This window comes from Microchirus variegatus (assembly GCF_963457635.1).
Source record: "Microchirus variegatus genome assembly, chromosome: 1".
Lineage (NCBI taxonomy): Eukaryota > Metazoa > Chordata > Actinopteri > Pleuronectiformes > Soleidae > Microchirus > Microchirus variegatus.
The window spans coordinates 42,573,629-42,644,051 of NC_139802.1; the positions used below are offsets into that span (position 1 = coordinate 42,573,629).

At 40.9% G+C, this 70,423-nt stretch overlaps 7 protein-coding genes across 9 annotated transcripts; 4 read left to right on the plus strand and 3 right to left on the minus strand.

The window, feature by feature from the left end:
• Positions 1-6,926: 6,926 nt before the first annotated feature.
• On the minus strand, positions 6,927-12,773 carry gpat3 (glycerol-3-phosphate acyltransferase 3). The gene is made up of 13 exons (XM_083886476.1): positions 12,720-12,773; positions 11,919-12,120; positions 11,771-11,837; positions 10,465-10,759; positions 10,306-10,380; positions 10,145-10,234; positions 9,787-9,880; positions 9,568-9,683; positions 9,440-9,495; positions 9,277-9,362; positions 8,039-8,167; positions 7,862-7,941; positions 6,927-7,260 (listed from the first exon to the last, which is right to left on the minus strand). Exons 2-13 carry the CDS (start codon positions 12,060-12,062, stop codon positions 7,152-7,154), a joined length of 1,341 nt encoding a protein of 446 aa, XP_083742602.1. The 5' UTR covers positions 12,063-12,120; positions 12,720-12,773; the 3' UTR covers positions 6,927-7,151.
• A 357-nt stretch (positions 12,774-13,130) lies between these two features.
• On the plus strand, positions 13,131-15,963 carry abraxas1 (abraxas 1, BRCA1 A complex subunit; the record flags this gene model as incomplete). Its single annotated transcript, XM_083909815.1, has 9 exons — positions 13,131-13,218; positions 13,974-14,064; positions 14,188-14,224; positions 14,309-14,375; positions 14,455-14,651; positions 14,749-14,868; positions 15,250-15,334; positions 15,479-15,590; positions 15,662-15,963. Exons 1-9 carry the CDS (start codon positions 13,138-13,140, stop codon positions 15,961-15,963), a joined length of 1,092 nt encoding a protein of 363 aa, XP_083765941.1. The 5' UTR covers positions 13,131-13,137.
• Positions 15,964-16,268: 305 nt separating this feature from the next.
• mrps18c (mitochondrial ribosomal protein S18C) lies at positions 16,269-17,699 on the minus strand. Of its 2 annotated transcripts, XM_083898628.1 has the most exons (6): positions 17,613-17,694; positions 17,371-17,417; positions 17,203-17,286; positions 16,981-17,038; positions 16,459-16,518; positions 16,269-16,372 (listed from the first exon to the last, which is right to left on the minus strand). In XM_083898628.1, exons 1-6 carry the CDS (start codon positions 17,671-17,673, stop codon positions 16,296-16,298), a joined length of 387 nt encoding a protein of 128 aa, XP_083754754.1. In that variant the 5' UTR covers positions 17,674-17,694; the 3' UTR covers positions 16,269-16,295. The 2 variants fall into 2 exon arrangements, with proteins under 2 accessions (XP_083754754.1, XP_083754755.1); XM_083898629.1 differs by lacking the exon at positions 17,371-17,417 and having other exon boundaries at positions 17,613-17,699.
• Positions 17,700-18,626: 927 nt separating this feature from the next.
• helq (helicase, POLQ like) lies at positions 18,627-26,272 on the plus strand (the record flags this gene model as incomplete). The annotated part of the gene is made up of 18 exons (XM_083909826.1): positions 18,627-18,821; positions 19,947-20,559; positions 20,663-20,841; positions 20,952-21,152; positions 21,231-21,303; positions 21,381-21,478; positions 21,573-21,671; positions 22,380-22,525; positions 22,609-22,848; positions 22,929-23,070; positions 23,557-23,661; positions 23,751-23,970; positions 24,377-24,534; positions 25,266-25,364; positions 25,465-25,638; positions 25,734-25,847; positions 25,927-26,061; positions 26,156-26,272. The coding sequence occupies 18 exons, from the start codon at positions 18,627-18,629 to the stop codon at positions 26,270-26,272; spliced, it is 3,108 nt and encodes a 1,035-aa protein (XP_083765952.1).
• Positions 26,273-27,527: 1,255 nt separating this feature from the next.
• hpse (heparanase) lies at positions 27,528-33,089 on the plus strand (the record flags this gene model as incomplete). The annotated part of the gene is made up of 12 exons (XM_083909840.1): positions 27,528-27,754; positions 28,714-28,841; positions 28,918-29,046; positions 29,155-29,328; positions 29,425-29,596; positions 30,246-30,293; positions 30,394-30,487; positions 30,594-30,700; positions 30,937-31,051; positions 31,702-31,826; positions 31,905-32,054; positions 32,699-33,089. 12 exons carry the CDS (start codon positions 27,528-27,530, stop codon positions 32,874-32,876), a joined length of 1,647 nt encoding a protein of 548 aa, XP_083765966.1. The 3' UTR covers positions 32,877-33,089.
• A 780-nt stretch (positions 33,090-33,869) lies between these two features.
• Positions 33,870-35,140, minus strand: LOC310932856 (myosin light chain 5-like; the record flags this gene model as incomplete). The annotated part of the gene is made up of 6 exons (XM_083896231.1): positions 35,036-35,140; positions 34,863-34,938; positions 34,375-34,479; positions 34,174-34,252; positions 34,052-34,100; positions 33,870-33,971 (listed from the first exon to the last, which is right to left on the minus strand). Exons 1-6 carry the CDS (start codon positions 35,069-35,071, stop codon positions 33,870-33,872), a joined length of 447 nt encoding a protein of 148 aa, XP_083752357.1. The 5' UTR covers positions 35,072-35,140.
• Positions 35,141-37,190: 2,050 nt separating this feature from the next.
• Positions 37,191-57,796, plus strand: ppp3ccb (protein phosphatase 3, catalytic subunit, gamma isozyme, b). Of its 2 annotated transcripts, none has more exons than XM_083886893.1 (14): positions 37,191-37,697; positions 43,143-43,340; positions 43,654-43,778; positions 45,413-45,524; positions 45,627-45,772; positions 47,942-48,081; positions 49,888-49,965; positions 50,105-50,199; positions 50,340-50,465; positions 52,146-52,223; positions 53,289-53,373; positions 54,901-54,998; positions 56,412-56,438; positions 57,392-57,796. In XM_083886893.1, exons 1-14 carry the CDS (start codon positions 37,646-37,648, stop codon positions 57,574-57,576), a joined length of 1,545 nt encoding a protein of 514 aa, XP_083743019.1. In that variant the 5' UTR covers positions 37,191-37,645; the 3' UTR covers positions 57,577-57,796. The 2 variants fall into 2 exon arrangements, with proteins under 2 accessions (XP_083743019.1, XP_083743020.1); XM_083886894.1 differs by having other exon boundaries at positions 57,401-57,796.
• The last annotated feature ends 12,627 nt before the right edge of the window (positions 57,797-70,423 follow it).

A 70,423-nucleotide genomic window follows, 5' to 3' on the forward strand; every position in this document is an offset into this window, starting at 1 on the left:
ACTTAGCCTGTAAAATACTAGCATAACAAGTTAAAATTTTACAATTACAAGGTAAGCTAGCTAACTAAGAGGCTGAAAAATAAGGTGTATCTAAAGTTAGTAACTTACTTAGCATGACAATTAAGTTGCTAACATTGGACGCACATCTACCTTAGCCTGTAAAATACTAGCTTAACAAGTTCAAATTTTACGATTAGAAACTAATCGAGCTAAGTAAGAGGCTGAAAAATAAGGTGTATCTAAAGTTAGTAACTTACTTAGCGTGACAATTAAGTTGCTAACATTAGATGCACATCTACCATAGCTAACTTAGTCCGTAAAATACTGATATGTAGCTTTAGCTTCTCCTACTCTAATCTTTATTACTTGGTTATCTGAAACAAAATTATTCTTTGAGTTTAACTTAAATTTAACTTAAGTAATTTTTTGTTACAAATATAAAATATCTCCCAGAAAATACAGTTGATTATTATCCCATAAATATATATATATTTAAGTATTAATAAGCATTTTAAGACATGTAGTAAATGGTTTGTTCCGGCTAGTGTTGGCTCTTTTGTCAGCCTTATAAAGACATTAGTAACAAATGAGTTTACTGACACCGCTAATGGACACTTAAAGGCGTCTATTATAGTTTAAAAAAGAAAAAGGTAAATATGTCTGCGACGATTAGGATCAGGTGTAAGTACAGAGCCTCTCTCTACCTGGTGGCCCTCGGTGAGCGAGCGGCCATGTTTGAACGCGGGGCGTCTATTGTCGAAAACGCGACACGCTCAATTTATCATTAGTTGTGAGGGAAGAACGGATGAGTACACATTCAATTTAGTTCTGCTGCGTTCTCCATTCATCACGCCGCCGCCTCGTCATCCATCATCCGAGAGCCGCGGCAAAGTTTAACGCAATTAACCGCGCGCGGCGATAATTTCATATTAATGAAGCGAGACATTGATTGGATCATTCATTTGATGAGGTTGTCAGTGGGAAGCTTTCACTTCTGTTTCTTTTGTTTCGTGTCTCTGCGGAGGTTTATGTTCGTCTCCGTCTCCGCCGCAGCCGCCGCCGCCGCCGCCTTCTGCCTTTATACAACAAGCTGTGAGAAATTGGAAAAGTTGCAGCGATAGATAGGAGGTGACCTGGAAACAAAAGCAATCAAGGCTGCAGGAGGATGTGGAGAGCAGCGGGGCCACCGCCATCAGGCTGGAATCCAGCCGCTCTGTCAATAAAGGCAGAAATAGCCTGTGAGGCGCGGGGGCCTCGCACCTTCATGTACCTGCACACAGGACATTTTTCATGGCGCTCACCTCCACTCAGTCAAACACAATAAATATGATTCCTCTCATATCAACCAGAGCAGGAGAGGGGGAAAAAAAAACACAAATGAAACAAAACAAAAAGAAAAGGCGATGGTACGAGGAGGTCAGTGACTGACTCCTCTCTGCTCTGCTGTGCTCGTCCAATCACAGCCAGCACATAATTGTTTTCTAAACTAAATAAACTGGAATTTAACCACAGATCAATCAGTTCTGCTCTTGAAGAACTTCAGACTCAATCACAGCGGAGGAGAAAAAAAAAAAAAAATCAATTCTGACCAATTATAGCTGCTTTCATTAGCGTATGCTAATGAGACGCGTCCAGGAAAAGACCTGGTGTCGGGTTTCCCCCTAATGGACGGACAGATCCATTCATATATATACTGTACTTACTGTATATACTGTACTGTATATACTGTATGTATGTACATGACCAAACAAACACAAGTCTTTCATTTTCATTCATTACTAAATACCTAATGAACTACACAATAAACTACACATTACTCTACATAAACTACAATCGAATCCATGAACTACCGATTTTATGAAACAAACCACACATTAAACAACATAATGAACTAGACAACAGATAAACTACATGATAAAATACAGTCATATACATAAGCTATGTATTTCACGTAACAAACTACACTTTAAACTACCCAACTCATAGTTTTGTTTACTCCCATATTTACGTTGTAGTTTTGTGACGTTTGCTCTCATTTTTACGTGGTAGTTTTGTGACGTTTACACAAATTTTTACTTTGTAGTTTTGTGACGTTTGCTCTTATTTTTACATTGTCGTTTTTGTGATGTTTACACTAATTTTTACGTTGTTGTTTTGTGGCGTTAACTCCCATTTTTACATCGTAGTTTTGTGACTTAAAATCTAATTTTTACGTCATAGTTCTCTGATGTTTACTCTCATTTTTACCTTGTAGTTTTGTGACGTTAACTCTAATTTTTACGTTGTAGTTTTGTGACGTTTACTCAAATTTTTACATTGTAGTTTTGTGACGTTTACTCTAATTTTTACGTTGTAGTTTTGTGACGTTAACTCTCATTTTTACATTGTAGTTTTGTGAGGTTTACGCTAATTTTTATGTTGTAGTTTTGTGACGTTTACTCTCATTTTTACGTTGTAGTTTTGTGAAGTTTGCTCTCATTTTTACGCTGTAGTTTTGTGACGTTTACTCTAATTTTTACGTTGCAGTTTTGTGAAGTTTGCTCTCATTTTTACGCTGTAGTTTTGTGAAGTTTAGACTAATTTTTACGTTGTACTTTTGTGACATTTGCTCTCATTTTTGCGTTGTAGTTTTGTGACGTTTACTCTCATTTTTACTTTGAAGTTTACTCTCATTTTTACGTTGTAGTTTTGTGACGTTTACACATATTTGTACGTTGTACTTTTGTGAAATTTACTGTTGTGGTTTTGCGACTTTTCCACTCTCACGTTTACGTTGTCTTGTTGTTGCGTTGACGTTGTGTTTGTTTCTCCTGTGTTTCAGTGACAGTCGGGCGAAACGAGCGGCCGCGGAAGAATAAAGTGATTCGGATGATTCCACTCACATCAGACAAAGAAGAAGCAGCACAAGCAGAAGAGCAGAGGTGCATGCTGGGTACTGAGCTGCTGCGTATTGATCCCGGTAGAGCCTCGCATACATCACAGCGGGACACACAACAATGTATTTAGAGACATTACGCCGTGGCTAATGGCGGAGCCTCAGTCATTTAGGGCCGTGAGTGGTCGCGGCGCTCGCTTCCCAGCACAGCGTCATTTACTATGATGTCGTCTGTGACTCCATTCGCCGCCGTTCGCTCTGTAAATGTATTCATATTTACTGAGTCCACCTGCGTTTGTACACATCACGGGGGGGAATGGAGGCAGCGCGCGTGGTCGTATGGAGGTCACCGCCAGGCCTTTTATGATGTCCCCCCGAAATCTATCCGAATCGCATTAAAGTGGAGCTAAAGACGTGCAGACACATACATCACGGTAAACGGTGGCGCTGCGGCGCTCGCCAAGAATCCCACCTCAACAATCGGGTTATAGAATCCGATTAATAATTCACAATCCTGTTAGTGCAGAACAAACATTTCTGTTCGGCCGCACGAGTGGTATTAAAGGCGTGAGCTGCAGCTGTAAGCCACAATCACACACACACACACACACACACACACACACACTCACACACACACAGGTGTTTGTGCTTCAGTCATAGTGAGGACCATTATAGAGATCCCTTTAGACCTTAACCATCACAACTAGGTGTCTAACTTTAAAATTTGCAGAAATGTCCTCACTTCGATGGTTTATCCCATTTTTTTTGGTCCTCACAAAGCGACCGATACAAGAACACACACACACACACACACACTCACGGTCTCATCCACTCATTCATGTGTCAATTATTTCCTCCGTTAATCGATTTGTGAGCGTTCTCATGTGAGACCTGATGAAAACACGTCGGTCTTTAGCCGCTAACTTACCTGTGGATCGGTCATTTAAAGGGCCAGTGCGTAACTTTACTGCAGCCTTTTACTGGCACTAAATCATGTTTTGTTTCAGAGTTTTCTGTTAGCAACGGGTCTTCGTCGTACGGAGGACGCCATCTTGTGCCGCCGTGTTTCCATAGCGACCTGAACTGACGCCCCGAGTTTTCAAAGTGGAAGGTTACTTCGCACATGAGGAAGGATGAAAGAATCATTTTTGGTATGTGACGGCCACCGTAGATTCTAGACACTTTTGAGCGGAGGAGTTCTCAACGTTGTAGTTTTGTGACGCTTACACTAATTTTTATGTTGTAGTTTTGACTTAAACACTTATATTTACGTTGTAGTTTTGTAACGTTTACTCTCATTTTTACGTTGTAGTTTTGTGAGGTTTACTCTCATTTTTACTCTCATATTTACGTTGTAGTTTTGTGACGTTTACTCTCATATTTACGTTGTAGTTTTGTGACGTTTACTCTAATTTTTACGTTGTAGTTTTATGACTTTTACACTAATATTTATGTTGTAGTTCTGTGACATTTACTCTCATTTTTATGTTATAGTTTTGTGATGTTTACTTTACGTTATTGTGTCACCGTGTTTCCATAGCAACCCGAACTGACGCCCCGAGTTTTGAAAGTGGAAGATTACTTCGCACATGAAGATGGATGAAAGAATAATTTTTGGTATGTGAAGGCCACCGTAAATCCTAGATACTTTTGAGCACAGGAGTTCTCAGTCTCACCACTAGATGTCACTATTGATTTCCACCTTTAGGAAGCGGAAGTCACGTAAACAGAATAATTTATTATCCAAATAGTTGACGAGTAATCGGTTAATTTTCGCCTCTTTAGGACATTTTTTCTGTCTGACCTTGTCAGGACCAGGAGTCCTCATGGAGACCAGAACCTGGTCCTAATGAGGCAGAACCTCATATCTGAGGAACCAGAGTCTTTAAAACTAATGTAAACGTCCATAAATAAAAACTGAGAATATAAACTCTGACCTCCAGGTTGTGATCTGATTCACCTGCTGCTCAAACAGGTGTCATGTGACGACGCCTCATTGAGATTATTTTATTTGACTAAACTTCAAATATTTAATAATCTGAAGCTAATAAAGATAATTGAATATCAGATTAGATAATCCCTGCTCTGACAAACCACGTGTGACTGTTTAACCTGCACAGTCGTTTACTTCTTCATTGCTAATTGATTCATTACTGCAGTTTCTTCTTAACTAGAATATTATGTACTGTATTATTAGTGTCGTGACGCATAAACAAACACTGACGCAACACAATTGTACCATTTAATCTAATAATCCCTTCTTTCTTGAGCCATAATATATACACATATGTCATTTACTTTTAAAGATAAATTCTCTGATAAATATATTTTATCATATTGTTTTAATCATTTTTTTAATAATAATTTTAATGAGTTAAATGAATTTCTATTTTTCTTTACTCTTGTTTTTATTTATAATTGTATTTGATTCAAAACGTTGACTTACTCTGAACAAACCTATGGAGACGCAGTGTTTTAAAGCAAAAAAAAAAAGTTAATTTCCAACACATATCATAGATTAGATTAGAAGAATTAAAGCTACTAGATTAGAAAGTAGGATTAGAAGCTTTAAAGTATTCACTTTTGACACTAAAACATCAGTTTGGCTTTAAAATGAAGCTGCAAATTCAAAGATCACATTTCACACATTCACATCTTGAAATATCGACAGAGAATATAAATACTTTAATGAAAACAGACATTAATACAGTTAATGACATAATATAAGTATAAACACTTCATAAATGACCAAACAGCAGAATCACAGATTAATGATTTGACCTTTTTCATGATGTTTAAGGATGAATTAATGCATAAAAACATGTTCTAATATCCTCCAATCAATGGTTTGATTATTATAGTTTATATTCAGACAGTTTAGTGTCTATAATATAATATAATATCTAATAAATACAGGCTCAGTCATGTGATCAAACATAAATCCATGTGCTGCTGTGATGACGTTGGTCCTGTGATGAACTCGCACATTGATGGATTTATTCTTTATGAAAACGCTTCGTTGTTTTCTTGCTGCGTCACAGTTTGACTGATTTGGTCGTTGATGAGTTTTTAATGAACTTTATTTTATTTTTCCTCCAGACGCAGCAAAGGTCTCAGCTTTAATAATAGTTATTTGTATTATTATTATTGTTATTATTAGAAGTAAAAGTACTTCTTCTAAATGATATCAAATCTGCAATAATGCAACATGAGGTTTTTCCTTTATTATTTAGTTTTATTTATTGTATTATGTTAGAATAAATAATATATTTAATGTATTTGCTGGAGAATAACGTAGAGAAGAAGATGAAAGTGTCCTGTTTTCTGTTGTTTTTAACCAACCTTGACATTTTATTGTGTATTATCTCAACATTGTGTTTATTTCTGTTATATTGTGTGACAGCTATGATTTGTCTGTTGTAACATTGTTATGCTGCCCTCTAGTGGCCAGGTTTTCTCCTGTAGACGAGATTATAATCTCAATGATGCTTTTTTTTTTACCTGGTCAAAAGTAATATTTTAATTACTATTATTACTAAACAAAATATAATTTTACATAATAAATTAGCTTAAAAGTGAGAGTTGATAAATGAATGAATCGTGTTATTTGCGTTTGGTTTGTAAAGTTTGCAGGTCATGTGACTTCTTTAGACCTTAAATCAATATAATTCAGATGCTTAATTCACATTCAGATCAGAGACTGTCAAAATAAAACAGGATTTAACAAAATAAAACACACAGAAGAGATCAGGTTTAATTAAAAAAACAACGTATTTATTAAAAATTAAACTAATATGTTCATATAATATATAATAAACACATGTGTGTGATGCATGTATATTATATGCAGTAAAAAAAGACACTTTATAATTAAATGTGTAATTGAATAATATTTAAGCAGATTTAATTTCTCATTTTTGATTTGAATTCTTCCACTGTGAAACGTTCAAATGTAAATATTATAATGTAATTCATCACGTTTAGAAAAAACTTGTTTTATGTCATATTTGAACTTCTTTTTGTGTTTTTTATTTTTATAACTTTCCCTCCCTTCTCTCTACTTCTTCCTCATCTTCTTCGCATCTTTCCTGAGTTGTCGTCTCGATGATGACTGACGCTTGTGTTCTGATGTTTTCATGAGGTTCGTCTGAAACTCTTTGATCATCCATCCGTTTTTCATGTATTTTAACAGCTGTCAGACGCTGCCACCTGCTGGTGAGAACACACCACTGCGTGCAGGCTCTATGAAGAGCTGAACCACAGACCGGACTCAGTCTCAGTCCTCAGTGTCTCTGTGATTGAGTCCAGTGATGAAGCTGCTGTATTTCTTCTGCTGCTCCTCCTTCAGTGAGTCCTTCACTTTCCCTCTCTTCAGTCCTCCGTCCCTGAGACGACGACAACAAATCACCACGGCAACATCAGGTAAGAAACAGTACATTTCACAACTTAAAGCTCTCAATAAACTGATGAAAAACAGGAAAAACCTGATTTTATCCACTTAATAAAAGACTCACCGAATAAAATCTACATCTACTTAAGTCTGTATATCTTTTATATATATATTAACAGCTTTATCTCAGTGTTACACAGACTTTTCTGCCTTAAAACTGAACTTTTTGTCACTTTGTAAACCGCTCACTCTCCCACACCAAACCCCATAGAGAAAATGACCGATTTAACGTCACAGCACACAGGAGTTGTTGATCCACTGCTGCCTCCATCACTGAGTTCACACGTGTTATTTTGTGATTTAGGAGTTTGAAAACCTTCGTTCGGATTTACCTCAGTGACACAAAGTGACCACACGAGGCAGCAGTAGCCCAGCAGCTATGTGAGCTAAAAACAGTGGTTTTCTGTATGGGGTTTGGTGAGAGGAGATGCGATTACAAGTCCCTAAAATCAGTTTCTCTGGTATCTCCAGTGTCATATTTAATAATATTTTAGTTTTCCACCCCTGTAATCAGATTAAGTAATCAGATTACTCACCAGTCCAGGTCCAGTAATCCTCCCCGCTGAGCGATGACAGACTTCACTCTGTTGGCGAACTGTGCCGCGTCCTCGCCGTCCTGCTCCGTCGCCATAGAAACGCACCAAACGTCACTCACGTTGTCACCATATTTACACGGATTCGTCGTGACGCGGCGTTAGTGGGCGTGGCCTCACCTGTATGGTCATCGGGGGGAGGTACCACACGTCGACGACGATGGCCCAGCTCGTCATCATTCTCAGCAGGTAACTCACCATGTTGTATTTGCCGCTGTTCCAGAAGGCGTCGCCGAAGCGAGGGTCGTACTGAGACACAGAGGGGGAGGAGTCAGAGGGGAGGGGGGCGGAGCTGTAAGTCAAACGCCATATGGTCGCATTTCTCACCTTCCTCACTACCTTTCCTCCTAACCCTTCCTCCTTTCTACCTTCCTTACTTCATTCCTTCTTTCCTCTCTGCCTTACTGTCGTTTCCTTTCCTTGCTCTGTCCATTCCTTCTTATCCTTCCTCCTCTCTTCCTATCTCCTATCTTTATCCCCATTTCCTCTCTTCCTTCCTCCTTTCCTCTGTCTTCCCTCCTTGCTCATTTCTATTCCTTGCTCCCTTCACCCTCTCTTCCCTTCCTTCCTTCCTACCTTCCTCATTGTCTTTCCCTCTTCCACTCCTCTCTCCCTCCATTCCTCTCTTCCTTCCTCCTTTCCTCTCTGCCTTCCTTCCCTCCTCACTGTCTTACCCTCTTCTTTCCTTGCTCCCTTCATTCCTTTCTTCCTTCCCTCCTGCCTTTCTACCATCCCCATTTCCGCTTTCTGCCTCCTTTCCTCTCTGACTTCCTTCCTTCCCTCCTCATTCGCTTTCCCTTGTCTTTCCTCGCTCCCTTCATCCCTTTCCTTCTTCCTCTCCGCTCTACCTTCCTTCCCTCCTCACTGTCTTTCCCTCCTTTCCTTGCTCCCTTCATCCCTTTCCTCCTTCTTTCCTTCTTACTTTCCGCTCTACCTTTCTTCCCTCCTCTCTGTCTTTCCCTCCTCTTTCCTTGCTCCCTTCATCCCTTTCCTCCTTCTTTCCTTCCCGCTCTACCTTCCTTCCCTCCTCACCGTCTTTCCCTCCTCTTTCCTCGCTCCCTTCATCCCTTTCCTCCTTCTTTCCTCCTTCCTTTACACTCTACCTTCCTTCCCTCCTCACTCTTTCCCTCTTCTTTCCTTGATCCCTTCATCCCTTTCCTCCTTCTTTCCTTTTCTCTCTACCTTCCTTCCCTCCTCACAGTCTTTCCCTCTTCTTTCCTTGCTCCTTCCATTCTTCCTTTCCTCTCTACCATCCTTCCTTGCCTCCTCACTGTCTTTCCCTCTTCTATTCCTCGCTCCCTTCCTACCTTTCCTTCTCTCCTTCCCTCCCTGGTGTGCTACGTGTCGTGACCTTTAACCTTGATAGTGACGGGGTGGATGGTTCCTCCGATCTCGAAGCTTCCTTTCTTGAACATCATGACGGACGTGTTGTTGACGCAGGTTCCTGTTTTGAAACACAAGACGCGTGATGGCGTGATGATGTCACCGCAGATCACATGACCTGGAGGAAACATCACTGACCTTCAGGAAATATCAGGATGGGAAGTTTGGTCTTGGCTGCGACGTGATCTCTGAGCCTGAGGAGACAGAATCACGTTTAGCTTAACAACGTTAGCGTCGGAGCTCGGGCGGCGAGGTCTGCGTCTCACCTGCTGGTGACGGCGTTACGGTCCTTCATCTCCGAGCGCTCGAACCAAACGTGAGGACACGACCTCACCATGGACTTCTGCATGAGCCCCATCAGGCCGCCGTGGATCTGACCCACCTGAGGAACGACAGCGGGGGCGACACGGGAAACGTTCGCGTTTACGTCACGGTACCCGTGTGCGCCGCCGAAACCTTAGCCCGCGCCGGCTAACCGTACTCACCATCGCGTAACAGCCGTCGTTGGCCAAAATCACGATGTCGATGGGCGTGGTGTGATTGGCCACGCAGATCCCGCCTTTCTGAGGTTTGTTTTCTCTGCACGTGAGAACACGTGAAGTAGTGCGTTATCGGTCAGAGAATATGAAGACACAACAGACTGCGATTAGACAGCTGCGTCAGGCACCGTCCTGAGATGTTTAGACTCGGAATGGGAGCTGATAACTTTCAGAGAAGGCTGAATAATAAGTGTTTCTCTTACAAGAACCACCAGAGGAAACTACTAAAACACTATTTACCAATAATGTACTTAAAAGTGAGTTATTAGGAAGTAGTTTGAGTTTTAGGCGGTGACGTCCTCACCTGTGGTGGTAGTGGACGGTGGCCGACAAACCTCTGGCACAGATTCTGTAGCAGGTCAGGTGGATGAGTTCACTGAGCCACGTCTTCACACTGAAAGGACAAATACACCTGTGTATAAATACACGTATATACAGTATATATATGTGTGTTTTTCTTTGTACCTGCTCTCAGGTAAAAATCCAATCAGAGTCGTTCCGATGATGAGCCACGAGAGGCCGATGATGGCGAGCGTGATCCTGCAGGGACAGGAAACGCTCTTTATGTTTACGTTATTACATCATCAGGACCTGCTTCCTGTCATGCGTCTCTCTCTCACCGACCTGAAAGGGAAGAGGAGGCCGTATCGCACGAAGACGCCGAGGCCCCAGATGACGGTGAGCCGCAGGCTGATGTAGTGGAAGTTCTGGTTGGTGCGCGTGAGGAGGTTCCAGGAGGCGAGCTCCTCCGAGGAGAAGCGCTGCGTCACCTCGTCGTCCGCGATGCTCTCCAAGCCCTTCTTGTAGAAGTAGAGGGCGTTGCTCAGGGAAAACTCCGCCCCCGCGGCGCTGGAACCGCAGGGGCGCTGCGTCAGCGTCATTTCCTCCTCCATGGAGCCGCCCGCTCGCTCGATGATGCCTGAACGACACAAAGTACACTGAAGACAAGGTGGTTGCCATGGTAACACAACAAGGACAACAATTTATATGATGTGAGATCCTCAAGAGACAAGACCTCTCACTCTATTCTGATTTCTTGGACGTAAACACTTTTCTCTTCCACACCAAAGCCCATTGAAAAAAAGCAGCGATTTTATCCCATGAGGACACAGGAGCTGCTGCTCTGCTGCTGCCTCGTGTGGTGAGTTTGTGTCGCTGAGGTGAATCTGACTAAAGGATTTCAAACACTGAAGTCACAGAATAACAAACGTGAACCTGTTAATGGAAGAAACAGTGGAGCAACAACTCCTCTGTGCCAGGGTGTAAAATCGTCGATTTTCTCTATGAGGTTTGGTGTGAAGACGCGAGCGGTTTAGAAAAGTGACACAAACTTCAGTTTCCTGTCGAAAAATGTCCGTCTAAAAGTGAAATATTGACATGTTTGATTGAATGAGTGGTTAAAAATCTGTTGTCCATGTTTTACAGGAACTTTTGCCAGACTGCCCTTGGCTGCTTTTCAATTCAGGGGGTGAAACAGGGAGGTTGAAGTAAGGGACGTAAACTCAAAAACCCTAAGAAGCTGAATGATAATACGGTGAATCAGCAGCACTCAGAGGATGTAAAGAGTTAAATCCTGACAAAATAATAAACAGCCGTATATTAGAATAAACACATATGACTATTATGTTAATATCATGAGGTGAGAGAGTGGCTCCAGTGTTTCTCAACACAACTCCAACAACCAGCCGCTTGTGTAATCTGCTGTTGCATCATCAGCCTGAGACAAACATGTGCTGTTCCACGCCACACACACACGCACACACACACACAGGGTCAGCATCACATGATCCGTGTGCAGCTGAGTCCTCATGATGTACTCACCACACACACTTCTAATAGGAATCATTATTAGCAATAGCGTTAGCATCCGATACGCTGCTCATCGTTGTCCAATAATCAAAGGTCAAAGGTCATGTGGAAGCTGACTCACTGTTGGGCAGAGGAACAGGAACACCGTGCCGCTCCTCTCGTCCTCTCTGGATCCGGATCGTCGCCCACTAGGGGAACACAGTTACACGGTTGACCTCTGACCTCTGACCTCTGCTGCACAGCACGTGTCGTGAACGACCGGGTGTTACCTCGAGGATTTTGACCAGGACCTGGATGTAGACGCCGGTGACGCCCAGAGAGAGGCCAAACATGGCGGGCATCATGATGAGGAACACCACCACGGACATCCACACCTGGAAAACACTCACCGCCACACTCCACACGTCCTCCATCTCACCGAGAGGTCACCAAGAGGTCACCGAGAGGTCACGTCATCATCTGCAGGACTAACTAATTGTATCAGGAGTGAGACGATTGTTTTACAACATAAAACATGTCGTTTTCATGTTTGTTTATCAGTTCAACAGAAGAAACCCTAACTGTATATTACAAATATCATATTGTATTACATTGTATTTGTGCTTTAAGTAAAAGTACACAGATAAATGTACATATACATAGTACTAAACTGAACTAAAATGGAACCAGACTAAAACATTTTATATAAACTATAATTAAGATACACTTGAACTGAATCCAAACTTAATCTAATCACTGAATTAAAAACAATGTAAATTTAAACTGTGAATAATATACACTTGATATTAACATAAAGTAAAAGTAAATCAACTTTAACGCAAGTTTAACTAAACTATACTTACGCTAAACCTGAACTAAGCTAAATTTAATAATTTACAGAATTTAAATGAAACCAATCCAAACCTAAGTTAAACTAAACCACTTAAAACTGCACTTATTATCTTGAGCTAAACTTAAACTTGACCTAAAACTGAAGTAACCCAAACTAAACCCGACTTAAACTAAGGCTGAGAAACTAACTGACATCTACGTTAAGTTCATTTAAACCAAACTCGGGTGACGTTAAATACCTGGAGCGGATTCTCGTCGTGTGTGAACGGTCCTCTTCCTGACCAACAGTCTGATGACCAGTGTCACCAGGCTGTTTACGTCTAAATTAAACTACGCTACGTTAAAAAAGTTAACGTTAAACTTAACTAAACTCGACACAAACGCGTGTTGTCGAGTTGACGTAAATACCTGTGGTGAATAACGGTTCCTTCCTTCCGTGTGGACGTCCTGTTCAGTCCATGGTTCAGTCTGATGACCCGTCTCGCTGAAGACACGCCCCCCCTCCTTCACGGTCTGTCGCTCAGCTCTGTAAGACACGCCCCTTATCTGTCGCTGCTTCCTGCTCACGCGCCGCGCAGGAGAAACGCAGGATTCTCATGCGGTTATGTGGCGCAGCGGTGACGTTTAGAGCAACGATGTTTGTTGTGAGGAAGCAGCATGGCGGAGCCGTCTGTTCAAATGTCGGGGATTGTTTTAGCTTCTCTCATGTTCCAGCATGTTAACAGCAACTCGGACGTGGTATGTGACATTTTTATGTCTGGCTTTTAAATGAAAGTGTGTTTTTCAGTGGAGCCTCCTGTGGGGTTAGCTTTAACTGTTAGCCAAACTAGCAAAGAGGACAGACGCGTCCCAGCGTCATTTAGTTTAATTAACTTCGATTACTGTGTGAAGTTTTGTTGTACACGCACTTATACTGTGATCTCAATAAATGTGTGTGGACTCGGTGTAGATAAAAGTCAACACAACGGCGTTTGTGCAACTTTTTAGCTTAGGCAAAACGTAAACAATCGCGCTCGTGCACCAGACTGCATTCAAAAATCCTCATATTTAACGTTACACTGGATGCAGACAAGTCTGAGTAGTTGTTGAGTGACGATTAAATCCATATTTAATGAAGCATGTGTCTGCTAATTAATTCGGCATATGTACATTTGAACATTTTACGAGATATAGTAATAAAATATCGTGTTTAAGAAGAAGCGCCAAGTTCCCCAAACATCAAAGTTGAGACAAAACAGGAAAATACAGTGGTGCGTTTAAGTACAATCTGTATTTATGACTACATGAATTAAACTAGATTTTTATTTAACTACATACAAGTAGTTAAATACTTTGTTATTTTGGTTATTAATGATGTATTAGGACATGAACACAACATGAATGATCATGTACTAGCATAGATCAGACTTTATTGATGATGAAGTAATTAGAGTATATAATATACACTATAAACTGCCCAAATATTACATTTAAATGTCTGTGTCTGGCTGCAGGAGGGTCTGGTCCTGGGACAGAGCAGGGTCGACGAGCAGATCACCATCAGTGACTCTCAGGCTGATCACATTCACATCGAGGAGATTTACAGTGAGTTTGTCTCCGTCACAAAGCTCCTTTGATGTAAAACGGCTGATTTTCTCCATGGACGAGAGGCTAAACTGACTTTTATCTTCCATCCTTTATTAATAATAAGACTTTTTTCCTCCACAGATGTTCAGAAATATGTTGCATTCCACGAACCGAACCAGTGAGTCGTCTCTTTTTATGCAGAGTTTTTAAAAAACATGTTTTATTGTGATTTAATCATGTGTTTGTGTATTTGTTTGTGAAGCCTTTACAACAGCGTAGGAGACGTGGACATGGAGGCAGTCAAGAAAATCCTGGCAGACGACAAGCAGGTAAGAATAAAAAAGCAAAACCTTCCTCAGTGTGGTTCGATGAGGATGATGATGATGTCATCATGTTCCACCCCGGCAGCAGAGCGTGATTGGCTGGTACAGACAGAGGAGGAACACGGAGCAGCAGATGACCTTCAGAGAAAAGATCGTCCACGAGAAGCTGAGGACGTCGCTGTCCAACCCTCACCTGGTGTTTGTGCTGCTCACGTCCACCCAGGTGACGTCGATAGGCTCCACCCACAGGATGGAGTACGCCGCCTTCATCTCCCGCAGCAGGTGACGGCCACGCTAACGTACTTATTTATATGTATATTTCAATGCAGATTTATTTTTCCTTATTTTAACTTTGTCGTTTGTTTCTTGTTCTTTGAAGTCACTTCCTGCGCGTCCCCGTGCTCGTCACTAACCTGGGTTTACTGGATCAGCTGGCGTACTGGAACGCGTCCGCTCCGTTTTCGGCCACAGGTTATAACCTCGCCATGAAGAAACACGGGTACGATGGAACTCAGCCACTGTAATTTTTTTAAGGATTCATGTGGTTGTGTGAACTCCTTGAAAGTGTCTGGATTTTAATGTGGTGTTCAAGGTTGAAAAGGGCTTTTTAGATGGAGGAACAGAATAGGCCGACCTGGACCTTTTGTCATAATTATGTCACCATGATTATATTTAAAACATGGTGCCATCCCCAATACTATTGTAAAAAGGGTGAAGTAGTTATTCATAATTACACCACACATGTAATGTGCTGGAAAAGCATGAAAACTGACCTTGACTGGGGTTGAAAGGTGTTTAAAGTTGACCTTAGTAAACCCTGACTTTGATTGTTTACACCTGTGATTGTTGTAGCACACTCCTCTCATTGTGTCGTCTCCAGGTCGAGGTTCTTCTCGACTAACGGACTCCTGAGAGAAGTCAACGAAATGAACAAGATGAACGAGTCGCTGCAGACGGAGCTTCAGGTGAGCGAGAGGAGGAGAGAACTCTGACTCTTTAGGACATTTTCTGTCAAACATTGACCTTGTCAATGGAGACCAAAACCTAATTTCTTAAGCTAAAAATTTGACTTGAGATAAGATTTGTGTGTGTGTTTGTGTGTTGGACAGAAAGCGTGTGCAGACGTGGAGGAGACCGAGCGTCAAGTGGAAAAGCTGCAGGCAGAAGTTTCAGCTCTGAGGAAAAGAATTAAAGAAAAGAGGCGGAGCAAAGATGGAAAAGGTGGGTGTGGCCTGCAGATGTTTCTAATCACTTTGGTATAAATTATTGATTATGTGTGTGTGTTGTTCCAGAAACCGCCGCCGCTCCCTCAGAAGAGAAAAACAACCTCCTGTTGCACGACGCCGTTAAAGCGCTCTTCCCGTGCTCGCCGCTGTTTCACACTCAGACTGTAACCCTCGATGCATTTCCTGTTCCGGACGGCTGCTGCAGCAGCAGCAGCAGCAGCAGCAGCAGCTCTGGGAGCAACGGACACGTTTCCATGGTGACGCAGACCAAGTCTGACGGGCCAAACTCGAGCACGGCGACGATGAACTGTCGGCCGAGGGAGCCGTTGGCGAGGAGGAAGAGGAAACGCAGGATCAGCGAGTCGTGACGTTCGCTGAATAACAGTGTTGCGCTAATTTCACTCGTCGAGGACATGATGTCATCAAACCTTCAGGTCGTAAAAATGTTCAGATACAAACTTTTACAAAGTGGTCAGTAACGTTTAAGAAATAAAGCTTTTTACTTGTTTTTGTTTAAATTTAAAGTCTCCACAGATGCTTTTCACAGACGCTCCCTGGATGGAGATCTAACTGTGACACGATTGGGTTTTAACGGTTATTTTTCTGCTCGGTGTGTAAACAGGAAGTGAAGCCTGACACAAAATTACACATAGCAACTTTACTACACATGATTATTACACATTAAATACACACACACACATTAACCGTGGTGTTTGACGTTGAAGATGGCCGGGTCCCTCATGAACTGTGGGTGTTTGTGAGTCACTGACATGAACCCTGGAGAAGAGAACGACACGGTCACTTCAACGTCTTTCAGTTTAGCGAAAATACAATTTGTCCATCAGCAGCAGAAACATATTTACCCATCGACTGAGCTTTCTTGATGGCTTTGGACACTTGTTTCTGTTTGATTCCACACAAGCCTAAAAAACAACACAGAGTGGAGTTGGTACCAGAGCTATTGTGTGTACGTTATGCTCTTATTGTGGTAACTGAAACACAGGACATCGTTATTATTATAGTGTGTTTTCAACATAAGTGAAGTCCAGGAAGGACAAAACAAGCATTGGCCACTAGGGGGCGAATCTGCCAGTTTAAAAAAATGCCTCTATTTGATTGGAAAATGGAAAATTAGCCTCTCACTTTATTTGATTTATAGCATCAGTAAACAATATCCCTGAGGAGTTAATGTTCTTAATCATTTGTTTTATGTCTTCTCCAACAGAAAATGGTGTCAATTTAGTAAATCGTGGTCAAATTTAGAGGAAAATTATAGATATGCACAACAGGAAGCGGTGGAAGTGTGAACTCCCAGTTACACAAGATTGTTTGGTTTAAATACAATCTATGACTCCATGCAGTTAGAAACACACAGCTGCGCTCACCTGTGATGTGTCGGCCGTAAATCCGTCCAGTGTGAGGCGAGACGAACTGGGACAGCAGCTGTGGAGACAAGGACACAGGTGAGACAGGAAGTGATGGACAGTGAGGACATAAACAGTGATCACACGGAGCTGAAGTGAGGTCACTGTATAACTTCATGATAATGTTAATTATCCACATACTGATCAGAAACACACGTGTCCAGGTGTCTCTCACACACTCACCTGTGTATTTTTAAAGTCCACCTCCACGTTACAGAGGGCACAGCCCTTCGGTGGCTCTTTGAACGGGTTTTCCATCTTCACGAGCTTTAAACACAAACATCACATGGTTTAAATAACTCATTCATTTTTAAAAAAAAGCAGGTTACTGTAGTTAAATATTTCACGCACCACTTCATCTGTGCTTTGGACCACGTTCGACGTCAAACTTCTAAAACCTAAAAAAAAAAAGAAATGTTTATTATTCGTGACATTTTCTGTATTTTCACATGCTGGCTAAAGTTAGCATTAGCAGCTGCTGTGACAAGTGAATGTAAACTTGTATTTAAAACAAGGAAACGACGGATTGTTACGTGACGCAGCAACATTTGTGACACATCCACACAGATGCCGGTGCCTTTATTTAGTCTCACCTGTGTTTCCCTGTTGGAATAAGACAGATTTTAACCGCTGCGACATCCGCAGAGAAAACATTTTTGACCTGACATAGGACAGGAAGCGGTCCGACACTTGAGAGCGTCCGTCTCTGACTTTGTACTTTCTAAAAACACTAAGTTCCTACCGCTATTTTTGTTACCGGAAATATACAGCAACGTAAATTAAATCTGTGTTTTCAAGCAATATTTCATTCTATTTTACTTGAATGTATTGTTGCTTCACGTTTTATGTTGTTTTATTTCTGGCATGGGTGTCATTGGTTCCGCTTTGGGTTTCAGGAAACGATTAAATGTTACTCACGTCAAAGATTACGAGAGGACAAATCATAAATCTGACGGTATTTACGGAAGTGGCTTCACGTTATTCACAAAATAATTTACGAAATATAACATGTTAACGTTGCGTCGTATTACAGTCCTTGAATAGTAATATATATGACTCAAATCGAGACTTTTTGCGTTTTCGCAGTTTGCTTGCAATTAAAACATTAGCGAAACAAACAGGTGGAAACGGTGCTGTGTCATTAAAGTTTGCTTTTTGTAAATAGCCGAAATAAATGATTATTTTTATCACATTATTAGCAATACTACAACTTAAGTACTGACAAATATGAACAAAGTATGTCATTAAACCGTTAGCTCGCGAAAGCGGAAGTGCGGGTAGGATTTCTCTCTTGCGCTGACGTTGTTGTTGACAAATTTAAATGTAACGCGCTCTCTGTATTTCCGTTTGTCTCCTCTTCAACTAAAGCTACACGAGAACGAGCGGTGTGTGCCTTTTAAATGTTTTGCGGACGATTATGAACAAACCGTAACGTTTATAGAGACACGATATGAAGCTAAAAGAAGGGAGCGGCTTCATTTGGTGTAGCCTTGACAACGTTTAGCCATGTTGCTAGCAGCTGTATCAACGTTGAGGAGTGTAAAAACAAGCCTCTCAGCTCCTATGGTGTACATGTAAAGCTAACACATGTAGCAGCCGAGACAGCGATGAATGCTGCTGCACCACGGGAACTCAAAATTAGACGAGTTTCATGCGGGAAGAGGCCAAGGGACGGACCACAAACACAGCTGACACCTGCCCGGAAGAAAAGAGGAGGAGGAGGAGGAGGAGAGGGCTGTCCACAGAGATGTCCCACAAACAGGAGGCTCAGCAGCGTCATGGCTCTAACTCAACCTGCTGAGGTGACACACACACACACACAGACACATTCTTGTACTTGCTGCATACTGAGGACGAGCATTTCCACTTTATAAATCAACACAATTACAAATATCTACTTCATGAATGACATCTACAAAGAACTACTGGTTGCAGTATCATAAAATGTCTGCAGGTGGAGCCCCAGAGCAAAAAGAGCTGGAAAACTTTTTCGATTAATTTTTTTTTTAATTTTTATTTTTGGTCCAAAATTTTACAAAAACGTCATACTATACTATGTCGACCAAAATGTTAAAAAAAATTTGACCAAAAGTTTTTGGTCCAAAATTTGAAAAGATCTTCGACAAAAATTTTTGGTCCAAAATTTGACAAACATGTCATACTATACTATGTCGTCCAAAATTTGAAAAAAAAAATTGACCCAAAATTTTTGGTCCAAAATTTGACAAAAACGTCATACTATACTATGTCGGCCAAAATTTGAAAAAATCTTTGACAAAAAATATTTGGTCCTAAATTTGACAAAAAACGTCATACTATACTGTGGTTAAAAATTTGAAAAAAAAAATTGACCCAAAATTTTTGGTCCAAAATTTGACAAAACGTCATACTATACTATGTCATCCAAAAGTTGAAAAACATTTTGAAAAAAATTTTGGTCCAAAATTTGACAAAAAAGTCATACTATACTATGTCGTCCCAATTTTATTTTTTATTTTTTGACAAATTGAGTATAGCATGTTATAGCGACCTAAGGAAGTGATTTCAATGAAAACAAAGTGAGGACCGGTCAAAATGTCCTCACAAATCACTTTGTTGGTTAAAAAACCTCACTGGTCCTCAGTATGTTGCAAGTACAAGAACACACACATACACACACACAAAAACAGCCAGTGACTATTTCAATAATCTGTTAATCTTGACACTTCCAGACCTAATGAAAGAAAAACAACAACCACAGAATAGTCCTTTACTTGATTTATCTGTAAAGTTGTTTCGTTCAATCCCAAAAATCTAGTAATGCTGGATTGTGTCACTTGACATTAGTCACAACAAGTGAGACAAACACAGTTCTATGTCCTCCAGTGTCACATTGGTGTGAGACAGTGAACTCACCATAACTGACAGCCCCCTGTGTTCTGTTGCAGTACTGCAGTGATGCTGAGGACTTGTTCGGGGACTACGACAGCCTCCTCGAGGACAGCTCTCTGCTGGCGAAGCTGGACGACGCAGAGCAATGCGAGAGGCAGCGTGACGTCGCGGATCATCAGGATCCTCAGACTTCCGAGAACGGCGTCCACGGGCGGTCCTGCGGAGACGTCCTCACCGACTCCATCTTGGACGTCCTCGCAGACGAGCCTGCCTTCGAGGACTTGCCGTCCAGTCAGATCCAGTTCGAGGAGCAGGTGGAGGTGGCGAAGAGGAGCAGGCTGCGGGGCGGCGACGCCACGTCCACGCCGGACAACAGAAAAGGGGACGGCGCGAGAGATGGACGCGAGGAGGACAAAACGAAGAGGCGGAGGAGTGTGGCCGATCAGCTGAAGAGGACGATGCTCTGCAACGCCGCGGCGCCGTCAAACGTCTCCTACGCCGCCGCTGCCGCCGCGTTAAAGGAAGCGGTGGTTTCTGAGGAGATCAGCGTCGCCATGCAGGCCATGGAGACGGTCTCCATGGAAACGACTGACCTGGGGCCTTTCTTTGGACTCCCCTCCAAAGTCAAAGACCTGATGCACAAGCTGAAAGGAATCAAGAGTTTATATGGTGACGCACTCGCTCTCTTACATGTTTGTTATTGATTCATCTTCAGTCTCTAGTTTCCTAGAGACGTACTGCAGAGTGTGATGGATATAATGTGTGTTTTCAGACTGGCAGGAGACGTGTCTGAACCTGGACTGTGTCCAGCAGAGGAAGAACCTCATCTACTCGCTGCCCACGAGCGGCGGGAAAACCCTGGTGGCCGAGATCCTGATCCTGCGAGAGCTGCTGTGCCGGAAGAAAGACTGTCTGTTCATCTTACCGTACATATCACTGGTGCAGGAGAAGGTCAGTGTCGCGTAATGTACGTGACAGTTTTGTGGGATTAGCAGGGGATCCAGGACGGATCCCTGTGGGACGCCTCCTGTTTTTTAAAAGAGCTGCTCGGTTTCTTCCAGGTGCGTGGCTTGGCGAGCTTGGGCCTGGAGCTGGACTTCATGGTGGAGGAGTACGCCGGCAGCAAGGGCAGGTTTCCTCCAGTGAAGCGGAAGAACAAGACGTCGCTGTACGTGGCCACGATAGAGAAAGCTCACAGCCTGGTGAACTCGCTGATCGAGAACGGTCGACTGGATCAGCTGGGTCTGGTGGTGGTTGACGAGGTACGTGAAAACACCACAGCTGTTTGAGTAAAAGAGAAGGTTTTTTTTTTAAAGGAAGCTGCTGTTGTTTTTCTTCAGCTTCACATGTTAGGCGACGGCAGTCGAGGAGCCGTCATTGAAATGACTCTGGCTAAACTTCTGTATGTGAACAGTAAGTGTCTCTGATTTAGTTCATTTTTAAAAAAAATCTTAAAATTAAAATAATAAACAAACTGTTTTCTTATCCAGGTCAGACTCAGATTATCGGAATGAGCGCAACACTGGGAAACATCGAAGACCTGCAGACGTTTTTAAAGGCAGAGAATTACACTAACGACTTCAGACCAGTGAGTCTAGTTTAGCTCCTCCCCCTTTCTGAATGACCTATATAAAACAAAAGCGTGTGTGATTGACAGGTTCCTCTGTCGTCCGTGATCTCAGGTCCAGCTCAAAGAATACGTCAAACTGAGGGACACCATCTACGAAGTGGACCCGATGGAAGAGGACTGTTTCAAGTTCTCGCGTCACCTCAACTTCAAGGTACGACGTGTTATGTTAGGCTACGCTACACGATGCTAACAGAGGCTACTTTACATCATGAGTTTGGGTTAAGCTCTAAAAAATAATCCAAATTTGAAGCCTCCAGAATCAGGATTTAGCTTCCTCCATGTTTTACAACTACAACTTTACATGCGTCGCCCGCGGCTAGCTACTATTGGACGATACCAGCTGTCAATCACACAGGTGACCACTCATGCGCCGTATTTAGTCGTCTTTTATTCTTTAATTGGGAAAATAATTCATAAAATTTACATTATGTTCTATTAAATTCGGGTTTAAACTAATGATTGAGATCATTAACCCCTCAACCAACGTACTTGCCCCCTAGTGGCTATTCAATATATTTTCTCCTCCCATTTAGAACCTGGAAGACTATTTTCATTGGTGGAATTTTAAGTGTTCAATAAGTCAGAAAGAGCCTTTTATATGTATATCAGGAGCTGGATCGGCTCTTTTTTGGACCACCATGTTTTTACAGCAGCCTACAAGGGACAAACGTATCATATTTTGAGTTTTTTATGCTAACAAAAGGCTACGCGGGTTGTTAAACCCACTTAAAAGGTGAGATGAGGCATATTAGGTGGCAAATTCACCAATAAATGCTGCTTAAAAACAGTTCTGACTCCATATTGTGAAGTAATAACATGCTGTGTGTGTTGTTGACTGCATTGGCCCCTCCCCCCTCAGTACTCCAGTGCGATGCAGAAGGTGGACCCCGACCACATCATCGCTCTGGTGACAGAAGTCATCCCCGCTCACTCTTGCCTCGTCTTCTGTCCCACCAAGAAAAACTGCGAGAACGTCGCCGCCATGATCTGCAAATACCTCAAAGAGTGAGCGAACCGGACGCGCCACGTCTCATTGGGTAGCTTTATTCATCAGCTAATGCTTTATTACGTACTGTCGTTCTGTGCAGCGAGTTTCTAAAGCACAGAGAGGCCGAGAAGTCCGTCCTCCTCCGCGAGCTGAGGGACAGCAGCGACGGCGCCGTGTGTCCCGTCCTGAAGAGGACGGTGCCGTACGGCCTGGCGTACCACCACAGCGGACTGACCACCGAGGAGAGGAAGCTGGTGGAGGAGGCGTACTCCAGCGGCGTCCTCTGCCTCCTCGCATGCACGTCCACCCTGGCTGCTGGGATCAACCTGCCGGCCCGCAGGTGAGCGTTAAAGGGCTACTTCAGGGTTGTCCACTGATGTCTCGAACCTGTCTCTGAAACCGTCTCGTGTCCACGGACAGAGTGATCCTGCGCTCGCCGTACATCGCCAGAGACTTCCTGAAGAGGAGTCAGTACAAGCAGATGGTGGGACGGGCCGGGCGAGCCGGGATCGACACGGTGGGCGAGAGCGTCCTCGTCCTGCAGGACAAAGACCGCGACATGGTGAGGACTAAAGGCCACAGTATACTTCTGCAACTAACGTAACCACAGAGACCCCTGGAGCCTTTGTAGTTCTCCGTCGCGGTGCCGGATACGCACCGCAATTTCCCGCCCGATCAGTAGGGGTCGCTACATAAGGGTGTTTCTGGCTACAGTGAGCAATGGCGTCCGAGAGAGAAAGACTGTTGTTGTTGTTGTTGTTGTTGCAGCAGAATAACATTGAAACAGTGGCCGTTTCTCACTTTTCTGTGTCCCGGAACACAGTTTTAAGATAATTTGAGGCCAGAAATTAGCCATTTAGAGTCTAAACATGTGGTTTGTGTATTAAGATATGACGTATTTATAGTTTGGCAGCGACGTAGAGCACTTTACGCAGGAGTATAAATTGGGCTTAGACAAAAAGTCACTCCAGACGTTTTTCTCCTGCTCTGTTCTTCACATGTAAACTGGAAACTCAGACTTCACGTCTTGAAATGCTTTGTGTTCCAGGCTAAAACGCTGGTGTGCGCTCCGATGGAGAACTGTTACAGCAACCTGATGCAAGAGGACGGAAAAGGAATCCTCAGTCTCATCCTGTCGCTCATCGGACTCAACGTAAATCCTTCTCCTTTCTACGTTATTAAGAACGTGAGTGACCTCTATTTAAACGCCTGTGTTTGTGTGTGTGCGTGCACTTCCTGCAGATCACCACCTCGGTGCGGCGAGTGGAGGACTTCCTGCGCGGCACGCTGCTGCACGTGCAGCAGGAGCGGCTGTGCGCGGGCGGGCGGAGCCTGTGGGACGCCGTGCGCCACTGCGTCGACCTGCTGCGCGAGAAGGAGCTCGTCACCGTGACGACGTCGCAGCACCAGGACGAGGATCAAGAGCTGCAGGTCACCAAGCTCGGGAGAGCGACGTTTAAAGGTAAATAATAACATCGATGATGATGATGATGTCACAGGTTTGTAGGAGCAACAAATGTACCCCCTTTTTTTTAAAGGGACAGTTCAGTATATTGTGTTATCTAACTGTATTTGTAAAGGAGGTTTCTCTCATCAGACTTCCTGGTTAAATAAAGGTGTGTGATACTTATTCAGTCCTTGTACACCTGGGAAAACAAGACTGCAACCACTTAACAAAAGGCTTGTGTAATAAAGTCTACATCAGCTTGATCTTTATCTCTCTGATCAACAAACAGGAAGTGATTATTTTCACATTCCTTGTGCTTCAGTGTTGTTGTTTTTCCTGTTTCGTGGCGTTTTTCACCGCCGTCACCTTTTGTAAAATCCCAGCTCTCTGTGACCTCCCCGCGGTCTTCTCTCGCCCTCAGGCTCCGTGGACCTGACCTTCAGTGACCTCCTGTACAAAGACCTGTCCCTGGGCCTCGAGGGTCTGCTGCTCAACAGCTACCTGCACCTGGTCTACCTGGTGACGCCGTACGACATGATCGCTCAGTGCAAGCCAGACTGGATGATTTACTTCAGACAGGTGAGCAGCAGCAGTCTCTGCCGTCTCGATTCAATCCAACTTTATTTATAAAGCCCTGTAAGAACAACAACAGCTGAAACAAAGTGCTGAAACAGACCTAATAGACCTAAAACACTGTAGAAAATATGAAAACAACACAAATAAACAGGTCGTATAATAGCATGTTTTCATGTTTTCAATTTATGCTCAAAATAATTGAATATTTTGAAGTTTTTTGGACTGTAGAAGGACACTGAATGATGCTCAACATGCTCCACCACAATTTTTTTCTATTTCAGCACCAGTTTTAACAACATGAAATGTGTTCACACTGATGTCTGATGCTATTTTTGAGCTCAGGAGTCTCGCTTATTTTTCCACACGTGACGTGTCGTCATACAGAGATCTGTTGATAATGATGTTGACATTCTAACATAATGATTTTACCTGAAACTGACACCTCTCACTGTTGTTTAGTTTGTTTAGCAGCTTTCCAGATTCCCTCTCTCTGTGTGTTGGGTGTTTTAATTGTGTGTGCAAATGATAATAATTGGGGGCAGTTGGGGATTTGGTGCCTTGCTCATGGGCACCCCAGCCCTTGACCTGTCCTGGTGACCCTGCAGTTTACGAGCCCAGTTCCCTTCCACTTGCCCCACGGGCTGCCCTTGTGTACCGGGACAAGGACGTTGGTCCAATTACCTCTGCGTGGACATGGTCCCCGATGAGTCACTGAGTCCTTGTCCTCTCGACAGTTCACGCTGCTGTCGGCCGCCGAGCAGAAGATGTCGGCCGCCGTCGGCGTCCCGGAGAGTTTCGTGGCGAGGAAAGCGGCAGGACAGACGGTGAAGAACGTAAGAGCTTTGCTTTGTTTTTCTCCCTGATGTGAAGCAGCAGCTCCTGTGTTGTTTTTCCACACTCTTGTTGTTGTTCGTTTGTTTGTTTGTGCGTCAGAGCGCTAACACGGCGGTGGTGCAGCGGATGTACCTGGCTCTGGTGCTGTTTTCTCTGCTGAGGGAAACCAACGTGTGGAGCGTGGCCGACAGGTTCCAGCTGAGCCGAGGCTTCGTCCAGACGCTGCTCAGCTCCTCGTCCGCCTTCTGCTCCTGTGTGCTGCACTTCACCGAGGTAACGCCGTCACCGACGCCTGACGACGACGAAAACAACAACAGAGCGTCTGCTGTTTAACGTTTACACGTCGTACTTTATTACTCTTTTATCAGGAGCTGGAGGAGTTTTGGCCGTTCAAAGCTCTGCTAACGGAGCTCACGCGAAGACTGAGTTACTGCGTGAAGACGGAGCTTATCCCTCTGATGGAGGTGGTTGGGGTCATGGAGGTCAGCGACCGTGACGCTCATCTTTCCTGACACACTCTTTGATTCTTATTTATTTAAGTTTTTGTTTGTTTTTTTCCAGTCCAGAGCGAAGCAGCTGTTTAACGGCGGCTACAAGACGCTGACTCACCTGGCAAACGCTGACCCTGCAGTTTTGTCTAAGACGATAGAAAACCTGAACAAGAAACAAGCTAATCAGATTGTAGCATCGGCTAAAGTGAGTGTTGTCGTCGCCTCTCTGGTGCTGAAGTTCATGAAGATGATTTTAAATGTTTTAACACGTGCACAGATGACATGTCTCTTTGTTCCAGATGCTTCTCAATGAGAAGGCGGCGGCTCTTCAGGAGGAAGTGGACGAGCTGCTGACCACGCCCACAGATCTACCTACAGATCTACCTACAGATCTACCTACAGATCAACACGTCTGACTATATTTATTACACACAACTTTACTCTGTTACTGTTTTTATTCTTTATTATTTCTTTTTTTTTCATTTTTGGAATACATATCATATCACATTAAAATAATATAGAACAACAAGCTCTGGAAGTGCGTTATTGATGATATTGACAACTGCAGTTGGACTTCTACTACAGGTGAGTGAGCAGAGGGGGTGTGGCCACAATAAGAAGGGAGGAGCTATGCATCACTGAACTTAGATTGCACTGTTTTTGCAATTACCAACAAAAGATAAAGAGGACTTTTATTCGGAAATGCACAAAAAACACGCAGTTGTCCGTTAGCCGTAGCTGTAGGCAGAGAGATAAAATACCATTGAGTAAAAAGTGAGGATATAAGCTAGCTAGCCCCAATGACCTGCTTTCTACAAGCTGGCTGTTAGCTGTTTTTTAATTTATTTATTTATATTAACCTTTATTTATACAAGTAAAATCTCATTTGAGACCCACGGTCTCATTTTAAAGTTTGTTATTGTTTGGGTAAAAAACAGGGAATATGCTAACTAGCTAGCCACAATGTGATCTTTATCAGGATGAGATTAGCTTGCTGGTTAGCCAACCTAGCTGTAATGCTATCTTTAGCCACCAAATAACTTGTGCTATTCTGTGGATATGCGAACACACTAAAAGGAATAGTGACACCGTGTGTGTGTCGGGTAACCATTGTGCCCTTTGTGTTCCAGAATGAACCTCATTCACTATTTGTTTAGGAAGTTTTTGCTTCAAAGTTCAAAATGTCCACTCTTAATGTTTTTGTTCAGGTCGCCGTAGCAACGCGGCAGGGCAAGATGGCGGCTTCCGTTAAGCAGCAAGGACCTTGAATAAAGCACATACAAAACTTTAAAGTGATAAACTTTTACAAACACAAGTAAATAGTATATAAAATGTGTGTCAATGAACTCTCATAAATGTTACAACTTAGACCTTTAACCTGTTTAAACACAGAGGTAAGTGGAATAGATTCAGTTTCCTCCTTCAGTTAGGGGGAGGGGTGTGGTCTAAGCGTGGCCACGCCCCTCACATCGCTGTTGCAGCCCTGAGTCTCCGCCCACACTCTGACGTCACTCATACACATGTTTTTAATACAGAGGTTCACATCAGACTCTGTTCCGGTGTGCACGCGCCTACCCCTGCGGCTCAAACTAGAGGAAATAGAAGTGAATAATTTAATAATTTAGTGATTTAATGATGTTTCTTTAGACAGAGAAGAAGTTTATTTCAGTCATGGAGCTCGTCCCGCTGCTGCTCTGCCTCCTCTCTCCTCTCTGTGACGGAGTCCACGGACGACTCATCACGGACAACAACCGGACCACCGTGTCCGGCTCTCTGCCTCCGTCCGTGGGCGTGGACGTGGATTTATCCGCGGTCATCCACCGCGTGGACCCAAGGTTTCTGTCCGTCACCATCGACGCCAGTTTGGCTTCAGAGGAGAAGTTCATGTCCCTGCTGGGGTCAGTACTCACCCTGTGTGTGTGTGTGTGTGTGTGTGTGCGTGCGTGAGACGTTCACGGACCACAAAACCTGTTTGTTTACTTTAATTTCCTGTAATTTAATCACATCCGTTTGAATGTTTTTATGTCAGAAAACAGGAAACATCGCATTTTACCGTATGAAAGACATACATTAGTCACTTAAGGAGATACATTTTTGTCTTATGTTTTCATTTTTTTTGACAAAATGAATGAAAACGTTATCTGGTTTTCTGAATGATAGAAATTGAAATATTAATTTTGAGAATTATTTTTTTTCAGTTGAATTTTTGATTTGTTTAGTTTGTTTGTTTTTCTTTATTCCAAATGTTTAATGATGATCTGCCAGGTCATTCATCCAGTGATTCAGATTCAGTCAAATATGTTCACGTATGACATAAAAGAAAAAGTCAAAATGTCAAAAATCAGATATTTTTTTCGGTCTTTTTATTTCTAAAGACCAAATGTTAAAATAGTTTCACTCTAATTAAAAAAAAAAAGGGAAAAAAAAGATAGATTTTGTAGCATTGGTGCAAATTCGCCAAAAACGCCAAATAGTGAACGTTCAATCCAAGATGGCGGCTTGCCTGTTCGTTTTAGAGCATAGGTTTTACTTGACTTTTTGACCGTCCTGACCTAATGAACGCGTGTACCAAGTTTCGTGCACGTACGTTAAAGTTGATGTTCTGGCCAATCTCTTTTGTGGGGCGGAGCACTAATTTGCCCCTCCTACTTCCAATTTTGCACGCTTTTTCACCGAACCTTTTAAATATGTACATTTTCACCATGATTGATGCGGTCGCGAAAAGAGATTTGGGGTATGGGAAAGGCCTCAAAAATGCGATTCATTTGCACATTTAAACACTTAACATTTCATTATTTTTGTTAAAACAAACTATTTTTCACTAATATTTAGTGTTTTTTGTTGTTTTTGTGTCCAGATCTCCAAAGTTACGGACATTGACTAAAGCTCTGACTCCAGCTTTTCTAAGGTTCGGTGGAACCAGACAGGACTTTATGGTGTTCACGCCTCAGAGGCCTCGTCAGTCAAACGCCGCCTTCACCGCAGGTAACAACGACTCAGCAACAAATAAAATCTATTATTATATATTATAAATAATATATATTTCCTGTGCTGTCATTAGATGAGTCATGTGACAAACTGGAGCTGCCCTCCTGGTTGGAGGAGAAGCTGAAGAGGGAGTGGCCTGAGCAGCAGATGGCGCTGATGAGAGAGGACGTGCAGAAGAAATACAGACGGGTCAAGTTCACAGGTGTGTGTGTGTGTGTGTGTGGTAACACGGATGAGGTAAAACAGAGCTGCTCTCCGACTGTGCGACCTCTCACTCTGACCCGTCCTCCTCCTCCTCCCGTCACATCAGAGTACACGGTGGACGTGCTGCACGCCTTCGCCAGCTGCTCCGGCCTGGATCTGATCTTCGGGCTGAACGCGCTGCTCAGAACCGCTGAGAACGCGTGGAACAGCAGCAACGCTCGCTCCCTGCTGCAGTACTGCGAGTCCAAACACTATCAGATGTCCTGGGAGCTGGGAAACGGTTCGTCGCGCACACACGTCCTCCCAACTTTTATCTGAAAGTGGGTCAGTAGATATTTGGGTCGTCACATGATCGTGTGTTTTTCTTTGTCCAAAGAACCAAACAGCTTCGAGAAGAAGGCCGGGATCCGCGTGGACGGAGTCCAGCTCGGACAAGACTTCGCCAAACTCAGAGAGATCATGGCGCGGTCGAAACTCTACCGCGACGCCGCGCTGTACGGGCCGGACGTGGGCCAACCGCGAGACCACAGGATCGACATCCTGCAGGGGTGAGAGGTGTAATCTGTTAGAGACGAGAGGAAACGCTGAGCTCTGTCCTCTTAACTGAGTTACTGAGGCTCATGTGACTTCACTTTAACTGGTGATTTGGGACATTCTGACTCTGATGCTGAATCACTGAGGGAAGTATGTTAAAGGGACTTTTTTTTTTAGGACTTTTAAAGTGGCATCAGTGTGTTACTGTATATGCTGTAACTTTAGTCTGTGATATCTTAATTAATTTATGTCTTTATCTCGCTGTTAGACAACATTTACCGACGAAAAAACTGAAGTTTGTGTCACTTTTTTTTATTTCGCACCAAACTCCATAGAGAAAATCAGCGTTTTTAGCTCACGGGAACACAGGAGCTGCTGGTCGACTGCTGCCTCTTGTGGTCACTTTGTGTCACTGAGGTAAATAAGAACAACACATTTCAAACACAGAATTCACAGAATAACAAATGTGAACGTAGTGAAGGAGGTGGTCGAGTGGGTTGACGACACTTGTGTGCTGTGATGTTAAATCGCAGGTTTCCTCTATGGTGTTTGGTGTGAGAAAGAGAGCAGTTTACAGCGTGACACAACAGCCACTTCCTGTCACCTGTATCTATGTTTAAGTAGCTCATACTGTGCCTTTAAGTGTCCACTGTCCTGCCGCAGGTTCCTGCAGAGCGGAGGCACGGCCGTCGACGCCTGCACCTGGCACCAGTGAGTTCACCTGTTTGTGTACGATATCGCGTCACGTGACTCAGAGTGACTCAGTCACAACCCGCGACGTCGTCCACGTCGTCTCCTTTTCCCTTCGCAGTTACTACGTGAACGGCAGAGACACGTCTCTGGAGGACTTCATCGACCCTCAGATCCTGGACTCGCTGGCCCTGAAGACCAACGAGGTGCTGCAGGTAAAGACGGGGACGTACGGACGCCTCGGCGTGTGTGTGTGTGTGACGTGTAGACGTTAATCTGTCTGTGTGTGTGTGTGTGTGTGTGTGTGTGTGTGGTGGTCAGAGAGTCCAGCAGACGTCTCCAGGGAAGGCGGTCTGGCTCGGTGAGACCAGCTCGGCGTACGGAGGAGGAGCTCCCGGACTGTCGGACGCGTTCGTCGCGGGGTTTATGTGAGTTTACGCAAAAAAAGGGGCCTTAGCCCCGCCCCCTTCATCTTCTGTGTTATTATTATCTCATTTTCTAATTTCCGCTTTTATTTTGATGGGTTGATTGCACTTCCTGTGGACCTGTAAACTTTGACCTTTTCATAATAACAGGTTCAACGCAGGAGGAGGTGAGTACACTTTAGCTCCTGGTCACATGACTAACAACACATTTGTGTGTGTGTGTGTGTGTGTGTGTGTAGGTGGCTGGATAAACTGGGCCTGAGCGCCACGCTCGGCGTGGACGTGGTGATGCGGCAGGTGCTCGTCGGCTCCGGGAGCTACCACCTGGTGGACGAAAACCTGGACCCGCTTCCTGTACGTCGACGACATCGCCGTCTTCTTCGCTAACTATTTTTAACGTTAACGCGTTTCAGCGGTAACCGCTGTGTGTGTGTGTGTGTGTGCGCGCCCGTGCTAACAAAAAAAGTACAGTATTTCATATGACCATTCTTCTACGTCCACGGTTCTCAAACTGTGGTACGTGTACCACTGGTGGTACATTGGAGAGAAGAGTGCGTAGATAATAAGATAATAAATAGAGTGAGGAGGAAGAGGAGGATGATGAGAAATAGAGCTGAAACCATGAATGAAACCAACCAAACTGGTGTGCATCATGGTGTGTGTGTGTGTGTGTGTGTGTGTGTGTGTGTGTGTGTGTGTGTGTGTGTGTGTGTGTGTGTGTGTGTGTGTGTGTGTGTGTGTGTGTGTGTGTGTGTGTGTGTGCGTGTGCGTGTGCGTGTGTGTGAACAGGAAGCAGATTTTCTCCTCTGTGGTTTGCTGAGGTTTCACAATCAAAAATAGAGAGACGTCAGAGCACGGATTTCTTTGAAGGAATTGAAACTTAAAGGACGAGTTAGCAGCTTTTCGGCCACAGAAGCAGGAAGTGACTGAGTGTGTCATCCTTTACAAACGTCTAATTTTAGCGTTTTCCAAACGTCTATCGTTGTATATGTCTCCTCCTGCAGGATTACTGGCTCTCCGTTCTCTACAAGCGACTCGTCGGGCCGGAGGTTCTGAAAATCTCGGCGCGGTCGAACTCCGGGCGGAGTCGTAGAGCGAGGCTGTACCTGCACTGCTCCAACACAAACAGGTGCCGCACCTTTTAACGCGTCACGTTCTCGTCTTTTCCTTTCCCGCTCTGACCTCACGCCCCCGCTCGTCTCTGCAGCTACAGCCGCGGCGCCGTCACACTCATGGCTCTGAACCTGAGCAAGAAGACGACCGCGGTCGCGGTGCCAGCGGTCGTCTCCTCCAGCACAGTGGACGCCTTTGTGCTGCAGTCTGAGCGGCCGGGGGAGGAGGAGGGACTCTACTCCAGGTGCCTCCTTCAATGGAACCGTTTTTCTCTGCGCTGGTCACGAGGGAAAATCACGCTGTTTAACTTAGAACCTTAAAGGGATAGTTCAGGTGTTTTCACCTTAAATACACCATAAAAACAAAGTCTGAGTCGCTGCTATTAACCATTTACTCGCTGCACCAAAGTCCATTGAGAAAATCAGTGATTTAACATCACAGCAGACAGAATTTGTTAATATACTTATTTGCGGCATACTGAGGACCGGTGAGGGTTTTTAACCAACAAAGTGAGGTCATTTTTACAAAGTGAGGACATTTTGGCCTGTACTTGAAATCACTTCCTTAGGTTGTAAACATGCTTTTAACAGAGGTCCTCAATGGTACAAAAACCTGTTTTCCAGCCCTGGTGTTTCACACACTTTTTTGCTCTAGGGCTCCACCTGCAGACATTTTATGGTACTGCACCCAGTAGTTCTTTATAGATGTCGTTCATGAAGTAGATATTTGTAATTGTGTTGATTTATGAAGTGGTAAATGCTGGTCCTCACTTTGTCAGCACTTTTACCCGGTCCTCAGTATGCAGCAAGTACAAGAATGAATGTGTGTGTGTGTGTGTGTGTGTGTGTATATCTGGACAATAACTGGTCTGTCTGTCTGGTTCCTCAGGTCCGTGACTCTGAACGGAGTCGTGCTGAAGATGACGGACGATGAAACGCTTCCCGATCTCGCAGCCAATCGTCTTCCTCCCTCCGCTCACCTGAAGCTTCCCGCCTTCTCTCTGGCCTTCTTCGTCTTCACGGACGCTCAGGCTGCGGCCTGTCTTGACTCCGCCCCCCTCAGATGACCTCACGACCTCGGAGATGTTCATCACTGGACTAAAACACTGGTACTCGAGTAAAATGGTTTGACGTTTTACTATAAAAGACACTTTTTCTAAGTCTGTTCTACACAGACATTAACCATGTTAGCTAGTATGTTTGTTTTAAGTTTAACACTGTAAAAATATGCTGTACATCAAATGTTTACAGGTGTGTCATGTGACATCTCTCATCTTAGGAGTGAATCTGGAGTTACTCAGGACACAGGGTTAGCTGTTAGCTCAGGGGGCCTGGGCGCAGAGTTAGCTGTTAGCTTAGATAGCAGGGTTAGCTTATGTTCACAGTCACGTGTGAGCCCCAGAAAGCAGTTAGCTGTTAGCTCAGGGTGTAGGCAGTCTTAAGTTAACCATTAGCTCGGCTTGAAGAGCTTGTAGCTCAGTGTGACGTGTCAGCAGGTGGCGTAAGAAAGCAAAGTTGATCAGTTAGCTGTTAAATCAGAGGGCATATACAGCTCTAAGCTCAGAGTTAGTCGTTAGCTCAGAGAACAGAAGTTAGTTGTTAACTCAGGGGCATGGGTGTTAGCTTAGATAGCAGTATTGACTCAGGACACGGCGTCAGTGGTTAGCTCAGGTAGCAGATTCAGCTGTTAGCTCAGGGAGAAGACGTTCATTAGGTAACCATTAGTTAGCAACATTAGCTTTTAGCTAAAGCAAATTAGCTCAGAGAGCCGAATCATTGGCTGTTTGATCAGTTAACCATGAATTCAGATCGTTGCTCAAAGTTAGCTGTTAGCTCAGAGAGTTAGCTGTTAGCTCAGAGAGTTAGCTGTGAGTTCTTTTTCAGAAATGAATTCTCTGGAGAAGATGAACAAAGTAGATAATGTTTTTATTAAGACATTGAGTACATGACACGTGCGTCAATCTAAATTAATAAAGTGGTACAATCCAGATCAGAGTTTCTGTCAATTGTTAGTTGAGAACGTTTATCAAACGCTAACGTTAGCATCGTCGTCGACGCGTTTATTCCTCCTGCTGTTCGCCGTGTGTGATGATGTAACACAGAGATTTGTAGTCCAGGTTTCCGGTCACGTCGATGTCCGACGACTGGAACATCTGCTTCACCTGAGACCACAAAACAAGTTTTTTTATACTATTTATAATCTAACTTTATAGAATCTGACAAAGGAGACGCGTTTGTTTACCTCCTCGGGTGAAAACTTGTCCGCTTGTGTCGTCAGTAGATTCTGTAATCTGAAGCAAAAAATAGATAATCTGAGAGACGCGTTGACCCTAATGTGAGACGTTATTGACGACGGAGACTTACTCGTCTTTGTGAATGAAGCCTTTGGCGTCGGGGTCGAACATTTTGAAAGCATTTAAAATGGTTTCCTCAGGGTCGGTGCCTGAAAACACAGGATAAACACGGGGGGGGGAGTGATCGTCGATGTTGACCTTTGACCTTTTGTCAGTTAAACCTCAGAGTTGGACGATGCGTTCAATGTTGTTGTGGCGGCGTCATTCTCACCGTGCAGTTTCCCTCCAAACAGAGTCAGGAACATGGTGAAGTTGATGGGACCGCTGGCTTCTTTCAGCATGTCCTCCAGCTCGTTGTCAAGCACATTGAGTTTACCTGAGAAACATTGAATTATGTAATAAATCTAAAGAAACTAAAGCCGTAAAATCCTCCTAATATGTCACAGAGGCTCAGGAATAATGTTCATATAACAAACTGAACTCACCAACAACAACAGTACAGTATTTACAATATTTTGCAGACTGCAAATCATGTTTTTAGCATGTGGCGCCACCTACCGCCGCCTACCAATCATTGCGGTCAGTAGAGTCTCAGCTGCCCGAGCAACCACGGTGGTTGCCAGTTACGTCAGAAAACTAAAAACCTCGGTAAAGACCTCGGTATTTTGACGCTGAGTGTAGTAACCGTTTTTTGGCCACATTCTTACATATGGCGCCTTTAAAACTGTTGCCGTTTGTCGCGTTGCCGTAGCTACAAACCCAGAGAGGCGTACGTGTCCTTCAGATCCTCCTTATCAATAAATCCATCCCGGTTCTGGTCGATCAGAGTGAATGCCTGAAACGGAAATGATGACATGAGATTTAAAAATAAATAAATAAATAATAATCATTTTTTTTAATTTTGAACTTTTGAATGAACCTGATGACGTCACCTCTTTAAACTCTTGGATCTGAGTTTGCTCGAACATGGAGAAGACGTTGGACGAGGCTCTCTGAGCCCGTTTGGCTCCGCCCTCCTTCTTCTTAGTCTTTCTGCTCGCCTGAACAAACGTTATTAATGCATATGTTTGATAAATACATGCGTATGACTTACACTGGTCAAAATACAATGCTCAAATCAAACCAGACAAAAGAAAATACTCCATATTTTATCTATAATGTATGAGGATATGTAACAAAAAAACAGTATTCTGTAAAATATTTGTAGTTTATCATCATTTAAAAATCATTTTAATACATGTATATCATCTGCATATGTGATTATATGTACTATATCATTCATAATTATGGCATTTTACTTTAAAAAGTCAATATGAAAACCATTATTACACTAATTGTACAGTATATTAAATGTATTACAACTACATACATGTATGATATAAAGTATTTTATTTTAGAAACAGCTTTTTCACCCTTAAGTCATTTTTTAAATAGATTCAAAGACAAATCTTGTTTCAGCTTTCTTCTTAAACTTTTGAAATCGCAGGTGTGCAAAATTTGAAATTAAAACAAAAAAGAATGAAGGCTTAAACAAAGTTTCTCGGAAATAACAGGCGAGTACGTACCATGTGTGCTCGTCTTCTCCTCTCTGATGATTCTTCATCGGCGGCGGCGACGGCTTCATATTTAAGCAGAGCAGAGCAGCTGTGACGATGATGAGGATGTGATGATGGTCTTAATGGAGCGGTGCGTTCAGGGACCCTCTGCCCTCATGTACATTTCCCCTTACATGGTCAGAATGTGTGGTAAAACCCTGGTTCTCTCGAGGCCGCGCAGAAACAACTGCTACGACCACTGATGATGATGATGAGGAGGAGGATGATGATGATGATAAAACCTTTTACAGAAGTTTCTATTTACAGAGGGTCACTGTGGAGAGGTCACGGAGAGGTCACGTGATGACATCATCCATTCACACTCACCAACACAAACTTTAACCGTTAAAACCATCATTATTTGCTGTTTTTCCAGCTTTTTTTAAAAAGTTTTAGTCCGCTGTCGTCTTCCATTCTGAAATACGATGAGAAGTGAGTCAGCATCCTCGCTATTGTTTAACATTTTCTTCTTCTGACCCTCCCACATTCCTCCCTTCCAAGTGTCAACACGTTTAGCTCATTAAGTGAACCATAACCTCTCCAGCACCATTTTTGAAATTCTTCACGGTTTGCTTTATTTGTTGTGTTAACGCAACGACAACAATGCAGAAATATTCCACTCCTGAAACTCTTTTAACTGCCTTTAATCTAAGATTCCAGATGTTTCTGCTTCATTCTGAGGTCCATAAATGATGTTTTTAGTTAATAATTAAAATCCATTATTTCTACTGTCAAACCACCAAATAAATGGGTTTTTATCAGTGTCCACAAGGGGGCGCCACAATCATTCGTATCTGCTCTGTGTGGCGTTCAGTGGTAGAAAATCTTGATGATTATGAAATATGGGTGATCAATAATTTATAATCCAATTACCAGAGAGAAAATAGATGATCAGTTTTATTGAACTCGGGTAATTACGTTTTTTTTTGTTTTTTTTTTAATTCTCAGCAGACCCTGTGCCACACCTTCTGCCAAACTCCAATGAAAAAACTATTGATTTAATTTGTGTTCTCGTGCAGATCAAATTATTTATTAACAAACGACAAACTGTGGAAATATTATCAATCATCTGACTTTACCCTAAAGTTCGGCTTCATTGTAGTGAAAGAAAAGCACTGCTAAATACTGATTTTATTATTTAGTAATTGAGACATCATCACTGTTCACTGTTGGTTTCCCGGGTTTTGCAGACCGTGAACGCACCATAGGTTCCTCGCTGGACTACCGTGTACCATTAAAAACGGCACAACTTGTTTTCAATACAACAAATACGTATATATTCTACTCGCGTTATAGAGTTGAGCTTTAATATTTCAGTAATTCGGAGATTTTATGAAAACGCAGCATACGAACTGTGTGTTTTCCGGGGCTCGGCGGGCCGTGAACGCATCGCATTAACACCACATTAATACTACACTACCCACACCCCCCCGCGTCGGGACATGTTGTAGGAAATCCGCTTGCGGCGGATTATTGTAATCCGACAGAGGGTTTGGACGACACATCGGATCACGGAGGGAGAGAGAAAAAAACCCAGCCCAGCGGCCTGTAACAGATGCGGCTCGTCCGACAGTAGAGGGCTAAAGTTGGGATATGACCCGCCGCCCTGCTCGGTGCTCCCGCAGCCTGTGATCGGCTGTGCCCGGGCCGTTTCCTGGACTGTCCGTGCTCTGACAGCGTCTTGGCATCACGGCACCGCGGAGATTTAACCCCGCTGGTTGAAGATTGTCCCTCCTCCTTCTCCCTTCCCCCGCTAGGTTTAGGTCCAGCCCCGGCCCGGCTCGGCTCGGCTCGGCTGTCCTGTTTGCGGATCGAAGCAGTGCTGCCGCCGCTCGAACTCAACTAGCTAGCGCGGCTAGCTCAGACCAGCTAGCTAGCTAGTTAGTCCGGAATCGATCAAGTTTATTTGGGATCGATTGAATTAATCGCAGCGCAGCGGGACGCAGAATGTCAGCGAAGGAGCAGAACAAACTCTCCACCGTCGAGAGACCCATTAAAGGTGCGTTCTTGTGTTTTTTGGGGTTTGTTTTTTCCTCTCTTTTCTTTTCCTGCTGCAGGAAGTTAACGGAGCTAGTTAGTTGCTAAACGCGAGCAGCTCACCGGCCGCTGGAGGACGACCCAGCCCCGGGTGACACTTCATTTAGTGAGGTTTGATTTTTGACGTGGAGCCCTCCGGTGGGTCGTGGCGCTTCACTGCCACCTTTACCCGCCACAGGTTCATCGTCTACCGCTAATTAGTTAGCGCTGTAGCTGTTAGCTGTTACCCGGAGCCACTGACAGCCAGCGTTGCTGTTTGCCCACGTACGAAGCTCAGAGTCCGGGGACGAGTCAGTCCAGCGGGCCGGAGTCTGGGCTCCTTCATTTGGGGGGAAATGTATGTGGTTTATGTGGAATATGGATGTTAACGTAGCTACGTAACGTTTTTATTATTAACACACACACACCTTAACACATAGCTGTGATGATAATGAGTTGAGCAGGTTAGGAAACAGAGACGCTGCAGTGTGTGTGTGTGTGTGTGTGTGTGTTACGTGCTGTAACACGTTTTCCTTCATTGAAAATAATTATTAATCTTAAATACCAGGGATTAATAATTCATATTCTGTTCACCACTGAGAAACTATACAATCAGTGACTTATTCTTAGCACTTTCTGCAAAACTCAATAGAGAAATGTATTGATTTAGTGTGTATTTGTGTGCATATCATTTAATTTGGCAGCAAAACGACAGATTATGACATTTGGGCCAATTAACTGGATTACTCTAGATTTCGGCTTAATGGAGACACTGTCACAGTGCTTTAAAAGCTTATAATGCACAATGTGAAAATGTAGTTAAGTGTATTCTGAAATCTAACAACTGGATGTTATTGTCTTTCCTTGTGCCGAAATGATCGTGGACACACAACACGTTCCTCACCGTTATTCCACATCTACGCGAAGTACTTGAACTTCCGCTTCACAAGCACTGTTTTTGTCTTTTTGATTGAAATCTTGCATAAATGGTTGTTTTCACAGACTCGTGCCGCTCAAATTGTTATGATCGATCAATCAATTTACAAGACTTTGGGTCAAAAGAATCAAACGGGATCCATTACGTTCAGTTCACAGTCAGAGCTGAAGTAATTAAAGCTGGGGTATGCAACACTTATATATATATATTTTGGGGTTTTGATCAATACTTGTTTTCAGATTTGAAGAAAACTATCCAGTGACAGGCTTTGACCCGTCATAATTCACTTCAGACAGATCTTGGCCTCCTATTGGCTGTTCTACTAATTTGCATCCTTTCAGCGTAAATGTCACTTTTCCGACCTAGCTAACAATCAACACTGCTACAAGGAAATCTACAAAAGGTTGGGCCAAAAAACGTCTAATTGTCAAGGCAATAATACTTATGTTAATGTAGGTTAAGTAATTCCCAAATATAGATATTTTAAATTCTATATATTAATTCCTAGATGAATCCAACACAACTATTTTGTAGTCTCAGTTCAGGTTCCTCAGCGTTGTGTCGTGTCCGTGTTACAGGTGTTTTTCACAGTGTGTTTACAGATGGTTCGCCCACAGCCTCCTCCTTTATTTAGCAGTGTATTTTTAAAAATTCTAAATGAGCTTTGTGTGTGTGTGTGTGTGTGTGTCTGTGTCTGTGTCGCAACAATTTCTGTGACCTCATTAGTTGACATCGCCGCAGACATGTGGCCACAGAGCGGGTCACACATGCTGTAGCTGTACAACTGTTTGTTTGAAGGTCACTAACACTGTGTTTACACTGCACTCTCTCTCTCACACACACACGCACACACACACACACACACACACGCACACACACACAAGGCGGAGAAGGCCTCAGCTCAAACACTGCTCTGTCACTTTGAATGCGGTGGCGTCACATGTTGCTGAACTGCATTCTGGGTCTTTTGCTTCGCGTTGCACGTGGCAGAAGTTGTGAAATACTCAACTTTTACAAGCCGTCGGCCACTGGAAACATGCTAGGTGCTAGCTAATCAAACCATGTTTTAGCTCAAATGCTACGCTAAGGTTGTTATCGCCATGACCAAAGTTTCTTGTTGCACCCAACGTTGGCAGAAATGGCGAAGATTACATCACTGTCACCGCGTTAGCAACTCTCGCTACATAGTTAGCCGCGACAGACACCGCTCTGCTGACCTCAGAGCACCAATCGTGAGGCCTGCTCATCGTAAACCACTCACACGAGCGTAGCCATGTTTCCACCGAGGGGAACGGTACGTATCTTTTTGTGTTTCCAGTAGGAATAGTACCAAACTCACTGGCCCCAACCATTCCATTTTCTCGGGAACACTTTACTTGCGGTACAAGAGTAATGGTACGGCCGCGTTTGTTGACGTCATGCTAGTACGAGGTCGCGCTACGTATCTCGCTACTATCAGGCAAATAAAAAGGTACTGTTCTCAGGTGAAACGCCAGCCTGACGCAGGGTTCTACCGTTCCAAACCGTACTGTATTTCACCAAACTGTCTTTTCCTGCTCAGTTTGTGTCCGTTTGTCTCAACAAGACGTCAAACTCTGTGCGAGGAAAAGACTGCGGGCGTCGAACAAACACCCGTCACAAGAAAGTGACGTTTTTCTGTCGCCTCGTCGGCTGACTGTCGTGAGTGCCAACAAATGTCACGGCAGGGGCTGCTGGTTATTTTGGTACTGTTCCTAATGGAAACACACACACACACACACAAAAAAAGTACTGTACAGAAACCATGTTTAGCCGTGCAAACGCATGCCAGCATCGGGTGTAAACATCCATGTCCCAGGACTCCATGCGCATCCTGTACGGTTCGAGCCTAAACGCATACAAGTGATCTGATTTTGCTAGCACCGCTGCAGGAGTATTTACATAACGTGATTAAATTGGCAGGTGCTCGCGCTGCCACTTTGGAAAGTTAAACATTTCTCAACTCCAGCTGTGTGCAGCGGCGTGAGCAGAGAGAGGAGGCAACATGTCCCACGGTTCAGCTCAGCTGGACGAGTGGCATTTTCAGCTAACCGCGCACGCGCGTCATTACAACTGGTTTGTGCGGCAAAGTAACGTGTTTAAAATCTCCTGTATCGACTATTCTTGCTGCAGCGTCTGGTTTTTAATGGAATATGTACATAGGTGTATCGAGGCCTATTCGTTCTAATGGTACGTTGTGTTTGCTAATGGCGTTAGAAAAGCTAATGGATGATTAGGAAACCCTTGTGCAGCTATGTTAGCACAGCTGAGCACGGTTAGCGTACGTTTTGTTTTGACATAGACTTATAACTGAACTGGTAAAAAAATCTCTCGTATCTAATTGACTTCCTGTCGCCGTGTGTGAAATCGACCGCTTAATTGTTCCGGTGAACATAGCCGCTAATTTCACAGCGGTTGCCATAGGAATGGATCCACTTCCCGCTACCTCGCAAACGGACACGGTGGAATTGGGTGTGACCTTTGACCTCACCTGGTGCCTCCTTCCTGAATGGCTGCAAATCATTAAAACTGACTTTTCCTGAGGAGACTGAATTGACTTCCATTTATTGGGACAATGTTAACCATAACTAGCTAACACCTAGCTAACTTTAACCATTAACATAACCACAATTCAAATCCTAGTCCGAAACTTAGCCACTTCCTCAGTAATAAAATGAGGTTCTGCCTCATTAGGAACGGGTTTCACACACACAGACAGAAAAATATGTTTATTTATTTATTTATTAGACTTTCGTAAAAGATAACCAATCAGTTGTGGGCCCCATGATGGAGCTCTGCCCTGGGCCCCATTCGGTGTCCACGTCTGTCTCGTTCAAGGTGAAGTTGTAAAACATCCGTGTGTATAACACCTTTTTCTTTTTAGGTTGCTCAGAGTTTCTAAATGTGTGTGTGTGTGTGTGTGTGTGTGTGTGTGTGTGTGTGTTATACCCTCTGGCAGGAACGCTGCGTCTCTCTCACTGATTATTTGAATACCACTTCCTGTGGCACCTCCTTTTCACACCTGTGGTTTTTCGTCGTGAGCTGAGACTGGCTGAACATAGTGTCACACTGACTAAAGCAGGGGACAGAGATTAAGACATGTCTCTGTGTCCCTGTGTGTCACACACACACACACACACACACACACACACACACACACACACACACACACACACACACACACACACACACACACACACACACACACACACACACACACACACACACACACACACAGCGATGCAAATGTCTAAAATAAACACGTGTGCTCTTTATGTTGACAAACTAGATGCATAAAAGTGATAATGAATGAGTGGAGCTGCTGCAGCCTTATCTCACACTCTCTCTCTGTGTGTGTGTGTGTTGTTGTTGTATTTGTTGCCTCTTTAGGACCTTCTTTTCTGGCATAAAAACTAGTCCTCATGGAGACCAAAAACCTGGTCCTAATGAGGCAGAACGGCTAAGATTTGAACCGTGGTTAAGTTAATGTGAATTATAGGGATAAAATACTTTGGTTCTACTCAGTGCAGAGTCCTTAAAAGGATAGCTGCATGAATGTGTGTGTGTGTGTGCGCTGCCAGTTTCAACATGTTGTCCTTCAGAGACAAGTATCACACACACACACACACACACACACACACACACACACGAGTTGAAGGACTTATCTGAAGTTGCGTGTAAAAACTCTGCAGCTGTAGAATGTTGTTTGTTTCAAAACAACAACTTTTTAATCTCATTTTAGAGGCAAAAAACGACAGAAATTTGATGTAATCGTGTCTTTCGGATCAAACCGTTCGAATGGCGGGTGAACCTGTCAATCACTGACCCCGCCTCTCTGTACGGTTCGTTATGATAATGTTTAATATTTGCCAGTATCAACAAAACTGTCACTGTGCTTCAGGCCGTGCATGTTTTTTTGTTTTTTTTGTGTGTGTTTTGAGGGCGGAGCTTTGATAAGAGAGCAAACAGAAGGAGTTAGTGGGACGTGTCAGTTTGTGCGTCCACTCTCCCACTTCACTGACCTCTTTAACCCCCTGACCAACTTTATCTTGGTGTAGAATTCCTAGAATTTGTAATAAAAGCGTATGAAATCAGGCACATAATCCGTTTCCTGTGGATTTCTTGCTGACACAGAATGTGTTTTTATGGTTTTATGGCAGTGATCCACCTCTGCCGTCTCTCTGGATCTTTGGTGATCTGGCAAAATTGTCCCCGACTGTTCTGTTCTGTTCTCTCGGACACAACAGCTAATAGCCGCCGTCGTCACGTCTTATGAATACAGCTGATGAAGAGCTGAGTTGCCTGGCAGCGTCGAAGCCTCGCAGCTTCCTGCCAAAATAGCTAGTTTTCGGTTCCATCTTCCTCGTGCTCGATTACATAATCACTTAGTCAAAGTGAACCTCAAGGTTTTTAGATGCAGCGTTTTTTTTTCATCAAAAGTGTTTTGTTTTTTCCTTCTTCTGTCCCTCGCAGCGGTGCCATACCCTCCCGGGACTCGCCTGACGGTCAAGGACCTGTACGTGGATGGACGGCCCAGCGTGGAGATACTGAAGGCTCACCTGGTGAAGGAGGGTCGGCTGGAGGAGGAGTCGGCTCTGCGGATCATCAACGAGGGCGCCGCCATCCTGCGCCAGGAGAAATGCATGCTGGAAGTGGAGGCGCCCATCACAGGTGCACTACCGTTCTAAAGAAATGTCCTTATTTTTGTAGGGAAAAGCACTTTTTCTTCAATGAATATAACGTTAAAAGAATCAGAAATTCACTATATACATCGTTAATGTGGTAAACGACTATTCTAGCTGCAAACGTCTGGTTTTTAATGGAATATGTACATAGGTGTATAGAGGCCTATTTGTTCTAATGGTACATTGTGTTTGCTAATGGCGTAAAACCCTTGTGCAACTATGTTAGCACAGCTGAGCACAGGTAGTGTTTTGTTTTGACATAGACTTTTGTGTGTGTGTGTGTGTGTGTGTGTGTCCAGTGTGTGGCGACGTCCACGGCCAGTTCTTTGACCTGATGAAGCTCTTCGAGGTGGGCGGGTCTCCCAGCACCACCCGCTACTTGTTCCTCGGGGACTACGTGGACCGAGGCTACTTCAGCATCGAGGTAGGCTCCGCCCTCGGTCTCGCGTTTGTTTGTGTGTGTGTGTCAAACTGTTGGAACGGCCGTCGTGTCGGCTCCTGTCTCCCGCGACTCTCAGCACCCCCGCCCTCACACACACACACACGCACACACACACACACACACACACACACACACACACGGAGCATACGTGCACACACACGCCTCGCACCTTGCCTCCAGACTTGGGCCGTGTCCCATTTCCAGGAACAGTCAACGGGAAAGAATGAGTGTGACTCGTTTGTGTTGGCTACTGTTGTCGTCGTCGTCGTAGTTCCTGGTTTGGGATCAGTTCTGGACATTTCATTCTGCTACACACACACACACACACTGTTCTGTACAGTTGCCACGGCGACGGGGCATGTCTCTTCAGGAAATCGAGAGTCTCTCTGTAGTTCCCTCTCCTAGTTCCTGCATTAGCATATCCTTTAGCATAGCTGGTTCAGTGACTTTGTGACGCTGGTAAAGAAGTCGAGGATCCTTAGACGTCGGTGTCTACAAAGACGAGTCAAGACTATTTACTAATGTAGTTGGAAAGTATGCGATACAATAGGCGGGCAAGTGTGTGTGACTGTGTCAATTGTTGACCAATGACCAACACGGAACACAAGAGAAACTGCACAGTGTGCGAAACGTTTGTTTTTATTGAATTTATGCAATTTTTATGCATATTGTCTGTCGTTTATGCTAATGACAGGGTTGTATCGGGTCCTTGAAGTCCTTGAAAGTTTGTGAATTTTGAAAAAATAATGTCATGTACATAGAAATGGGTCCTTGAAAGTGCTTCAATTTTGTGATGTATTTACTAGCATGTGTTGTGTCCACTCTGTCTCTCCCCGTCTCTGCCGGTTTACGTGAGATTCCGCGCAGAACAATGAGCGAGTGAAGTTGAGCAAGAGCGAGCAAACGACAACGTGATGCCTGGGAAATGAAAAATTCAAAAAGATCTCAGTCTCACTCACCAAAGACAAATTACAAAGACTGACTTTGACCAAGATCCCAAGGACAATCACATGTCCAGATACAGAATATAAATGGACCTGGAAAGTCCTTGAATGTGATGTCAAACCAAGGTGTGTTACTACCCTGTAATAAGCAAAGTTAGCTAATTGCGGCCATTGCAGGTTAATTTAGCGTTTTCCGAGAATGACGGTGTGTTCCGTTTACGTTGGAAGTCGGAGTGACGTCTCCTCTGAGTTATCCGTGTTCCAGTGGAGAAGTCATAAAAAAAAACCTCCTACATATTCCAGCAGCGCTCAGTGATGTAACATCCTTGAAATTCAGCCGTTTGACGATCTGTCCTTGACTTTAAGAAGAACCTACTTTGAATTCTCAGCGGGAATTGACCTTTCTGTGAGATCGGTCGAGGACAGGGACCTTCAGATGAAGGTCTGACTGAGATCAGCCTTTTTTTTTTTTTTTTTTTTTTTTTTAATCAGGCAGAGGTGATTCATGCGCTTCTATTGATGAGAGGATGAATCACATGTGGCCCCGGGCATCCGTTATTTTCCAAGGTTGATTCTTAGAACGCGGTGAAGACAAGAGAAGTTTGTTTGATCATAGTCGACAGAAGGTTTGACCTCCTCCTGTGTGTGTGTGTGTGTGTGTGTGTGTCACAGTGTGTCCTGTACCTCTGGGCTCTGAAGATCAACCATCCCAACACCCTCTTCCTCCTCAGAGGGAACCACGAGTGCCGACACCTCACAGAGTATTTCACCTTCAAACAGGAGTGTAAGTCCACGGTGCCACCTCCACATTTTTTTTTTTTTTTACTTTCAACGCCTCCACCATAGGCAAACGTTAATGGAATACTTGTGTGTGTGTGTGTTGCAGGTAAAATAAAGTACTCTGAGCAGGTGTATGACGCCTGTATGGAGGCGTTTGACTGCCTCCCTCTGGCTGCGCTGCTCAACCAGCAGTTCCTGTGCGTACACGGAGGCCTGAGCCCTGAAATCACCTGCCTGGACGACATTCGGAAGGTAACCGACGCTAGTCTGACTTAGTCTGAACCTCTTTGGTTTACGTGACTGACAGTCGTTCGGGTAGTTGGTCAGTTGCAGTAGGTTTTCAGCTCTGCAGCTAACGGTTAATTCTGTCATCCACCGGATGATTTTCTTAGTTTGATTGGTAGCATGAAAATGCTAGTGTGAATGCTTAGTAGCTTGATTTTGGCGTTCACACTAGCAAAGAACATGAGAACAACTGTTCAAAAACAAGTGAGTAAAAGAACGGGAAAGCAATAGCGTGGATTCTGACTCGGTGTGAACTTGGTGTGAACGCTGAGTAATCGTCCACACTATTGTTTTCATGTTGTTGTTTCTTAATAGTGTGGATTATAATTCAAGGGTTCACACTAACTAAGATAATGAAAACGCTAGTGTGGATCCTGACGCAGCATTCAAACTTATAAAGAACAGGAAAACATTAGTGTGGATGATGATTCAGCATTCACAAGAATAAAAAAAACAAGAAAACATTAGTGTGGATTCTGACTCGGCATTTACACTAATGAAGAATGGGAAAATGAAGGTGTGGATACTGACTCTGCATTATTTTTATTTTTTTTATTAAGAATCAGTGTTCACATTGAGAAAGAACAGTAAAACAATAGTGTGGATGCAGACTGAGCATTCACACTAATAAAAAAAAAACAAGAAAACAATAGTGTGGATGCAGACTGAGCATTCACACTAATAAAAAAAACAAGAAAACATTAGTGTGGATGCTGACTCAGCATTCACACTAATATAGATTAGGAAAACATTAGTGTGGATGCTAACTCGGCATTCACACTAATAAAGCATGGGAAAACAATAGTGCGGATGCTGACTCTGCATTCACACCAATCAAAAAGCAAGAAAATAATAGTGTGGATGCAGACTGAGCATTCACACTAATAAAAAAAAACAAGAAAACATTAGTGTGGATGCTGACTCAGCATTCACACTAATAAAGCATGGGAAAACAATAGTGTGGATGCTGACTCTGCATTCACACCAATCAAAAAGTAAGAAAATAATAGTGTGGATGCAGACTGAGCATTCACACTAATAAAAAAAACAAGAAAACATTAGTGTGGATTCTGACTCGGCATTTACACTAATGAAGAATGGGAAAATGAAGGTGTGGATACTGACTCTGCATTATTTTTATTTTTTTTATTAAGAATCAGTGTTCACATTGAGAAAGAACAGTAAAACAATAGTGTGGATGCAGACTGAGCATTCACACTAATAAAAAAAAAACAAGAAAACAATAGTGTGGATGCAGACTGAGCATTCACACTAATAAAAAAAACAAGAAAACATTAGTGTGGATGCTGACTCAGCATTCACACTAATATAGATTAGGAAAACATTAGTGTGGATGCTAACTCGGCATTCACACTAATAAAGCATGGGAAAACAATAGTGCGGATGCTGACTCTGCATTCACACCAATCAAAAAGCAAGAAAATAATAGTGTGGATGCAGACTGAGCATTCACACTAATAAAAAAAAACAAGAAAACATTAGTGTGGATGCTGACTCAGCATTCACACTAATAAAGCATGGGAAAACAATAGTGTGGATGCTGACTCTGCATTCACACCAATCAAAAAGTAAGAAAATAATAGTGTGGATGCAGACTGAGCATTCACACTAATAAAAAAAAACAAGAAAACATTAGTGTGGATGCTTACTCAGCATTCACACTAATAAAGCATGGGAAAACAATAGTGTGGATGCTGACTCTGCATTCACACGAATCAAAAAACAAGAAAACATTACTGTGGATGCTGACTCAGCATTTACACTAATGAAGAATGGGAAAATAAAGGTGTGGATGATGACTCATCCATTTTTTTTAAAATAAAGAATCGTTGTTCACACTAAGAAAGAACAGGAAAACAATAGTGTAGATGATGACTCAGCATTCACACTAATAAAGAACAGGAAATCAGATGGTGACTCGGCGTTCACACTAAACTGAATGTTGGCATTTTCTGGGGGAAAAAACGGCTAAATTCAAAGATTATTGATTAGATTAAAAAAAAATAAAAAAGCTGCAGATGAGTGTCATTATCAGTTTCCCACTGTTGTCAGGTAGAGGTTGTAATTTTTCATTTTCAGTGTTTGTGACTGGTGTGAATTGTGTCTCTTGTGCAGCTCGACCGGTTTAAGGAGCCCCCCGCGTTCGGGCCCATGTGCGACCTCCTGTGGTCGGACCCGGGCGAGGACTACGGCTCGGAAAAGACCCAGGAACATTTCTGCCACAACAGCGTGAGAGGCTGCTCTTACTTCTACAGGTACGACACCCTCGGCTGAACGTGAACCGTCGGGAGCGCGAGAAACAAAGAGCCTCTCGCTCTCCCGCCATAATCTGTTCGGAGCTTCTTTAAACAAAGGCTTATCTGTGGATAAATGAGTGCCGTTTAAATCCGCTGTCGCGCAGATAATGAAAACAAATATTAGCATTCTCCGCTCTGTCTTCACGTCCGTGCTGAATGTGCCGCGTCGGCGCCACACGGAGGTCACGGAGGTGAAAGCTGCTGCTGCTGCTGCTCAAAAGCCTCTTTATCCTGCACAACAGACCTATAATGCCTTTATTAATTCACTTGTGACACACATCTGTTAGTGGTTTATTCTTCACAGCTGGTTTAACACCACGACTACGAGTCAGTTTGTGTCACGCGCCGACAAACACACACTCCAAACAGGAAGTTCATATATACATATACAGATGCAGCAAAATGGAGAGAGTGTCGTTGAGATTAAAGCAGATATGTCAACTTTATCACTATATAAGACTTTATTTCTCATACTAGTGCAATTAAAACTCGCTTTTCTGCTTCTATAGGCTATATAGGCTTGGGCTGTAACTAATGATTATTGTCATAATCAATTAAAAGTAGTTGTTTGGTCCATAAAAAGTCATAAAATGTGGATTGGCGTTCACCAAAACATGAAATAATGATGCTCTCAAATGTCCTGTTTTGTCATCTAACTAAAATGAATCGGTTTTTAATAATTTAAGAGGCGGAAAACTCAAAGATCTTGTTGTATTTACTGAAAAAAAACACTCAAACTGATCAAGGCAATAATTAGAATAAAAATGAACGGAAATAAATGATCTTTATTATCGAGTTTGACACCAAAACAACTGTAACATCTATTGTTAACCAATGTTAATAAACGTTCAAAGAGCAAAGTGACTGTTTAAAACACTAATATACATCTTCAAAAATGTGTAATTCCGCATGCTGTGGTGTATCGGTTTACAAAATAAGAGTCTTTTGTTTCTTTTGCAGTAAAAGTCTCTCATATTCTTTTACACGTGAGGTTTTACTTTTTAAATATTATTACATTTCGAGTGTTTTTAACCCTTTAAGGTTCTAATCAACGATTTGGTCGACCACACTTTAAGTCACTATATCTCATTGAAAACGTTTAATGTCAACCTGCAAACCAGGTTTATTTTGAACAGACGTCTCAACCGTCTATATATAGATATATATATAGTTATATATATATCTATATATATTGTCATTATTGTTATTATAAGTAAATAAAATAATAAGAAATGCAAAGAAATAATAATAATAACAAAAAAAAATTCCTTTGCTTATTTCTTGGTGCGTACCTTTAAACGGTTAAACTTCTAAAATCACTCGGATGCAGATTTTTGTGAAACTAGTTCAGTTTATTATGTAGAATAAACGAATAAACTATGTCTTTTCCTCACTATGTCTGTGTCGTCAGGAAACACTGTGACTGAGCTGGTGTTGTTAATTCTTCACGTGTCATATTTCATGAATAAATGTTCTGGAGTGAATTCGCAGCTCTGTGAGGATCAGATAATCAAAAAAAATAAAAAAAAATCATCATCCTTGACCCTAATTAATCCCTAAATTTAGCGCCGATGTTACTCGCTCACGTTTTTACTCCACTTTCCGTGGCCTTCTTTATCGCCACGGCAACACAACGCTCTGAACTCTGTTTCCACGGTAGAGACGGCGGTTTGCAGGAATCCGCAGATACGCCACGTTATTTGTTTACTTATCTGATTTATGACAGTACATTTGTTTGTGTGTGTGTGTGTGTGTGTGTCGCAGTTATCAAGCAGTGTGCGACTTCCTGATGAACAACAACCTGCTGTCTGTAATACGAGCACACGAGGCCCAGGACGCCGGGTGAGTCCAAACGTCAACCACCGTTTTTAATCGCATCTCGTATCGTAAACGGCGGCCGGTCCCCGATGGATCGATGCGTGTCGATGTCTCACACGTGTTTTTAAAAACTCACCGCCGTCTCGTCTCTCACATCTCGCAGATATCGAATGTACAGGAAGAGTCAGACGACAGGTTTCCCGTCTTTAATCACCATCTTTTCAGCTCCTAACTATCTGGACGTGTACAATAACAAAGGTAAGAGCAGCCGCGGTAAGAAACCATGGCAACAGGCTGGGGAAACCTTGAAGCCCTTAGCAACTGCGGGGAGGAAGTGAATGATGAAGAGATGTTAATGTGTGTGTGTGTGTGTGTGTGTGTGTGTGTGTTGTCCTCAGCGGCGGTGCTCAAGTATGAGAATAATGTGATGAACATCCGACAGTTTAACTGCTCACCTCACCCCTACTGGCTGCCCAACTTCATGGACGTCTTCACCTGGTCCCTGCCCTTCGTCGGAGAGAAAGGTCAGAGAGTTGTGTGTGTGTGTGTCTGTGTGTGTTTGTTGTGTGTGTGAGTGTGTGACAAATATAATTAAAACCCCCCACATCAGTTTTTGCTTTGACCTTTAAACCAACTCCTGTTCTGAAAAAAAAAAAGTTTTTTCTCCCCCAGAGTTTTTTTTTCCGTTTTGTGTCTGCAGTTACCTGACTCCGCCCCCTAGTGTTACAACACAACATAACACAAAAACATTTATTTACAAATAAAAGTCGGGGTCACTGCAATGCCATATTATCACGATAATTTGCGATAATCGTCGTGCGAGTGAGATTTTGGCACCATCTAGTGGACTGAAATGTCAATTTATTTCATCAAAAAGTTTAATTATTGGTAACATCTGTTTAAAAAAAAATGATACGCTACGTTTCGCAAAATATTGCAAAATTTCAATGTTAAGGTTTTTTTTAACCCCGCCCTCAAAATGAAATGCTGCCTCCGCCCATTTTTGTGGAATCTGTTAAAATTGTTCCCCAGGGTTTTCTTCTGTTTTGTATCTGCAGTTAACAGACTCCGCCCCCTAGTGTTCAACACAACACGCACACAAAAAAAAGCATTTATTTACAAATAAAAGTCGGATAGAGAATCACCAGAGTCGCCACGATGCGATATTATCACGACAATTGCGATATTATACTCGCACAACTGCTATAGTCGGTGTGACTGAGCTTCTGGCACCATCTAGTGGACTGAAATGTCAATTTATTTAATTTCTTTTATCCTAATTTACAAAAAGTTTAATTATTTGAATGTTGGTTTAAAAAAAAAAATATATATAGATATATATATATATGCGCTACGTTTTACAAAATATCGTGATATTTCACTGTTTTTGTTCATTTATTTTAGCCCCGCCCCTAAGTGAAATCCTGCCCTGCCCACTTTTGTGGAATCTGATAAAATTAATCTGTATTGATATTAAATTGATGGTTAAAGCTCATAATATTAATATAAATTAAGGCTGATGCTAACAATTATTGTTTTCATAATTGATTCCGGGTTTTTTTTATACATGAAACATCAGAAATTTTTGAAAAAACCTTGAAATGACGTTCTGAAATTTTTTGTTTCATCCACAAACCAAACAATAATTCAGTTTGAATGATGGAGCAAAAAAAGCGCTGGTTTTGAGCTGGTTTAAATCGTTAAAACTGCTTAAACGATTATCAAAATAGTTGGCGACGAACTTCATTCTGGATGTAATTAGTTCCTCTTTGCAGTCTAATTATCGTTCTAAGTATCGTAAATGTTTGTTCGACGTGTATTTATTTAGTCGAGTATCATATTTGCGTTAAACCGACTGAACAAGTTTACTTACGTGTTTAATGATGCCCTCGAACACGCTGACACTTTGTCAACACTGTCGGTCGAAACGCAAACTCGACGCTCTTTGTGTTTAATTAGTGTTTAAACTTTGGCCAAAATCCAGAGCAGAAATAAAGAAAGAACGTTTTAGAACACAAACGCTCCACAGAGATGGAGTTTCCCAGCACGTCACAGTGTGTGTGTGTGTGTGTGTGTGTGTGTGTGTTCCAGTTAAAAACGTGCTAATTATTTATCCGTGACGTCTTCTTCAGATGTTGTTAATGTGTTAACGTTGTAAATTGAACAGTTGTGTGTGTGTGTGTGTGTGTGTGTTTCTCTCACAGTGACTGAGATGCTGGTGAACGTGTTAAACATCTGCTCTGACGACGAGCTGATGTCAGAGGGAGACGACACGTGTGAAGGTGAGAGGACGACGCGCGTTTGGATGTTTCCGTTTTAAAAGGAGAGTCACTCGGTTACTCACAAACTCTAGGATCTACAGATACCGATATCACTCCGATATTAGACCATTTATGAACGTGTGAACGCATTTGTGTCGTGTGTAAAACAAAGTCGCGGCCGTTTCATGCAGCGGGGCCGTGATGACTCCGCCCACGTCGAGTAGGTGCTATGTTTGTAGTGGAAAAACCGACCTATACCATGTCGTGCCGAGGTTTATGAGCTGGGACCACTGGTGGAAAAGGGGCTTTTGTTAGCTTTATCGACGTTTTGACAGTTGATACACGAATAATTCGAAATAATACGCGAACAGGGGCTAAAGCAACGGCAGCTGAATTTAACAAAGAAGCAAAAAAGTTATGAGATAGAGGTTTGTGAAACTAATTAAATGTAGAAATTAACGTTTATATATATATATACATATATATGTGTATATATGTGTATATATATATATATATATACATATACACAAGATAACTAAACAAACTGGTCCTAGGAACGTTAATGACGTCAACGCTAATGTACGTTAGCGCATGACGCGTTTCCATGACGACTGACCGGAAAAAAATTTGCACCACGTCATGTTAACGTGACTCCCGATTTGTTGAAATGAGTCTCTAAAGTAACGCTAGAGTTTAAAAATGGCGGCACACGCTAGTTATTTGTAGCGCTGCTCTTTTCGTTTCATAAAACGGACCGCTCCAGTTCAACTGTAGGCGCGCTACACGGAGCTAATGCAGCTAACGGTGCTAATGCAGCTAACGGAGCTAACGCTGAAGAAGACGTCACGGATAACGCAGCTAACTGAGCTAATGCAGCTAACAGAGCTAACTCTTAAACGGTGCTTGGACTCCAGTTGCGCGGCACGCAAACACGACGTCGCACTCGTCTTTTTCGGCGTCAGTCGTCATGGAAACACGCCGCGCGTTAGCGTACGTCACCGTTAACCGCCCAGCACTAAAATAAACACATAGGTGTCACTGTGTTGTTGTCATGTTTGTTGACTGCTGTTTGTTGTTGTTTTCCAGGTGGTACTCCTGCTGTCAGGAAGGAGGTGATCAGGAATAAAATCCGTGCGATTGGAAAGATGGCGCGCGTCTTCTCTGTGCTCAGGTGTGTGTGTGTGTGTGTGTGTGTGTGTGTGTGTGTGTGTGTGTGTGTGTGTGTGTGTGTGTGTGTGTGTGTGTGTGTGTGTGTGTGTGTGTGTGTGTGTGTGTGTGTGTGTGTGTGTGTTTTTTTTCTTCTTCTTCCTCAGGTCGTCGGTGTCTTTTCACCAAGTGAAAAGAAAAAAAAGGAGGAGAAAGAATTTAAAATCTTGATTTTTAAATGAAGGTTATCAGACGGAAGCTGTCGCTCCACTTTAGTTTAAGGTTAATGACTTTTTTCCTTGATTTACACTCGGCCTCCTTTAATCCCGTGAAAGTGTGTCACGGGCGTTAACGACAATGACGACGACCGCTGATCGCAATAAAAAAAAAAAAAAACCAGAAGAAGAAGAAAAACCCTCTGTGCTGTTTTCAAACCCAGTGACACGGCGTCGACGCTTCCTCTAACACTGATTTGTCTGTGTGTTTGTTTGTTTTCATTAGTTCTGCTATTTTTCTATTTCTTCACGCTCCACAGTGTGTGACGCCCTTCAGCCGATCTTTATCTCCACATCAGTGACGCCGACGCTGTGCGTTTGAAGTCGATTATTACGTGAATTATTGGCTGTGAAACGCTTTTACTGACTTTTCACTTACTGATTTTTATTTTTGTCCATATATAAAGACAATAAAATAAAATAAAAACGGAAGTAAAATACAACAACAACAACAACAAAATAAATAAAAAATAAAACAAGTTTAAGGCTGAAGCACAAGGTTATTTCACGTTAGCTTATTATGCTAAATTAAAATAGTTAAAATATACTATAACCACCATTTTATCGCATATTAAATTAGAGAATTACATATAGCAGTAAGTATCTATAGCAGGGCTGCTCAAAGTGGGGCCCGTGGGCCAAAGTTGGTCCACCAAATGGTTCCACCTGGCCCTCCTAACTTGTTTTTTATAAAAGTAAATGTATGTATATATATATATATATATATATATATATACACATTAAATAATAACAATAATGATGAAAATGTGGCATCGTTTCTTTGTTGTTTAATTCAGCTTCTGAATGTTTAAAACCAAGTTACCTCTAACAGACTGTAAAATTAAGTGTAAAACAACACAAAAGTGCTAATACAAATATTTGGTTAAGTAACACGGGACTAGCTTGCATCTTAATTAGTGTTTACTTTTGGTCCACATTCTACTGTCGTTCTACTTCTAACCAAGTTTCAATTTTGGCTCCAAGGCAAGTTTCTCATAAATTTACCTGTCAGTGAACAAACAATATAGAGCGAATTAACACCAATTTAACTCAAATAAATCCCTGACGTCGGCTTTAAAGATGGAGTTTGATCCAGGGAATTTCTAGAAAACATCTCTGTATCATCTGCATAGAAGGAAAAGATTCAGGAGCTTGTGTGAAAGAAAACACAGCGGGCCAAGGGTTGAGCCTTGAGGAACACCAGGGAAAGAAATATTCAAAATGATGATGATGATGATGCTAACAAACAGTTTGTGTGTGTTTCTGTGTTTTGACAGAGAGGAGAATGAGTGTGTCTTACAGCTGAAGGGTTTGACCCCGACAGGAACGCTGCCTCTGGGAGTTTTGTCCGGAGGTCGACAAACTCTGCAAAGCGGTGAGTGTCGTTCCCCAGCGAACGCTAACGCGAGAGTCGAGCCGACGCTAACTTCCTGTGCCTGCACTCGCGCCGAGAGACTAACGTCCCTGAACGCAACACACACACACACACACACACACACACACACACACACACACACACACACACACACACACACACACACACACACACACACACACACACACACACACACACACACACTCACACACTCAAAAGCATCTGCTAATATTATCTGTCTGTTTACATGTGTTTAATTAAAAAGGAGAATGAAACGTCAAGTTTTCGCTAACATTTAGCACAGTTTCATTTCTGAATCACTCGTACGTAACAGTAATGATCTGGAGATTAAAATCTTGGATGTTATTTTCAAACAGGTTATTATATTAAACTATAATAATATTTAGTGCACAAATATTCAACCGTTACAACACACTGACATTAGCGTAACGTTAGCAGGAGCATTTTAATACATGAAACGTTATTATGTACAAGGTTTAAATGTCTTCGTAGTATGATTTAAATGTGTTAAAATATGACAAATTAGGTCTTAAAAGCACTGAAATATGTTGTGCTCGTCATAAAGTGTTGTAAAGAATGTTGCAAACTGCGCCTTAAATACGTTGAATTGTTACATACCACGTCTTGAACGTATCAATGTGACAAATTAGATTATGACTGCATTGAAACGTTAATTTGGTACAAGGAAAAAAAATCTAAATATGTCATAAGAGTTGTTAATAAGTTAATAATTATTACAAAACAGGTCTTAAATGTTAAAATAAGACAAATTAGGTCATACAGTGAGTAAAGTATGTGACAGGTTATTACGCAACAGGTTCGAAAATGTGTTAAAATGTTGTGAACTACGCCTTAAATGTGTTGAAATGTTACACATCACGTCTTAAGTGTATAAAAAAAAGGGTTACATTTTTTAATCCTAGTACAAAATATGTCAAAAATGTGTAAACACATGGAATGTTAGGCTTTATATGTGTTAAAATTTTACAAAATGTACTTTATATGTGTAAAAGTGTTATTTATTATGTCGTACGTGTGTTAAAATAGTTCACACTAATAGGTCTTAAATGCGTTCAGATATCACGTACTAGGTCTTTAGCAGCACTTGCGTTAAAACTCGTATTCGGGTATAACGTACGTTGTTTTTCTAAATAAGTGACATTTAACCTGAACATGTGATCACTGCTCTGATGAAGATGATGCTGATGATGATGATGAATTTTCGTGTGTCATGTGACTGTCTAACCTGTGTCTCTGTGGATGTGGGCGGGGTCTGTTGTATGATGATTGACATGTTAACTGACTGACTGAATGCCACTCTCTCTCTCTCTCTCTCTCTCTCTCTCTCTCCATTGGTTTTGGGCATGACTCTATCAAATCGCGCTTACACAGCCACCGTAGAGGCAGAGGAGGCTCGAGGTACGACACCGTCTCTGTGTCTGTGTCTGTGTCTGTGTTTACGTCTGTGTTTACGTCTCTGTGTCTGTCTCCAGTTTGTCCATTTGCATATTTTAACAGTATTGTTGTTTCCTCTGTCGATCGATAATCAATCGTTTTAATCAAACGCTGTCTCTTTGTCCGCATGCCGTCCTCTTCCTCTGCCCGTGGTCAAAGTAAGTTTCCTCCTTCCTCCTCTCGACCAATCAGAGCTCAGTGCTCAGCAGTAGTGACAGTAGAGCAGGGTCAAAGGTCAAACGCGCTCAGCGTCACTTTATCAGGAACAGAAATCAGAGAAACGCGACAAGAAAAGTGACATTTACTATTTTTCAAACCTGTTATTTACAAGTTTTTTGTTATTTATATTCAAATTAAAAAAATTATTTATTTTTTTATTAATTTTTTGGGGGTTTTTTTCCGCAATTTGCAGCTTATTTAAAATTTTAGTCCTATTTTTTACTTCTAACTCAGTCTTAAATTATTCCTGATTTAGTTTATTTTAATTTTTATGTCACTTTTGCTTATGAGTTTAAATTTATTTTTCCATATTATCCATGTTTTAATGTTTGAATAGTTTTTTTTTTTTTAACATTAATTATGGTACACATTAAAAAAAAATTTTTTTTTTAATTTTTCATATTTTTACACAATTTTATCACCAATTTTGAACTTAAATGTTCAACTTTTTAATGTATATTTTGAATTACTTTAATTTATATGTATTATATTCTTATATTTGCACTTTTTAACTTGTATTTAAACTTTTTTCTCGTCTCTTCACACGTGACTGAAAATGAAAAATGTACAGATTTTTCATTGTAGTCAAACGTTACGGTTTGACCTTTGAACTCTGCTCTGTGTGTGTGTGTGTGTGTGTGTGTGTGTGTGTGTTGTCTTGCTCTAATTAACCCCTCCCTCTCTCTCTCTCCTCGCAGCGATTCAAGGTTTCAAACCCCAGCACAAGATCCAGAGCTTCGAAGAAGCTCGAGGCCTCGACCGCATCAACGAGCGGATGCCGCCGCGCCGCGACAGCAAGCAGCAAGACTCCGCCCCCTCCCTCAACAACCTGCCGGCCAGCACCGGACCCCCCGACAAGAACGGCACCAACGCACAGGCCTAGAAGCTCCTCCCCTCTTTACTTCCCTTCTCTCCTCCTCTTCCTTCTTCTCCTCTTCCTTCTTCTCCTCTTCCTTCCTCTTCCTCCTCCTCTTCCTCTTCCTCCCTCGTCTCTCCTTTAAGAGCAGGAGAAGATGCCGTTCGGTCGGAGCGACTCGTCGCCGTTAATTTATTTCCTCATCGATTTAAAAAAAAAAAAAAAAAAAAAAAAAAGAGAAAGAAAATCATCGATCAGACTGAACAGGATCTGAATCTCGTCGCACACGGATCCGTTTCACATCAGACGCCTGTTTTTTGTTTTTGTTTGTTTTTTGAGAAAGAGGAAGCGACGCTCACTGAAACACACACATATTTACACACACTTAGACACACACACACACACACAGACACGTCCTTTCTTATGCCAATGACAGTGTGAATGAGAGTATTGACGACGTTAAATCTGTACATTTGACTTGTTCCATCTTTTCAATGTGATTTCTTTTTCTTTCTTTTGTTTTTTTCTTTTTACAAACATAGATTTAGACGTAAAGATCAGAGCGGAGGAGGAGGAGGAGGAGGGGGAGGAGTTAGGGTTTGGTTGGAAGAGCAGGAAGCTCAACTTCCACGAGTTGACTTTTTTTTCCCCGTTTTTTTTGTACGTGTCAGTGAACTCACCAGAGAAACATCCACAAGGCGCGGCGGCGGTGAGCGAGGGCGGCGATTTGTTGATTATTGTTATTATTATTATTATTAATCAGATTATAAAGGGAAAGGGATTATGTATTAGCAAACAGAGTACGGCGCACACTTCCTGTCTGTTCAGGCTCCGTATCCGCTCTCCTCGCTGCGACTGACCGCGAAAACACTCCTCACTGAACGTCCCAGCACTTGTTTCGTCGCCATAGTCAACAAAAAAACGTTGGTTTAATCGCGTTAAATTTGACTTTTGCTCTGTATTCGGACGCCATCGGAGGGAGAGAGAGTTGAATCCTGGTCACGTCAATCACGAATCCAGATCAGATTTACTCAGATTACCGTGCGTCCTCAGTGTTTCCTGGTCTTTTACGCGAGTCTGAACGTCTCCAGTCGAGACAAACTAAAGTCCAGCACTTGTTAATCGACAGAGATGGTGTTAAAATTTGACTCTTGTTCTGTATTCGGACGCCATCAGAGAGCGTGAAAACCCCTTTCACGTCAATCACGAATCCAGATCAGATTTACTGATACAGATTACCCTCTGTCCTCAGGCTCCTCCCACAGTCTGAACGTCTCCAGTCGAGACAAATTAAAGTCCCAGCACTTGTTTCGTCCCAATAATCGACAAAAATATTTTTTTTTTATTCGTGTTGATATTGAGTCTGTGTTTAAATGAATCCAGTCCATGTCAATCACGAATCCAGATCAGATTTACTCTGATTACCCGCTGTCCTCGGGCTCCTCCTACAGTCTGAACGTCTCCAGTCGAGACAAATTAAAGTACCAGCACTTGTTTCTTCCCAATAATCGACAAAAAATGTGTTGTTTATTCTTGTTGAATTTGATTTGACTCGCGTCAATCACGAATCCAGATCAGATTTAGCCCGCCGTCGGCTCCTCTCGCCGTCTGAACGTCTCCCGATAATCAAACGAAAAATCGTTGTTTGATCGCGTTGAATTTGAGTCGGCGTGAAAAAGAAATCGCGGTCACGTCCACTGTCCTTGGGTGTGTCCTCCGTGTTTCCTGGTGCGTTCACGATCAGTCGGTTTCACCAAAGAGGAATCGTCCTTTAACCTGATGATGATGAGGAGGAGGAGGAGGAGGAGGAGGAGGAGGAGGAGGAGGGGGAAGAACCCTGGTTGGTTTGATGTAATGATTGGTTTCTTTCGTGGGGGGGAAGTGGGTGGAGTCTGTCATTTCTGACTTCTGTCTGGGTCTTTGAACATATCACAGAATGTACAGAAACTTTTTCTTTTCTTCTTTTTTTTTGTTTTCTTTTGTTTTCGTTGACTTCCTGTACGCGCGGCCTCATTTATGTCGATGTTTTCACTCCATTCAAATAAAAAACGGAGAAGTGACGTCATCGTGGTCGTTGTCTCTTTAATCACTCGCAGCTGCTTTCAGGGGCTGAAGGACGCCGGCGGCCAATCAGAGGCCGGTGTTGGGGACGAGTTTGCTTTGTTGATGAGTGGCATTGAATTGTTGCCAGCTCCTCACTCTCGTATGTTTCTTAGCAACAGAATTACCTGCAGTTTGGGAGCGGGGGCGTTTTAAAGGCACCAAGGCCACGAGCAGCAGCAGCAGCATCGTTGTCACGACAACGGGTGTAAAAGACAATGAGGAAGAAGAGGTGAGAACACCACAGCGGAGGTGTGAGAAAAACGTAGGTCAGTGAAGGCACCGTGTGGAAAGTGTGGGTGTCAATCCAGTTTAATTACAATAGACTTCCTGTTTAAGTCCCATAATAGTAAGTCAGCAGAGTTAATAACTTTATGCAACAAGAGTGTGAAGAGCAAACACTGTGACGTGTTCATGGTTCTATGGAAAATATAGCTCCAAATTTGTTAAATGTCTTAAAGTCATACTGTGTCACTGAATCACACTTTTTTACTCTACAGTTTGAGACAAATTTCAAGTTCCCTCAAAAACTTCAAAAAAAATTGTCCAATTTTGGGCAACATAGTATAGTATGACGTTTTGGTCAAATTTTGGGCCAAAAAAAAATTCTCCAAAAAACTTTCACATTTTGGACAACATGGTATAATATGACGTTTTGTTGGACAACATAGTAAAGTATAACATTTTGGTCAAATTTTGGACCAAATTTTTTTTTAAATTTTTTTTAATCAAATTTTGGACAACATGGTATAGTATATGACGTTTTGGTAAACTTTTGGACTGAACATTTTCAGTCATACTGTCATTGAATCACACATTTTTGCTCCACAGTTTGAGACAAATTTCAAGTTAAAAGTCCCACAAAAACCATTCAACTTTGAGATGCAATAAAATCAAAAATTTTCCATAATTTATGGACAAGACTGTCTAAGTTGTGTTCAGGACATCTCTGACGACGAGCTTACTGGAAATCAGACTTTTACAAACGTAAATTTTTAGAGAATTTTCAAGTAAAAAGTCCCACATTGTGTAACGTGTCAACAAGTGTTTTGTCCACAGACATTTGTACATAAATATTAAATGTTTTATTTATATAATTAATAAAAGAGTATTCACAGAGGAACGTTCTGCACGTGTGGGTACATAAAAAAATAGAGCCACATCAAAGCAGTGTAGTAACTTTAGTTGTGCAGCAGCGCCCCCTGCTGTTACAGATGGTCGTTACCTGTGCTGGACTCTGACTTGATGTTCTCTACAGATGAAACAGAATCCGAACCAAACTCAGCTTTTAATCATGTCTACATATATTTATAATGATGAGAGTTTTTTCACAGTAATTTATTCACATTTTGGACGGCGTACTGTAGTATGACTTTTTTTGTCAAATTTTTTTTCTCCCAAAAAATTTCACATTTTAGACAACATAGACTAAATACATTTTTTAAAAAAAGAATCAAAATATCAGCTTTTGAACGACATAGTATAGTATGTCGTTTTTTTCAAATTTTGGACCACTTTTTTTTCCCCAAAAATGGTCACATTATGGACAACATAGTATAGTAGGACGTTTTTGTCAAGTTTTGGACCAAAAAAACGTTTTTCAAAAAAATGGTCAGATTTTGGACGACATAGTATAGTATGTCATTTTTTCAAATTTTGGACCAATTTTATTTTTCAAAAAATGGTCACATTATGGACGACATAGTATAGTAGGACATACTACATAGTATAGTATGACGTTTTTGTCATGTTTTGGACCAAAAAACGTTTTTCAAAAAAATTGTCCGATTTTGGACGACATAGTATAGTATGTCGTTTTTGTCAAATTTTGGACCAATTTTTTTTTCAAAAAATTGTCACATTATGGACGACATAGTACTGTAGGACGTACTACATAGTATAGTATGTCGTTTTTGTCAAATTTTGGACCAAATTTTTTTTTCCAAAAATGGTCACATTATGGACGACAGTATAGTAGGACATACTACATAGTATAGTTTGACGTTTTTGTCAAGTTTTGGACCAAAAAAACGTTTTTCAAAAAAATTTCAGATTTTGAACGACATAGTATAGTATGTCGTTTTTTTCAAATTTTGGACCACTTTTTTTTTCCCAAAAATGGTCACATTATGGACGACATAGTACTGTAGGACGTACTACATAGTATAGTATTTCGTTTTTGTCAAATTTTGGACCAATTTTTTTTTTCAATAAATGGTCACATTATGGACGATATAGTATAGTATGACGTACTACATAGTATAGTATGATGTTTTTGTCAAGTGTTGGACCAAAAAAACGTTTTTCAAAAAAATGGTCACATTATGGACGACATAGTATAGTAGGACGTACTACATAGTATAGTATGACGTTTTTGTCATGTTTTGGACCAAAAAAAGTTTTTCAAAAAAATTGTCAGATTTTGGACGACATAGTATAGTATGTCGTTTTTTTCAAATTTTGGACCAATTTTATTTTTCAAAAAATGGTCACATTATGGACAACATAGTATAGTAGGACGTTTTTGTCAAGTTTTGGACCAAAAAAACGTTTTTCAAAAAAATGGTCAGATTTTGGACGACATAGTATAGTATGTCGTTTTTTTCAAATTTTGGACCAATTTTATTTTTCAAAAAATGGTCACATTATGGACGACATAGTCTAGTAGGACATACTACATAGTATAGTTTGACGTTTTTGTCATGTTTTGGACCACAAAACGTTTTTCAAAAAAATTGTCCGATTTTGGACGACATAGTATAGTATGTCATTTTTGTCAAATTTTGGACCAATTTTTTTTTTCCAAAAATGGTCACATTATGGACGACATAGTATAGTAGGACATACTACATAGTATAGTTGGACGTTTTTGTCAAGTTTTGGACCAAAAAAACGTTTTTCAAAAAAATTTCAGATTTTGGACGACATAGTATAGTATGTCGTTTTTGTCAAATTTTGGACCAATTTTTTTTTTCAATAAATGGTCACATTATGGACGATATAGTATAGTATGACGTACTACATAGTATAGTATGATGTTTTTGTCAAGTGTTGGACCAAAAAAAGGTTTTTCAAAAAAATTGTCACATTATGGACGACATAGTATAGTAGGACGTACTACATAGTATAGTATGACGTTGTTGTCATGTTTTGGACCAAAAAAAGTTTTTCAAAAAAATTGTCAGATTTTGGACGACATAGTATAGTATGTCGTTTTTGTCAAATTTTGGACACATTTTTTTTTTCAAAAAATGGTCACATTATGGACGATATAGTATAGTATGACGTACTACATAGTATAGTATGATGTTTTTGTCAAGTGTTGGACCAAAAAAACGTTTTTCAAAAAAATGGTCACATTATGGACGACATAGTAAAGTAGGACGTACTACATAGTATAGTATGACGTTTTTGTCATGTTTTGGACCAAAAAAACGTTTTTCAAAAAGATGTTCAGATTTTGGACGACATAGTATAGTATGTCTTTTTTGTCAAATTTTGGACCAATTTTTTTTTTCAAAAAATGGTCACATTATGGACGACATAGTATGGTGGGACGTACTACATAGTATAGTATGACGTTTTTGTCATGTTTTGGACCAAAAAAAGTTTTTCAAAAAAATTGTCAGATTTTGGACGACATGGTAAAGTATGTCGTTTTTTTCAAATTTTGGACCAATTTTATTTTTCAAAAAATGGTCACATTATGGACGACATAGTATAGTAGGACATACTACATAGTATAGTATGACGTTTTTGTCATGTTTTGGACCAAAAAACGTTTTTCAAAAAAATTGTCCGATTTTGGACGACATAGTATAGTATGTCATTTTTGTCAAATTTTGGACCAATTTTTTTTTTCCAAAAATGGTCACATTATGGACGACATAGTATAGTAGGACATACTACATAGTATTGTTTGACGTTTTTGTCAAGTTTTGGACCAAAAAAACGTTTTTCAAAAAAATTTCAGATTTTGGACGACATAGTATAGTATGTCGTTTTTGTCAAATTTTGGACCAATTTTTTTTTCAAAAAATGGTCACATTATTGACGACATAGTACTGTAGGACGTACTACATAGTATAGTATGTCGTTTTTGTCAAATTTTGGACCAATTTTTTTTTTCCAAAAATGGTCACATTATGGACGACATAGTATAGTAGGACATACTACATAGTATAGTTTGACGTTTTTGTCAAGTTTTGGACCAAAAAAACGTTTTTCAAAAAAATGTCAGATTTTGGACGACATAGTATAGTATGTCGTTTTTGTCAAATTTTAGACCAATTTTTTTTTTCAATAAATGGTCACATTATGGACAACATAGTATAGTAGGACGTACTACATAGTATAGTATGATGTTTTTGTCAAGTGTTGGACCAAAAAACGTTTTTCAAAAAAATGGTCACATTATGGACGACATAGTATAGTAGGACGTACTACATAGTATAGTATGACGTTTTTGTCATGTTTTGGACCAAAAAAAGTTTTTCAAAAAAATTGTCAGATTTTGGACGACATAGTATAGTATGTCGTTTTTTTCAAATTTTGGACCAATTTTATTTTTCAAAAAATGGTCACATTATGGACAACATAGTATAGTAGGACGTTTTTGTCAAGTTTTGGACCAAAAAAACGTTTTTCAAAAAAATGGTCAGATTTTGGACGACATAGTATAGTATGTCGTTTTTTTCAAATTTTGGACCAATTTTATTTTTCAAAAAATGGTCACATTATGGACGACATAGTATAGTAGGACATACTACATAGTATAGTTTGACGTTTTTGTCATGTTTTGGACCACAAAACGTTTTTCAAAAAAATTATCCGATTTTGGACGACATAGTATAGTATGTCATTTTTGTCAAATTTTGGACCAATTTTTTTTTTCCAAAAATGGTCACATTATGGACGACATAGTATAGTAGGACATACTACATAGTATAGTTTGACGTTTTTGTCAAGTTTTGGACCAAAAAAACGTTTTTCAAAAAAATTTCAGATTTTGGACGACATTGTATAGTATGTCGTTTTTGTCAAATTTTGGACCAATTTTTTTTTTCAATAAATGGTCACATTATGGACGATATAGTATAGTATGACGTACTACATAGTATAGTATGATGTTTTTGTCAAGTGTTGGACCAAAAAAAGGTTTTTCAAAAAAATTGTCACATTATGGACGACATAGTATAGTAGGACGTACTACATAGTATAGTATGACGTTGTTGTCATGTTTTGGACCAAAAAAAGTTTTTCAAAAAAATTGTCAGATTTTGGACGACATAGTATAGTATGTCGTTTTTGTCAAATTTTGGACACATTTTTTTTTTCAATAAATGGTCACATTATGGACGATATAGTATAGTATGACGTACTACATAGTATAGTATGATGTTTTTGTCAAGTGTTGGACCAAAAAAACGTTTTTCAAAAAAATGGTCACATTATGGACGACATAGTAAAGTAGGACGTACTACATAGTATAGTATGACGTTTTTGTCATGTTTTGGACCAAAAAAACGTTTTTCAAAAAGATGTTCAGATTTTGGACGACATAGTATAGTATGTCTTTTTTGTCAAATTTTGGACCAATTTTTTTTTTCAAAAAATGGTCACATTATGGACGACATAGTATGGTGGGACGTACTACATAGTATAGTATGACGTTTTTGTCATGTTTTGGACCAAAAAAAGTTTTTCAAAAAAATTGTCAGATTTTGGACGACATAGTATAGTATGTCGTTTTTTTCAAATTTTGGACCAATTTTATTTTTCAAAAAATGGTCACATTATGGACAACATAGTATAGTAGGACGTTTTTGTCAAGTTTTGGACCAAAAAAACGTTTTTCAAAAAAATGGTCAGATTTTGGACGACATAGTATAGTATGTCGTTTTTTTCAAATTTTGGACCAATTTTATTTTTCAAAAAATGGTCACATTATGGACGACATAGTATAGTAGGACATACTACATAGTATAGTTTGACGTTTTTGTCATGTTTTGGACCACAAAACGTTTTTCAAAAAAATTATCCGATTTTGGACGACATAGTATAGTATGTCATTTTTGTCAAATTTTGGACCAATTTTTTTTTTCCAAAAATGGTCACATTATGGACGACATAGTATAGTAGGACATACTACATAGTATAGTTTGACGTTTTTGTCAAGTTTTGGACCAAAAAAACGTTTTTCAAAAAAATTTCAGATTTTGGACGACATAGTATAGTATGTTGTTTTTGTCAAATTTTGGACCAATTTTTTTTTTCCAAAAATGGTCACATTATGGACGACATAGTATAGTAGGACATACTACATAGTATAGTTTGACGTTTTTGTCAAGTTTTGGACCAAAAAAACGTTTTTCAAAAAAATTTCAGATTTTGGACGACATAGTATAGTATGTCGTTTTTGTCAAATTTTGGACCAATTTTTTTTTTCAATAAATGGTCACATTATGGACGATATAGTATAGTATGACGTACTACATAGTATAGTATGATGTTTTTGTCAAGTGTTGGACCAAAAAAAGGTTTTTCAAAAAAATTGTCACATTATGGACGACATAGTATAGTAGGACGTACTACATAGTATAGTATGACGTTGTTGTCATGTTTTGGACCAAAAAAAGTTTTTCAAAAAAATTGTCAGATTTTGGACGACATAGTATAGTATGTCGTTTTTGTCAAATTTTGGACACATTTTTTTTTTCAATAAATGGTCACATTATGGACGATATAGTATAGTATGACGTACTACATAGTATAGTATGATGTTTTTGTCAAGTGTTGGACCAAAAAAACGTTTTTCAAAAAAATGGTCACATTATGGACGACATAGTAAAGTAGGACGTACTACATAGTATAGTATGACGTTTTTGTCATGTTTTGGACCAAAAAAACGTTTTTCAAAAAGATGTTCAGATTTTGGACGACATAGTATAGTATGTCTTTTTTGTCAAATTTTGGACCAATTTTTTTTTTCAAAAAATGGTCACATTATGGACGACATAGTATGGTGGGACGTACTACATAGTATAGTATGACGTTTTTGTCATGTTTTGGACCAAAAAAAGTTTTTCAAAAAAATTGTCAGATTTTGGACGACATAGTAAAGTATGTCGTTTTTTTCAAATTTTGGACCAATTTTATTTTTCAAAAAATGGTCACATTATGGACAACATAGTATAGTAGGACGTTTTTGTCAAGTTTTGGACCAAAAAAACGTTTTTCAAAAAAATGGTCACATTATGGACGACATAGTAAAGTAGGACGTACTACATAGTATAGTATGACGTTTTTGTCATGTTTTGGACCAAAAAAACGTTTTTCAAAAAGATGTTCAGATTTTGGACGACATAGTATAGTATGTCTTTTTTGTCAAATTTTGGACCAATTTCTTTTTTTCAAAAAATGGTCACATTATGGACGACATAGTATGGTGGGACGTACTACATAGTATAGTATGACGTTTTTGTCATGTTTTGGACCAAAAAAAGTTTTTCAAAAAAATTGTCAGATTTTGGACGACATAGTAAAGTATGTCGTTTTTTTCAAATTTTGGACCAATTTTATTTTTCAAAAAATGGTCACATTATGGACAACATAGTATAGTAGGACGTTTTTGTCAAGTTTTGGACCAAAAAAACGTTTTTCAAAAAAATGGTCAGATTTTGGACGACATAGTATAGTATGTCGTTTTTTTCAAATTTTGGACCAATTTTATTTTTCAAAAAATGGTCACATTATGGACGACATAGTATAGTAGGACATACTACATAGTATAGTATGACGTTTTTGTCATGTTTTGGACCAAAAAACGTTTTTCAAAAAGTTGTCCGATTTTGGACGACATAGTATAGTATGTCATTTTTGTCAAATTTTGGACCAATTTTTTTTTTCCAAAAATGGTCACATTATGGACGACATAGTACTGTAGGACGTACTACATAGTATAGTATGTCGTTTTTGTCAAATTTTGGACCAATTTTTTTTTGTCCAAAAATGGTCACATTATGGACGACATAGTAGGACATACTACATAGTATAGTTTGACGTTTTTGTCAAGTTTTGGACCAAAAAAACGTTTTTCAAAAAAATGTCAGATTTTGGACGACATAGTATAGTATGTCGTTTTTGTCAAATTTTGGACCAATTTTTTTTTTCCAAAAATGGTCACATTATGGACGACATAGTATAGTAGGACATACTACATAGTATAGTTTGACGTTTTTGTCAAGTTTTGGACCAAAAAAACGTTTTTCAAAAAAATTTCAGATTTTGGACGACATAGTATAGTATGTCGTTTTTGTCAAATTTTGGACCAATTTTTTTTTTCAATAAATGGTCACATTATGGACGATATAGTATAGTATGACGTACTACATAGTATAGTATGATGTTTTTGTCAAGTGTTGGACCAAAAAAAGGTTTTTCAAAAAAATTGTCACATTATGGACGACATAGTATAGTAGGACGTACTACATAGTATAGTATGACGTTGTTGTCATGTTTTGGACCAAAAAAAGTTTTTCAAAAAAATTGTCAGATTTTGGACGACATAGTATAGTATGTCGTTTTTGTCAAATTTTGGACACATTTTTTTTTTCAAAAAATGGTCACATTATGGACGATATAGTATAGTATGACGTACTACATAGTATAGTATGATGTTTTTGTCAAGTGTTGGACCAAAAAAACGTGTTTCAAAAAAATGGTCACATTATGGACGACATAGTATAGTAGGACGTACTACATAGTATAGTATGACGTTTTTGTCATGTTTTGGACCAAAAAAAGTTTTTCAAAAAAATTGTCCGATTTTGGACGACATAGTATAGTATGTCGTTTTTGTGAAATTTTGGACCAATTTTTTTTTCAAGAATTGGTCACATTATGGACGACGTAGTGTATTATGACGTACTACATAGTATATTATTACGTTTTTCAATTTTTTTTTCAGATTTTGGACGACATAGTATAGTATGTCGTTTTTGTCAAATTTTGGACACATTTTTTTTTTCAAAAAATGGTCACATTATGGACGATATAGTATAGTATGACGTATTACATAGTATCGTATGATGTTTTTCTCAAGTTTTGGACCAAAAAAACGTTTTCAAAAAATGGTCAGATTTTGGACAACATAGTATAGTATGTCGTTTTTGTCAAATTTTGGACCAATTTTCTTTTTTCAAAAAATGGTCACATTATGGACGACATAGTATAGTAGGAAGTACTACATAGTATAGTATGACGTTTATGTCAAGTTTTGGACCAAAAAACGTTTTTCAAAAAGTTGTCCGATTTTGGACGACATAGTATAGTATGTCATTTTTGTCAAATTTTGGACCAATTTTTTTTTTCCAAAAATGGTCACATTATGGACGACATAGTATAGCAGGACATACTACATAGTATAGTTTGACGTTTTTGTCAAGTTTTGGACCAAAAAAACGTTTTTCAAAAAAATTTCAGATTTTGGACGACATAGTATAGTATGTCGTTTTTGTCAAATTTTGGACCAATTTTTTTTTTCCAAAAATGGTCACATTATGGACGACATAGTATAGTAGGACATACTACATAGTATAGTTTGACGTTTTTGTCATGTTTTGGACCAAAAAAACGTTTTTCAAAAAAATGTCAGATTTTGGACGACATAGTATAGTATGTCGTTTTTGTCAAATTTTGGACCAATTTTTCTTTCAATAAATGGTCACATTATGGACGACATAGTATAGTAGGACGTATTACATAGTATAGTATGATGTTTTTCTCAAGTTTTGGAACAAAAAAACGTTTTCAAAAAAATGGTCAGATTTTGGACGACATAGTATTGTATGTTGTTTTTGTCAAATTTTGGACACATTTTTTTCTACAAGAAATGGTCACATTATGGACGACATAGTGTAGTATGACGTACTACATAGTATAGTATGATGTTTTTGTCAAGTTTTGGACCAAAAAAAGTTTTTCCAAAAAATGTCAGATTTTGGACGACATAGTATAGTATGTCGTTTTTGTCAAATTTTGGACCAATTTTTTTTTCAATAAATGGTCACATTATGGACGATATAGTATAGTATGATGTACTACATAGTATAGTATGATGTTTTTGTCAAGTGTTGGACCAAAAAAACGTGTTTCAAAAAAATGGTCACATTATGGACGACATAGTATAGTAGGACGTACTACATAGTATAGTATGACGTTTTTGTCATGTTTTGGACCAAAAAAAGTTTTTCAAAAAAATTGTCAGATTTTGGACGACATAGTATAGTATGTCGTTTTTGTCAAATTTTGGACACATTTCTTTTTTCAAAAAATGGTCACATTATGGACGATATAGTATAGTATGACGTACTACATAGTATAGTATGATGTTTTTGTCAAGTGTTGGACCAAAAAAACGTTTTTCAAAAAAATGGTCACATTATGGACGACATAGTAAAGTAGGACGTACTACATAGTATAGTATGACGTTTTTGTCATGTTTTGGACCAAAAAAAGTTTTTCAAAAAAATTGTCAGATTTTGGACGACATAGTATAGTATGTCGTTTTTGTGAAATTTTGGACCAATTTTTCTTTCAATAAATGGTCACATTATGGACGACATAGTATAGTAGGACGTATTACATAGTATAGTATGATGTTTTTCTCAAGTTTTGGACCAAAAAAACGTTTTCCAAAAAAATGGTCAGATTTTGGACAACATAGTATAGTATGTCGTTTTTGTCAAATTTTGGACCAATTTTCTTTTTTCAA

What these genes read in the sequence shown, in the direction of transcription:
- gpat3 (XM_083886476.1), bottom strand. Translation starts at nt 12,062, where the DNA reads ATGGAGGACGTGTGGAGTGTGGCGGTGAGTGTTTTCCAGGTGTGGATG. An exon ending in GGATTTTTACCTGAGAGCAG is followed by an intron (nt 10,235 to 10,305) that starts GTACAAAGAAAA and finishes TTGTCCTTTCAG; the next exon opens with TGTGAAGACGTGGCTCAGTG. An exon ending in ACGACGGCTGTTACGCGATG is followed by an intron (nt 9,684 to 9,786) that starts GTGAGTACGGTT and finishes GTCGTTCCTCAG; the next exon opens with GTGGGTCAGATCCACGGCGG.
- mrps18c (XM_083898628.1), bottom strand. Translation starts at nt 17,673, where the DNA reads ATGTTTTCTCTGCGGATGTCGCAGCGGTTAAAATCTGTCTTATTCCAA. An exon ending in ATTCCAACAGGGAAACACAG is followed by an intron (nt 17,418 to 17,612) that starts GTGAGACTAAAT and finishes TTTTTTTTTTAG; the next exon opens with GTTTTAGAAGTTTGACGTCG. An exon ending in TCCAAAGCACAGATGAAGTG is followed by an intron (nt 17,287 to 17,370) that starts GTGCGTGAAATA and finishes TTGTGTTTAAAG; the next exon opens with CTCGTGAAGATGGAAAACCC.
- ppp3ccb (XM_083886893.1), top strand. Translation starts at nt 37,646, where the DNA reads ATGTCAGCGAAGGAGCAGAACAAACTCTCCACCGTCGAGAGACCCATT. An exon ending in GCCTGGACGACATTCGGAAG is followed by an intron (nt 45,773 to 47,941) that starts GTAACCGACGCT and finishes TCTCTTGTGCAG; the next exon opens with CTCGACCGGTTTAAGGAGCC. An exon ending in GGGAGACGACACGTGTGAAG is followed by an intron (nt 52,224 to 53,288) that starts GTGAGAGGACGA and finishes GTTGTTTTCCAG; the next exon opens with GTGGTACTCCTGCTGTCAGG.